The sequence below is a fragment of the Gadus chalcogrammus genome, chromosome 23 (genome assembly GCF_026213295.1).
Source record: "Gadus chalcogrammus isolate NIFS_2021 chromosome 23, NIFS_Gcha_1.0, whole genome shotgun sequence".
Lineage (NCBI taxonomy): Eukaryota > Metazoa > Chordata > Actinopteri > Gadiformes > Gadidae > Gadus > Gadus chalcogrammus.
In genome coordinates, this window is record NC_079434.1 from 3808050 (window position 1) to 3880138 (window position 72089).

Genomic DNA, 72089 nt, shown 5'->3' on the forward strand with positions numbered 1-72089 from the left:
GCGAGAGAGAGAAATATAATAACTAAATATAACTAATAGATAGATATATATGTTCCTGCCTTAGTGTACTATGTCCATATCGATAGTGTTATGTGATCATGTGTCTGACTGTTATTGCGTATCATGGGATATTGCCCAATATCCTAAGAAAGCGAACCGATCACATTGCGCCATCTTAGGAGGTTCACATGTAGCATATACTATATATGGTTATAGAGCAGAGAGGGAGAGAGAGAAAGAGAAATATATATAAAACTATATCAATATTACTATATGGAGTGAGAGAGAGAGGGAGAGAGAGAGAGAGAGAGAGAGAGAGAGAGAGAGAGAGAGAGAGAGAGAGAGAGAGAGAGAGAGAGAGAGAGAGAGTGAGAGAGAGAGAAAGAGAGAGAGAGAGATAGCCTTGTTCTGTAAATGTATTGCTTCAAGAAGTATTCTGTGAAATAGTTTATATTAGGACATGGCACGTGTCTGCCAAGTAATCCAGTGACCAAGTGTCATGTGAGTAAGCATGGAAACCTATAGTGTCAGCAATTTCGTTTTTTTTAGAAGAGCTGATACATAATGGAAATAAAAATAAAGTTGAAGTAAGAAATTATTCATGTTTGTGGTGTTTGTGGGAGAGGTCTGTTGAAGCAACTGTTTTGGTGTAACTTTGAATTGTAATAAAACATAACTGTTAGCTCAGGTAGCAATAACTGTCTCATTATGTTACTTAATAAGTATAACAGGCGTGTAAAGCAGATTTTTAGAGCAGATGTTTTTGTTAATGAAGAGAGAGGGTCACTGCCTAGCTTTGTGAGTGTGTGTGTGTGTGTGTGTGTGTGTGTGTGTGTGTGTGTGTGTGTGTGTGTGCGTGTGCGTGTGCGTGTGCGTGTGCGTGTGTGTGTGTGTGTGTGTGTGTGTGTGTGTGTGTGTGCATGTGTGTGTGTGTGTATGTGTGTGTGGGAATGTATTTTTGTGTGTGCGTGTGTGTGGGAAGGTTTTTTGAGTATAGGTTGGTGTATGTGTGTGTGTATGTGTGTGTGTGTGTGTGTGTGTGTATGCGTGATCAAAACAACAACAACAACAATGTGTTAGACATTCACGATATTTCCATCAGCCTCTCTCCGTGTGCAGATCTCTTCCCTCACAGCTCTGTCGGCGGCCAGAGGTCTGCCAAGGTGTGTGGTTGAGTCTCAATCCTTCTACTCAAACCTTCTCAACTTCAGCTACACGACCAGTTCTGTGTAATGTGTGTAAAGATTTATTTTCAAACGGATGCGGACAGCCTGTCCACAAGGCAGGCAAATAATGTGTTGTAGTTACAAACATAGAATGTTTAATTTGCAGACTTCAGCTTCTATTCTTACACTGCACGGCCGTACGACCAACCACCTTACGGCCTGGCTGCAGGCCGTGACAGAAGTCATCCGTTTACTCTTCTTCACGCTCTGTTAGACGCTGTTGCTCCGGCTATTCATGGATAACTGCACACGCTGTAAGCCTAGTAACACAGACTTAAATTTCCACTTTTTTGGTTCACTCAAGGGAAGTAGTGACAGTCCACACAAATCAATGAGGGAGGAAAAATTTGTGAAATTACACAGCCTTGAGTAGACATGGTTGTTCAGTGGTTCTAAATCCCTCAGAAACAGTGAGATGCAGGCAACAATTTTACATTGATCTATTGGGAATAAGTGTAACGTCATGCCAAAGATACTGTGCCACGAGGAGATGGATGGGAAGGGAGAATTGGGCTCCTTTTTGCATTATCAATGTAGTCATCCATAGCAGGTTCTAATTAGCTTGAAAGAGAGATAGAGTGGAACCGGGCTGTGCTCGATCTACTGAAACAGACATGGTACATTAAAGAAATGAAACAAAGTCTAAATGAGTCACCTCCTCTAATGAGACCATCTCTTGAATGTTAATTCACAATCTTCTAAGTCATTGAGCTTCTGTGCCCCTTCCTGTCTGACCAGCAGTATAGTGAGACTTTATTGACAATGTGTCAAGCTGCGCCTTCCTTAATGATCACCGCGATTTATAGTATTAAGATGATGCAGTCCAAACAGCTGCCAGACTGATTGCATAAACCCAACTCAAAGTGTGTCAGAATCCCGCTCCGTTAATTTAATTTAAACAGTGTATATAAGTCTCTGCACATTTAAAAGGTCCTGCAATTTAAATTATACTTCTTTTTATTATTCATCATGAAGCCACTGCTCGCTCAGAAATTAGCGAAAAATTAGTTTATAATGAATATCAAATAAATATATTAATAAAATGTAACTAGAACCAAACGTAAATTTGTACTAAATATAACGAGAACTGAATCGCCAGTTGTCAACTTAATCATTCTTGCAAAATATCACTGACTTTGATCACAATAAAACTGCTATTATTATTATGTTAGTTAGCAGATTTAACAATCTGTCTGTTGTTAAATGGCCATGCCAAGAGCAACAGTCGCCATCCAAAATATTTTGGATATTTTGAAATATATCTGTACTATTCCAGCAAAGACACAGACATACTCACACGCACGCACACACCCACACACACACACACACACACACACACACACACACACACACACACACACACACACACACACACACACACACACACAGCCATGAACAATTATACATGTAAACACATCCACACAGAGCCACACACACAAACGCACAGATACACACACACATGCACACACACACACAGCCATGAACAATTATGCATGCAAACACATCCACACAGAGCCACACACACAAACGCACAGATACACACACACATGCACACACACACACACACACACACACACACACACTCACACACACACACACACACACACACACACACACACACACACACACACACACACACATATACGCACACACATACACATAAACACACACACACTGAAACACACATGCATACACAAAAACACACAAATGCTGACACACACTAACGCTCAAAACAGAGTAGGCGTAACCGGTTTCACTAATAAAGGACGCACATCCTGTGTCGGGAGTAGGGAGTAGGGGGTGGGAGGGGGGGGTGTTATCCCACACCAACTATACGACTGCCCCCCCCATGCTGTGGAGCTCCTAAGGAAACCTCCTGGGGGTTGTCACGGCGATTGCAGCAGGGCTGTCAGACAGACTCCCTCTCTCCACATAGACACAAAAATACACATTCACACACACACACACACGTGTGAATTTCAACCAATAACAAATATACACCCGCTGGCACACATCACGTAACCTCTTGAGAGAGAGTTAACATTAAAGTTAACATTAAATGTTCAAATAGGAACCCATCTCAGAGAACTTTTTCAAAAGCAGATCTTGTTAATCATACTCATGCGTGTCATTTATACTCTTGCGATTCTTAAAATGCCTGGTATTTGCACCATAACTGATAGTTTTCCCTTTTTCATGTCCTTTATTCATAATGTTCCCTTCATTTGCCTAACCTTCGCGGGTCTTTAGACCGCGTTGTAAACTCAAAAAACTAGGGGGAGCCTTTTAGTCCCGTTAAATGTAGTTCCTGGGACTAAAGGTTCTGGGTCATCCTACTGGAAATGCGGCTTAAAGCTCCATATATTCTGTGTCCATCCTCTGTCGTATATGAGCGATGAACAATGCTTCAGGTAAAACTTATTTTGTTTTCCTACCTTTCCAAAGTCCCTGACGTCAAAAAGGTCAAAAGCCTCGAAGAGATCGCTTTTCTTCATGGCAAATATGTCACTGCACGCCGCTAGGAATGTCCTGATGTTCTTCAGGCACAGGAACTACAAAGAGGAGAAGGAGAACAATTTAGATCAGGAAATAATTAATCAATCAAGTACATCATTGAATAGCTCAAATAGAACCCCCCATGAAAATGTCTTTGTTTGCTCACCAAAAATGTTGACATTATTTTTAGTTTGTTGGCTTGAGCTGTAGTATAGTATAGTATTGTACATTTACTGTAAGAAGCTGATGTATTAGTTGTAGCTTTTCTGTTAATATTATTCATATCATTTTCAAACACAAATCACAGGTTAAAGCTAGTGATAGACCGATATATACTCTGGTCAATGCTGACATATTTAACTGGAACATCCTCCTTCAAGCATAAAGTGCTCACTCTGCTGGGTCAACAATGTAGCTCACGTGTGGCTCAGCGGTGATCCAGAGTAATACTCCAGGTCCGATTCACACTGAGGAGCCTTATTTTACATTGCAGAGCCAGATGAGCAGGTAACCATGGTAACGCCACATGGTCCTGTTTGGGTGTAGCCACGGTTTAATGTCATCACATTGTCAATTAGTGACCCTCAAATGTCCAGAGTGTACATTTTGTTCCCCCTGTCCATAATCCTTAATCATGAGGTAATGTTCACAATGAAGGCCGAGTGGTTGCTCTTGTGTTGCATGAACAATGCTCAGCACGCACCGGCCACTGACCACTAGGCTGGAGAGCATCCTGATCACGTCTCCTCTCCCTCTGTTTCACTACGCGGACCAGTTTGGACCTCTAGCCAGGCACATCCATTTACTAAATGTAAACGGAATGGGGTCCAATCAGGGACTTTCTTGTTGTAGATGGCGTAGCCGGGCCAATAAGGGTCTACATCGTGGATGGGGTAAAATACAGGCCGCCGCTAGGAAAACAATTACTGCGTCTCCTGAAGCAACAAGCGGTAACGTTAAGATTAGTAGAATTAATTAAGCAATAAGTTCTCTGCACAAAATAAGTTGTTGATGAAGGACAAGTTCACCGGCACGATCCCATTTTCTATCTTGTTTCGCCACTCATTGTTTACTACTCATTTTCATTATATATTTGTTATTCTAATTGGCTGAAGGAGTTTGTCTGTCAAGGCATCTAATAACTCCCACTGTAATCGATGTGGGCAGGTCCAGCACTAAAGGGTGTAGCCAAACAGAAGGTGAGGTCACATGATCAGGATAGTCTCCAGGCTCACAAATCATGGCCTTGGAACACTGGTCGGGGCACACACCACATTATGATCAATATGTTGATTATGTCATCACGTCATTACGATCATTATGTTGGTACCGTACTTTACTGAATTCCTTTAATCATGGATTCCGGGAACTCTTTTTAGCAGTTATTTCCAAAAGATTCATAAGATATGGGAGCACACACACACACACACACACAGGCACGCATGCACGCGCACGCGCGCGCACGCACGCGCACGCACGCACGCACGCACACACACACACACACACACACACACACACACACACACACACACACACACACACACACACACACACACACACACACACACACACACACACACACACACACACACACATTTCTCTTTCCCTCTATCTGCAGTATTCAGACGAATACTCTGGAGTTCCTGGCATTCCCTGTGTTTAAGTAAACCAATCACTGTCTACTAGGATGCACTGTATGGATGAATGAATGCTTCCAAAATTTGTTTTTACCAATTCAAATCAATCACGTTCGGTTTCTCTTCTGTTTCTCGTTTACTGCCAGACTTCTCACAGCTTCACAGGGGAAGCTGTGACCACTGAAAGCCGACCCGCCACTGGCTCTATGACAGATATATGTCAGCATTTCCTGTGGATATATTGGAAACAACTGAACAGAGAATATGCTGCTGAAAGCAGTGTTTGCATGAACATGATGACTGGTCCATATTCCTGTTTTCGGGTGAAACGAAAATGTATGACAGGATTCAATCTTCTATAGTACGGTTGTATGTATAAATAAAGTGTCTATCTATCTATCTATGTAGGACAGGGTGTTGTGTAGTGGTGGGCTGTTGGTGTTTGACCTCAAGCCAAAAAGGTCGAACATAGATGACTAGCTCAACCTGGAGCGAGATGCCCCCTGGCCCATACCTTTGATTCATGACCTACATTACAATAATTCACAGAATTCCAATTGGTTTTGGATAAAAGTGTTTGCTTAATGACTAAATACTATCCCCTTTGCCCGATTCAGGTGGTTTATGACTATCATTGCATGTCCATGTAAAAGCAGTACAGGGCGATATGGTCTTCATGTATGGTTCTATGACCGTTGTGAGGACTGTCATGGTCTCAAAGGTTGTAGTGCAGTGCAGCTAACATATCCATGTTATGTATGAGGCAATCGTATGTTCTGATGCTGCTGCATGATTGACAGGTCTGACATATACCAATATTCAATGGTTGCTGCTCCATTATTTCACAGATAGATAGAACACCATTGTAACACCATTCAGCCTCAGTGAGACCACAATAGCATAATAATGACCCTTCTCCATGATGGAATTGGATAACAGACAGAGTTTAGAGTGGTTTGTCTTAGTAATTCTCAATATTAAATATCCAGAGAATCATTTTAAACAGGTTTCTCTCTCCTAATGTGTGTGCTTGGGTAGGCGTTCAGAAAACAATTTGAGTTTTCCTCCATTTCATTTTTGCTGTTAGCTGTCCGTTTCATTTTTGCTGTCATGTCTGCTTAATATTTTTCCTGTAATGCAGAATAGCTGAGTTATTTGTTTTTGTTCAATGGTAAAACGGTTAACTTGATAGAAGATCTCTTTGGATGCATGCCACTGAAGTTATTGCATTGGTTAAACACCAGAGCACTTGAGCGTGATCATATCTGTCGGATGTGCTCACCACGTAGGCCTTCATGAAATATTAAAGCCAGACTTCCCGTTCTGACACCCTCACCAGTCTTAATTTATGTCTCCATGAAATGGCGCGAGAGAAAGAAAGGGAGAATGAAAGATAAAGAGTGAAAGAAATGAAGAGCAAGAGACAGAGAGAGAAAGAGAAGAAATGAAAGCCAAAAAGAGAACGAAAGACAGAGTGAAGGAGAGAGAGCAAGAGAGAGAGAGTGCAAGAGTGTGAGAGAGAGGGAGACATAGGGAGAGAGAGCCCCTATCACATCGATAAGAGCAGCGTGGATCAAAAAGGCACGGCGGTGAACAATGTTCACTCTTTGCATTTGTGTGCATCTTGTTCTTCTATCTGACAAGGACATCTTGAGGCCCACAAGGGGCCCAGGGTCCACCCAGCGTCCCAGTGGGACCGCACACTATTATCACAGGGAAGCAGCTTGACAGGACACACGCAAACACACAGATACACACCCACATGCAGACACACACACATTTGCAGCCTCGGTTGAGTTTTGTTGGCGACAGTAGAGGGTGAATGTAGTCAGCGTGAGCATGGAAACTGTTGCACTGATGTGTCCCTATCCCTCTCTCTCTCTGACTCTCTCAGTCTCTCTCTGTCTCTGTTGTTCACAACTGCTCACTCACTCACACACACAAACACACACAGAGCTGCCAATTATTACTTATTGAGCAGGGAATCACGCAAATCGAACAACCATCCGACTGGTAGTGAGTAATAGCCTGTACTAATACTATTAAGGATGGACAGGAGTAATAGCCTGTACTAATACTATTAAGGATGGACAGGAGTAATAGCCTGTACTAATACTAATATGGATGGACGGGAGTAATAGCCTGTACTAATACTATTAAGGATGGACAGGAGTAATAGCCTGTGCTAATACTATTAGGGATGGACAGGAGTAATAGCCTGTACTAATACTAATATGGATGGACGGGAGTAATAGCCTGTACTAATACTAATATGGATGGACATTTCATCAGGAAATTGGGGAAGGTTCATGAACAGTTGCTCCATTCAAGGCCAAACTGGTCAGGAGGTAAATTTCCCATACCTCATATGGTTTGATGCATGCCCCAGGCTGGGTTAGATGGATTGGATAGGTTATTGGGGGCCACAGCCTGTTTAGGTCTAGTATGGATCAAAAAGTTTAGCCATATATAAAGTTTCTTTATGTTTGTTAAAGGGGTGATATCATGCTTTTTCGACTTTTCCCTTTGCATTCATTTGACCTATTTACACATGTTATACGTCTGCTAAATTTGAAATATCTAGGTCCGAGCCAGGGGGACTATTCGCTCCCACTGAGAACGCCCCTCAATAAGTGTGTGAAAGAGCTCGTCTGCGCTCAAACTTTACGTCAGTAACAGTCTGACACAAGACTGCAGTGGGCGGTGCTGAAGGGCAGAAGTCGTTCCTCCCGGCTACCCGCAATGTTTACAACTTCTCCGGGGGAAGAATTTAATGGCACACGCGCAAAGTGTTGAACCAATCACAGCAAAGTTGGCGTGTTGACCAATCACAGCAGACCGGGCTACTCGTGAGGGGGGTCTTAAAGCGACATGATACAGAACAGTTTTTGAGAGAGGCTGAAATTGGTTTTACAGATATGAACAGTGTGTCATTAATAAGGGGTATTTTGAACATACAGGCATGTAACCCTATTCTAATAGTAACCCCAAACGCGATTATTATCCCTAAAAAACCATGATATGGGATCTTTAAGCGGAAATTAATGATTGACGTTAAACGGTAAAATCTCTCTCTCAAAGAGAGAAAATGAGGACCAGAAGAAAGCAAATAACGTGGGTTTTAAAGCTTTCAAACCTCTCCGAAAAATCAAATATAAACTGACAGCTCTGAGTAGGGAGGACAAAGAGTTTAGCTTTTATTACAAAGATTAAAGAGACAATTCGAGAGCCAAGATAACAAAAGAGCCAAATGCAGTCCTTTAGAGCGTATGTTCTTCAGAGGGTGGGATGATTAATGAGTAACCAACCCCAGCCCCGGCGCCTGTCACCAATTAGTTTGCCAAACTGGGTCGCTGACACTTTACTGAAAAAAGATGTCGACCCCTATACGTGAAATAGGAAAGGCAAGTGAGCACAACATCAACAATGTGAGTCAGAGAGGTCACTCACTGACTCTGAAGAACAGCTGGTCTCTCCCCCTCTCCCTCTCTCTTTCTTTCCCTCTCTCTCTCTCCCCTATTCCTTAAAGGAATTAGCCGGCGATGCTAGCAGCATACCTGGTACCAAAAGCTCTAAAAGGCTGACGGAAGAAAGGGAGGAAGAGCTGGTAGAATGGTACCGAGATGACCTACCGGCCCCGACACTTTGGAGCAGGAAGTAGAACACTGGAGGCACAACTTTGACTCAGAAGACGATTCCCTGTCCACATCAGCTTTGGAAACTCTTCAGGCAAAACAAACAGCCTTGTTTCCCGACATAAAATGTATGTTGAAAATGTTTCTAATTCTTCCAGTGACAACATGTGCCTGAGTAAGTTAATTCTCTGCCATACGAAGGCTGAAAACATTGCTCAGACCCAGCATGTCCAATGAATGAGTCATAGAACTGGGGTTTATGCATGTTCACTGGAAAATGAATATTGACATGGAGCGAGTGTGTCTGTATCTGTCTTGACTCTTTTGTATTTCATGCGATTTCTGTGAGCCAAGAAGAACACAGAATCCCAGCGAGAATAAATTGTGAGGTTGTGTTTGTAGGTGTCGTTTTGGTATGCAGTTTGCTTGAACAGCAATGCATTTAATAAGCTCCATTAAAAGAAAACTTTCTGGAGCTCACTAATGTCTAAACCCTGGCTGCGGCCCTGGTTGTGGACTCATCTAACACTGCAGCTGTTTGATTCATTTATTTCGCTAGTTTCTACTTGTTCTGTTAATCCGTTTTGTCGTGCACTGTACCCTCCCCGGCTGTGTGCACCATAACTAGCTAATCCCCTGGTAATGATTTTTTTTTTTTCACATTCGATTATTAATTTTCCTTCTAATTAATTTCAATTATATTTACATGCCAAATTCATGATTAAATGTTGAATATTCGTTCAGTGGTTACTCTGAATTTAAGTCAAACTTGTAGCTGTAATTGCCTGATAGGATAAGAGTCGTGCAGTGAATGATGTCAATGTGTTAAAAGATTAAAATGCTCCTTCATCTGTTTGACATTAGTCATAACACAGGCTTCATTCAGTGTTACTATTGGAGGCCTTACCTAACACAACACACTGATCAGAACCTAGGATGCATACTTTGATAGGATAGGAATGAGTAATCGTTATTGTCTATTGGATATCTGAGATTGTGGGCAGATGCTTAAGTTCACTTAATTTCTATGTTTCACCAGGGGGGTTTCATGAGTAGTCTCGGTTATGCACAGTCAAATTGAAACGCAGTGGATCATTCTGTAAAGCCAAAAGTATGAGCACAATCTACATACAAGAACACATTACCAAGGATCCAAGCTTGAGTGTTTGTGTGAAGCGTCTTTCATATTCAAGTAATGCTCACTTGAACTGTTAAACCATCTAGAAGGGACCCTTGGAGCTAAATCTGCATATATCAACAACTAAACTATCAGTGCTATCAATCTTAAGACGATCACAGATCTCTAGGTATCTTTCAGTATATGGCTTGTGAAAATCACCACGTTTCAGGAAACACAATGCCCAAAACTTTGATAAACAATGTCGAGTTTTAAAGCGATTCAAACAATTCTCGCTGATAATTCCATGAACTTCCCACCCTAGAACAACATTTTCCAAATAGATTTCCTGGCATTTATTTGTGTTATTTTTCAAGATAAGTGCCCTGCCCAAGAGTGCTACCTTTGCTTTGAGACAAATGAAGTGTAATCCAATTGAGTTCCCATCGTGTGATGTGTGCCCTCAGGCCTGAAGGACCACGTCACGGAGACGCCTAACCTCCCCCCAAACACACTCTTATAAGGACAGCGACACAAGTATATACACACAGATGCATACAAAAACACACACACTCAGCCTATATAGAAAGATATACCCACACATAGATGCACTCACAAACTCACACACACAAAAACACCCTTACATAGATACTGATACAAGGAAATTCACACACATACACAAATACACACACAGGGCCCTATCTTGCATCCGGCGCAATTGACTTTCTCACTGGCGCATGTGTCGTTGCAAGTTTGCAACTGGCGCAGAGCGTTCTTTTCCCTCCTGCGCCACGCGTCGGTAAATTAGGGAATGATCTTGCGCCCCAAGGGGCGGTTCGGCGAAAGGAGGAGGCGTGTTCTGGCGCAAACGTTCCCTGGTGCTATGTTGCAGTTTCAGAAATCACTTGTGCCACAAACCAGGAAATACCTGGTTTAAAGTCAGTGGCGCGTTGTTCAGATGTTATTTTAATTTGCGCCGGTAAAATAGCAACATCACCATAGAACCACCCATAAAGCTACTTGCGCTTGGCGCTTCTCACTTGCGTTTCAGACCGTTAAAATACGGCCCACAGAGACCCTTACAAAGACACTGATACGAAGAATAGCCTTGGCAACAGCGAGCCAAGCAGGTGATTCTGACAACGTGTGATCGGCTGTTTGGGAAAAAAGGTTAGGCTTGACAGCAGGAAGCCAACATCTGATGGCTGAAAGATCTTCCCAACAAAGAAATAATAGACGTGTGAACAACGCGGTGGACACAAACACAAACATACATACTCATATACCATCCCTCAGACCAACTTAGCCACATTGTGCATTCAGACAAAAAGCACAAAGCAAACAGACACTTAATAACCATCCGGGCATGAATCCTGAAATAACAGCCGCCCCTCTGCACTCCCCCGCCCCTTCCACCTCCAGCCAGATCTGGCTGGAGGTGAAGGAGGGAATGCTGTTACAGCTGCGTGAGCTTAGAAAGCTGGACCAGTGTGTGTATATCTGTGTGTGCATGCATGTGTGTGTGTGTGTGTGTGTGTGTGTGTGTGTGTGTGTGTGTGTGTGTGTGTGTGTGTGTGTGTGTGTGTGTGTGTGTGTGTGTGTGTGTGTGTGTGTGTGTGTGTGTGCGTGCGTGCGTGCGTGCGTGCGTGCGTGCGTGCGTGCGTGCGTGCGTGCGTGCGTGCGTGCGTGCGTGCGTGTGTGTGTGTGTGTGTGTGTGTGTTTGCGTGCATGGGCACACACATGCAAATCATTGCCCCCTGCTCTGTCTCAAACTATTAAGAAAATACCCATTAATTTCCATTTCTAAACATCAGCCATTAATCACTATGTGATCCCTGCAGACCCCATCCCCAGACAGTCCTGCAGAAGCATCCTCCCCTAACCCTAACCCCCATCCCCCAAAACATGAACAGAGAGTCAATGCTAAAAGTAGTCAATAACCCAACGTAATGCTTTGGGCAAAAATAAGCCACGCCTACATGGGGGTGTGCATGCAGAAGCGGCCGTACAGCAGGCGCCTTGATAGATACCTTGTTCGTGCCCGTGTGTATAGCTGTAATGTCAAGGCCTTGACACACAAAGCTCAAGTGTAGAGCACAGCTGCTCTCACTCCACTCCCATGTTAATCAATGAGCACCTCCACACCGGGGGCTCAGCTGGAGTGCCTTCTGTGTATTGAATCAGTCTCTCATCTCTTGATTCAGCCACCACCAGGTGCTGGTGGGATCTTTTTAGATGGCAAAGATGTCAGTCTGCATTGAATGGCGCATTTCAGTGTGAAGCAAGGATGCAAAAAACACATTTGCTTGTGCTCTACATGTTAGCTTTCATTCATATTGTCTATCTTGGTCTCGAAAAGCTCAATTGAATGTGTTTCTTTTTTTAATGTGTGAATCTTCTCATTCCACCCCCACCGCAGTTTTAGTGATCAAAGTAATGCAGAAGCAGTTGGAGCCGTTGTCTGGTGAGTATTCAAATGACACATGACTCAGATGGACGGTATCGTGTCAGAAATGGTTCCGATATTTATATCAACAATGGAAATCGTACACACATATATTGGAAGAAAAATAATTAAGAAACAAAAAAATATGTATTGGAAATCATACACACACAATGACCCAAAGAAACACACACATAGGCAAACATACACACACACAGTCAGAGCTATGGGTACACAAATACCAGTCATGACTGCCAGGTTTCAAGACTGGCGGTTCAAGGTTGTGGAGGCCAGTGTTACCAGATTGGGCCAGATTTTCAGCCCAATCTGGCAACCCTGAGGCCAGCGCTGCTCCTGGCCCTGCCTGCCAGCTCATGCCTGATATCCAACGGACGAAGGACTCCTGTCTACCCGCTGGGGTGCACCCCACCCCCGACCTGCCTCCACCATCTCCTCTGCCTCCACTTAATACAACCACGGGGACCATGGCAACAACAACAACAACGCGTGAACAAAATACAAAAGCTACCATTGGCATTATAAAAAATAAATAACAGGCTAGTGTTGAAGAAATCACAGCTTTCAAAATGTCACGAGTAATGCCACTGATGTGGCGTCAGAGGGGAAACGGGAGGCTTTGGGGTATCGACTGGGCTGCTGGCTGGTGAGAGTGCAGCCGGATCAATGTGCAGACGGGATTAAATGAAAACATTGAGAGGAGATCTTCAAAAAATGTAATAAACATTGATCACAGGTACCTTTTCCCCAGCTGAGCATCTATAACACAATCAGTATCTTACATAAGGCACGTGACAGAGGCCCTCGCTTCACCAGCTCCTGATAGGTTAGGGGGGCTGTTACCATGGGGACGAAGGAGAGGTCAGAACTTCTGCTTGCATTTGTACAAAACTCTTGCAGAAGAAAGCAGCTCTGTGTAGCATCCACCTTAGTATGAGAGAGGTGGGTCCCCCCTAACATCTCTAAGTTAACAGGGGTGGAAAACAAACAGCACCGAGCCATCATTCTCCCTAAAACCTGGCTGTAGATTGCGGTGTATGAAGTAAATAACGCATTCGGATCACTCTAACGATTGGACCTTAGATGGATCCTAATCAAGCTTCCTAATTAGTATTGCCGATGCTTAACTTATGGTTTTCCATCAAGGATGCACTGACAACACTATTCCGGCAGTTCAGAGAACTCTGAGTCTGTGTGTGTTCTGTTTGCCTGTGTGCCAGTGTGGTCATGTGTGTGCGGGTGTGTGTGGGTGTGTTATAGAAAGGCAGCGTTACCTATAATGTCATCACAGGGCTTTTATAACTACCAGGGCCACAAAGAGCTTTGGTTTAAAGCATGTGGGAGGGGACGGAAAGGCTTGACTGTGATTCTTGCCTCAGATTAGAACATCACTGAACATCGCCCGCAACCAGATGTGGAAGCATTCTACCACATATTTTCTATCACACAGACTTGCACACACACACACACACACACACACACACACACACACACACACACACACACACACACACACACACACACACACACACACACACACATACACACACACACACACACACACACACACACACACACACACACACACACACACACACACACACACACACACACACACACACACAAAAAGCAGGAGCGGGAGGAGCCTTATTCATTTAATTTTGCTACACAGCTGTGTCACTCACTTTCCTTTATTCATTATTCATTTTTTATTCATTCATCTATATCTTTTTGATTTGATGCATGGAGTAAACCCGAGAGGAAAGAAAGGGTAGACAAGCTGACACGCTTCGACACAAGGCCACATGTTTACTTTCACTTCCGTCCTTCTGTGTGTGTGTGTGTGTGTGTGTGTGTGTGTGTGTGTGTGTGTGTGTGTGTGTGTGTGTGTGTGTGTGTGTGTGTGTGTTTGTGTGTGTGTGTGTGTGTGTGTGTGTGTGTGTGTGTGTGTGTGTGTGTGTTTGTGTGTGTGTGTGTGTGTGTGTGTGCTTGACTTTGTCTGTGACTTCAGGTGTGCATGTGTGTGTGAGTGTGTGTTTATGTTTTGTGTGAGTGTGTCTTTATGTTTTGTTTGTGTGTGTGTGTGTGTGTGTGTGTGTGTGTGTGTATGTGTGTGTGTGTGTGTGTGTGTGTGTGTGTGTGTGTGTGTGTGTGTGTGTGTGTGCGTGCGTATGTGTGTATGTGTGTCTTTGTGTCTGTGTGTGTGTGTGTGTGTGTGTGTGTGTGTGTGTGTGTGTGTGTGTGTGTGTGTGTGTGTGTGTGTGTGTGTGTGTGTGTGTGTGTTTGTGTGTGTGTGTGTGTGTGTGTGTGTGTGTGTGTGTGTGTGTGTGTGTGTGTGTGCTTGACTTTGTCTGTGACTTCAGGTGTGCATGTGTGTGTGAGTGTGTGTTTATGTTTTGTGTGAGTGTGTCTTTATGTTTTGTTTGTGTGTGTGTGTGTGTGTGTGTGTGTGTGTGTGTGTGTGTGTGTGTGTGTGTGTGTGTGTGTGTGTGTTTGCGTGTGTGTGTGTGTGTGTGTGTGTGTGTGTGTGTGTGTGCGTGCGTATGTGTGTATGTGTGTCTTTGTGTCTGTGTGTGTGTAGCGGTGAGTGTGTGTGTGTGTGTGTGTGTGTGTATGTATGTGTGTGTGTGTATGTGTGTGTGTGTGTGTGTGTGTGTGTGTGTGTGTGTGTGTGTGTGTGTGTGTGTGTGTGTGTGTGTGTGTGTGTGTGTGTGTGTGTGTGCAACTTTGGTTATGTGTGTATGTTTGTGTGTGTGCTGACACTGCATTGCAGTGTTGATCTACTGGTGGGGGTCAGGGGACAAGGAGGGGTACATGGCAATGTTAGACTTGTGGTTGACCATTGTCTAGACGCTCTAATTGGTTCACTGCAGCACTGCCTGGAAAACAATCATCAAAGACAGAGAGCAAATTGTAGCCTCAAAGGCCTAGCGTAGTAAATCGCTTGACTTCCTGAGCATGTGCGTATAGTGTACACACAGACATGCCAAAGAGTGTAAACACAGACTTTTGAACTGGGAATATGTGGGATGTCCTGACTTTCACTCAAACTGTTCCCATCCGTCACCATCAATTACCGCAACGTGGGCTAAAAGTGCAAGCCACTTCTTTTCCCCCTCAGAAAAAACAAACTGTACCGCCGACGCCGTTCGTGACTTCATCTCTGAATGTGGGGGTTTCCCTGCTGCATGTTGAGCAGCCAGTAGCATGCCAGTCTGTACACACACACACACACACTGCCAGCTGCTTTATGACAAGAAGCAGAGGATGATGGCTTAGTGTATCAGGACCTCTTCGTGCCTTCTTGACGATTCATATAATTCTCCCATGACCGTGTTTGTGTGATAAGCTTTCTATGCCTCACAATAGTGGATGAGACATGAAATGCATTTTTCCTTACCAATGATACTAAATGTTTCACTTGAACCAGATGTTGGGATGAGCATGATGTCTCGATTATCAACATTCCACTCCATGTTCCTCCCTTTACATTAGTTGATTCAAATTGTGATTAATGTTTAATCAGACTTTTAAAACCAATTCATTCATAACAAATCCTACGAAATGTCATTGAAGTACACTTTTTTTGAAGATTGCGCCAAGCACTCGTTTCCTGCTTTTTTGGGGGGGCAAAACTCACTTCAGTAATGAATGATGTCAAGAAAATACACATTGTACATGCTTAACCATCCCAGACACCTATCCTCCACACACACACAAAGCCTCTAACACACATGCCTCCTGAGCCCCTTCTGATGTCAGGAGCCCCTGCTCCTCTCTTAATTACACCAGCCATACCCCCCCCCCCCCCCCCCCCCACCTCCACCACACTATCATGGGACCACCATCTATATAGAGCAGACACTCTCCCTCCAAACCAAATAGTACACGATTTGGCAAGGTGGGTGTATCCCGTCCTCCCAACATCAGTGTTCGACTAAGACAGCCAGTGTGTGTGTGTGTGTGTGTGTGTGTGTGTGTGTGTGTGTGTGTGTGTGTGTGTGTGTGTGTGTGTGTGTGTGTGTGTGTGTGTGTGTGTGTGTGTGTGTGTGTGTGTGTGTGTGTGTGCGTATGTGTGTGTTTGTGTGTGTGTGTGTGTTTGTGTTTGTGTTTACGTATGAACGTTTGTGGCGTCACATCAGAACTAAGGGACTACACAATAATAATCCTTCTCTCTATTGATAATGCCATGGGCTGGGAGCGTAACCCTATACAGTAACCGATCAGGACCTATCCCGCCGCCGTTTTAGTCACAATCTAATCTTTCCCCGACATTCGAGTAAACCGATACTTTCTGCTTATGATCTCAGTAAAAGTCAATAAAAAAAGCCATCAAAGAAATACATAAAACCCCATCCTTCACATTGAAATGGCCCCTATGACTGGAAGTGCTTCATGGGGACGAGTGGACTGAACTCACAATCCAATTGTCCTAAAAGTGTAAAGGCATCTCATATTGATTGTGTACATGGTGACACTGTATTTGTCTATGTTCTCTAAAGTGCCGGTATCCATCTGTATATGCTGTGTCTTGGAGCCAAACATCTGTATACATTAATATAAATCCAACAGACATCATAAATTCAATATTTTATTAATAATTGGATTCTGAAAATATATATTTTTCGTAATTGACTACAGTAAAGGTCTATAGTAATATTTGTAAAGTAGGTACTACAGTACTATCTTTTGGACTGCTACAATGTTTTCTGAGGACAAATGACCATTCCTTCTCGGTTAGGGCAAAGATTAGCACTCCGACAGGGTGAATATAATGAGCATATTATTATGAATAATCAGAATATGCAAATTAATATATATTTGTTAGAATAGCTCAAACAAGTTTCGTTAGGCGGATGGCTGCTCGTACTTTATCCCATGTGTTAACTGATAACATTTACATTAGGGTGCATGCTGTGATTTGTGTAGCCATCTAAATAATGATTTGTTTGTAACATGGTTTTATCAAACACAAACGGCAGGCGCAGGCGAGCACACACACCTACGCACACAAATATAGACACCCGCACACACACACACACACACACACACACACACACACACACACACACACACACACACACACACACACACACACACACACACACACACACACACACACTTCCAACCAACTCAACCGTCATCTGCAACATCACCTATAGAGGGCAGAACGAATTGAGCTCGGAATAACGGTTCAGTGTTAACCAAGACTCTTAGTTCCTAAATAGTTTGAAAGTCACGTTTGCAATATTTGACTCAGTCATTCCCCTTGCGAAGTAAGGAGTAGCCTTCAACCCTATTTCTTTGGGTTGGAGGTTGTGTGGCTTGTTTAATGTAGGCTATATGTTTACAATGTTCTGGATTAAAGTCTGTTTTAGTTCTATCCTTACCTGTGACATCTGTGGCCGTAGGTTGATCTCCTTCAGGTTGATGGAATGGGGTCTGAGGTTGTTGAGAAGCTGGCACAGGAGGACCCCATCTCGGAGGGTCTGGGCCAGGTCGAAGACCTGTGCGGACTCCCAGGTGACCCGGTGGGTGGCGGGCAACACCTTGCAGTGGATCAACCACACAGCGCACTGTCTCCAGTACTCCATCATGGTGAGGTGAGTGGGCGATCCAATGAGATGATGTCAGAAAGGCAGTGTTGACACGGTTACTTTATATTATAATGTAGCCATGATGCTGAGTCCTTGCTGAAAACACGACGGAGACGAAACAGCGCGGCGGACAGAGGGCGGGACGCGACTTCTCTGTGTCATCGCTGAAAGGGGAAGCAGACGTTCACCGCTCCGACGGTGAGGCGATGCGGACCAGGAGGACAGTCAGCTTATGGGGAGGATGTGGACTCGACCATCCCTCCCTGCTCTCTCTCTCTCTCTCTCTCTCTCTCGCTCTCTCTCGCTCTCTCGCTCTCTCTCGCTCCCTCCGCTACCCCCGGCCCTCTCCCTATATATCTCGCCAGAGCCATACCTCCCCCCCACGCTCGATGCTTCCGCTTGCAGAGCTTCAACTGTCACAGTTGCGTAGTATTTCTAGCGAGGTGACGCGTTTACCAGAAATAAATGGGGCTGCTGCAGAAGCGTTGTAGGGCCGAGAGCACTCAAACACAACTTTGAGTATAATGATCTTCAGCCAGTGTATTGTGCTTGTGCACATCATCCAACTGTAACCATGACGGTAAATGGTAACATTACCACAAGTAATCAATGAAGAAAGTATTAATAGTATGCATATTAATAGCATGTATCCTTTCAAATAAACCTTAGTAAAAATAACATTAAGCCTAATTATGGTCGGTTGATTGTTGAATGCATGTGGCATTAATTGATGAAACAACAAGGGATTGTTTATTTGAATCTTTTCCATATAACCTATTTTCAACTCTGTATCTATCTGTGTGTGTGTGTGTGTGTGTGTGTGACTGTGTGTGTGTGTGTGTGTGTGTGTGTGTGTGTGTGTGTGTGTGTGTGTGTGTGTGTGTGTGTGTGTGTGTGTGTGTGTGTGTGTGTGTGTGTGTGTGTGTGTGTTTTTGTGTGTGTGTGTGTGTGTGTGTGTGTGTGTGTGTGCGTGTGTGTGTATGCGTGCGTGCGTGTGTGTGTGTGTGTGTGTACGTGTGTGTGTGTGTGTGTGTGTATGTGCAAATGCATGTGTGTGCTTGTGTGTGTGTGTGTGTGTGTGTGTGTGTGTGTGTGTGTGTGTGTGTGTGTGTGTGTGTGTGCAAATGCATGCATGTGTGCAAATGCATCCATGTGTGCTTATGTGTGTGTGTGTGTGTGTGTGTGTGTGTGTGTGTGTGTGTGTGTGTGTGTGTGTGTGTGTGTGTGTGTGTGTGTGCGTGCAAATGCATGCATGTGTGCAAATGCATCCATGTGTACTTATGTGTGTGTGTGTGTGTGTGTGTGTGTGTGTGTGTGTGTGTGTGTGTGTGTGTGTGTGTGTGTGTGTGTGTGTGTGTGTGTGTTGGAAAATCATTTTTGTCATATAAGGGGAGCTCCCATTTGATCACTTCCTAGAGACGATCTTGAACATTGTGTGACAGGAATGGGGAAGACAAACTTCTCACTTTACATTGGTCTACAGAGGCCCATTTCCAGCAACCTTCACTCCTGTGTTATTATGGTACATTGTGGAGATAGTCGTGTTAAACGGCTAATTGATGATTAGAAAACCTTTGTGCAGTTATGTTAGCTCTGCTGAACATTTTTGAGTTTTCATTGAAAACATGAAATGGTCTTGGTGCCACCAAACTTTTGAACGGTAGTGTATATATATATATATATATATAAGACGTTGCTTTAGAAGCTCCTGGTGTAGGACAATTGGCTTATCTGCCCTACACAGAATGTATGCATATGAACATGATTTACATTCGGTCAATGGTAAATATAGCCCAGTGAAAGGAAAGGAAGGGTGTTTATGACTTCAGAGCTGGACTAGACTGGGCTCTTGTTTCCAGCTTTGTGTACCACTAGGGGACGTGAGGATTGATGCTCAGCCTGGATGAAAGGGGGTTACTGGTTCCGAGCTAGTCCCAATGCTGACACATTCTATTTGCAAGACTTGGCACACGTAAACCCCTAAACCCCCACCCCCACTACACAATCCCCCACACACACAAGGGTAGGAAAGGGCCATGAATCACTGTTATCCCGGTATACCGCAACACAATTTTCATACACCTTCTACCTATGAGCTGTGTACGCGAGAGCACGAAGAATAACAACAACGACTAGGAGATTAAGGCCCAATCCCATTTCTACCCCTTACCCCTTACCCTTACCCCTTCCCCTTACCACTCCCCCTTGTTTTGAAGGGGTAAGGGGAAGGGGTAAGGGTAAGGCGTAGGGGGAAGGCGAAAGGGGTAGAAATGGGATTTGGCCTAAGGCCCAATCACATTTCGACCCCTTACCCCTTCAAAACAAGGGGAAGGGGGAAGGGGAAGGGGTAAGGGGAAGGGGTAAGGGGTAGAAATGGGATTGGGCCTTAATCCAGAGTTTTCTTTACTAAGGATTTGTAAATGTAACAGGTGGAATCTGTTACATGTGGAAGCCCATCTCTCTCTCTGGCCTCAGCCAATCACTCCATCCAAAGTCTGCTGGGAGGCCATTCCATCCTACTCTTAATAGCGCGTCGTGCTTGGGAACAAGATCACAAACACACACACACCATCCTTAGTCCATGGGGGCCGCAACAGTGTCTCTGCACGCCTTCCATTGTTTTATAATCTGCCCCTCTCCTCCTCCTTGCCAGAGTTTAATTTATAGAGGTGCACCCTCATCGGTCATCTGATCCGCTGACAGTGCCTGACGAACCCCCCCCTTCTGCCCTTCTGTCAAGGGCATGCTATCACCCTGCCAAAGAAAGCAAAGGACATTTCCTGTTTATTTGTCGTGAGGTACTTATCTGCATAGTCACAGTTGTACCTTTCTACTCCCAATTGATACCTTTTATGTCGATTCAAAAACAAAACAATGAGGACTATGTGACCTGAAAAGCACCATAGTAGACCAAAGCAGGGCGTTTGTTCGTTGTTTTCTATTTGGTATTGATTGCTCTTCTGTATTGAGTGCCGTGGCCCCTGATAGTAATGCTGAGTTATGTTGGTGTAAGTGGATCAGTAGTGTTCAATGGCACCTTGGGCCCCACAGTAGCACAGGGATAAGTGGGGTCTGCCTCCTATTTACGCTGGGACAACCCTCAGGGCTGGAGGTTCACTCAGTCACACTCAGGGGAATGCACCAACTGTTCTCCACACAATAAGGATGTTTCAAAACAAGAGTTGGTGTTTATCATTTCATAGATTCGTTTTTATGAACCTTTGGTTTTGCCTATCTTAGAGAGGTATTGGAGACTTTGGACAATCTTTTTAAATGCTGTTTTATGCATTTAGAAAGATGACCAAGATTATCAATATGGTCAAAATCCTATAGTTGAATAAAAATTATATGACTAGACTATATGACTAGAGTGTACACTGTACAGTCCATTTAGCAGAACACACCGATTATGAACAGTGGCAAATGGTTACTGTGTCTCTCTGGTTTAGGATACTTTAATAGGATTTAGATGGATTTGGCCTTTGGATTTCTATTGAAGCCCCATATGGGGTAAGCAGGTAATGCATGCTGGTATGCTGCCACTGACAGTGGCACTAATGTGTGCAATTCAGGCCTTCCGTTTGCCCTAAATGTGTCAATGTGTAACAGTGGTTGTATGATTTTTGTAGGCCTATACTATCCTTGTACGTACGTACTGTGTTGGTCACATGTTCCCAGAACGGGACATCATTGCACATCACATCACTTTTACACATAATTAAAATAAATTAACCTGCAAATTGCATTGCATTGCAACTTAATCTGAAATATACAGAAAACAGTTGTTCTGTCATGGTAATGACATTGATTTGAAACCTAGTAAAGGACTAATTCCAAGACAAATGCAGTACCAAAAGTATCTGATCCTAGACTATTCTAAATAATTTACTACCTTACTTATACAAATATTGAATATTTTTTAATTATTGTGAAAGGTTGCAATTAATGTAGTTTAAAAACATATGCCAGGTTTTCAGTTTAGGTATTAGGTTATAGATGGTTAAGCTTAGGGGAGAGATGGTTAGGGTTAGCCAATCAAAGTGCGTTCCTTGGCAGTTTGGGCGGGTCTAACACAAAAAAGCATTGGATCCATGATAAGACATCACATAGCTGACAGCAGTGCTGCTCTGGTCGTTACCACACTGGGAGTTACCTGTGAAACACAGGACTCACGCGGTAAGATACTATACCTCTCCTGTTTTATTAATTGCACTGGTGGTTGTGTCCCAAAGTATATGCCACAGACTTCATGAGATCGGACAATTCAGAAAAGAGAGCGAGACTAACTATCAGATGGCTATTTGAGTATTCTATTGTAGGGTTAGGGTTAGGGTTAGGGTTGAAATGTGTCTGTTTCTCGTATCTTATTACCTTTTCATATATTTTTAGGTGTGTGTGTTACTTTAGTATGTTATAGAATATTATTATTATAAGTTTTATTCTAATGACATTCTAATGTCTTCATTGTCTAAATTATAAATCTGCTTTGGTAATTAACATGCATATTTCCCATGCCAATTAAGCTCTAGCTAAATAAGCAAGCTTAACAAGCAAAATTATGTTGAATTGAGAGAGAGAGTGAGAGTGCCACGCACACACAAACAAAAGAAAGAGAGGAAATGTATTTGAGCTGAACATGTTTTTTTTCAAGCTCCAAAGTTTATGAGAATAAATAATTGTAAAAGGATATGATGTCACATTCTATAACATTCTATCACATTCTTTGACCACAGACCTCCAGATGGCGTCGGACCTGGCTGACAGAGCCATAGGGGCCATTATCGGGGCAGCTGTGGCCGATGCAGCAGGTAAGATAACTTGTTGGGAGAGAGGGTCTTCAACACTCCTTCTATCATTCTTCAAGTAGAAAAAGCTTATGGAAAATACATGGTGGACTTTCCACATGCAAACAAGCAGTACACTAAATGCAAATAACCAACAATAATTAAACTGTTGTCGCGAGGCTTTGCTCCAGCTGCAATCAAATATCAGATGGAGCCCGTAGTGGTATGATCGGATTGCCATTTTCTGATATAGATATACCGTCCAGTTCGCTCTACACTGTCGCAATAGCAGAATCAACTGACCATTCTTCATCTGCGGCAGTCATCTTTGTTGTTGTTGAAAAGGCCTCAACGCTCCCATCATATTAGATAAATGGTTGTGATTGGTCAGTCTTAATCGCACCAGGCAGAAATATTTTTGTATGGGAGGGGAGATAGAGCTTATCGTTGGATATGGTTGATCGTGGTTGGAGAAACTGACAATAGAAACATTTCAAATGCTCTAATGTGTCAGACAACCCTGTTGCCATGTCTCATTATATTATCAAGTCAGGAGGGACCAGCATCTTCAATGAGAAGGCACCCCAATCACCCTAGCAGCATAATCAGTGAGAAGCATGCCTGTGAAAGACATGTTTTCCTCACCGATAACACCTGGACATTCTGATATGCTTTGAGTTGTCCTCACATGGCCTGTCCAAATCATGATCACTTGCACAACAAGTTAGGTTTTAGAGTGCGTACAAAATGTCTACCGTCACACGATTTAAAGTGATATTCTTATTATTGGCTTTGGAAAAATTTCAAATTTATTCAAACCTTTTTCCACATTGAAACCATTAAACCATAGATGTAGCAAATGCAAGCAATGCCGTTACTTTTTTACATTTATATGCAGAGTTTCGCAAAAATAAATAAATACATTGCTTTAGTTTAGTTGCACTTTAGATTGGGTAGTGAATGAATCACACATACAAAACAGCTAGACACTCACATCAAGCTTGGTTGCTGCAAAGCTGTCCAGGGTGCGTTGAATATGGAAAATAGAATAGGGGCTGGAACGCATGCACCTCAACACCAGTGCACACACACCCTCAAAGTGTATCGAATTCAACAAATCAGCCATTAACTAGATGTGTCAGGGTCTGCCATGCCCTGCTCTGGCTCTTTAGATAATTGTGATGTGCTTTAAACAAATTGAATGTAGATCACAGAGAAATATTGAGCATCAGTTAGTTTGGCTATCCCATATCTCTCCCTATGACCTAATGACTCACTCTGTCTCTAATGTCTCTGTCTCTCTCTCGCCCTCAGCCCAGCCCATGCATTGGATCTACAACTTGGACAGCCTGAAGGAAGTGCTGTCAAAACTTGAGCCCTTTCCAGAGTTTCGCGCTGAGTCAGCAAATCCTTTCTACCGCAGGGAGACGGGGGAGCAGACGTGCTACGGAGACCAGGCCTTCGTGTTGCTGGAGTCGCTGAGTCACTGTGGAGGTACAGACACACACATACACACAAACACACAGAGCCAACTGTTAATCATTTCACCTTCTAGTGAAGAGAGCCCATACATGAAACTCGGATGTTGAAAAGCCTGCATGTTTAAAATATTTGGATCAATACAGGTTACATCTGATTATATTTAAAGGCTTTCCAAAAAATAAACACAATTCAGGTCAGCAATCCACACATTTATAACAGATTTTGATTTGGGCCACTCCGAAACTGCCATCACACTAACCATCCTCCCCACTATTGGCAAGGGTGTTTATTTACTATTTTGTACTTGCAAATATAACTTATTGTCTCACTTATTTTCATAAAAATATATGAAGTTAACCCGTATTTAATATTTAATATGAATTGATAATGAAATGCCTGAGCAGATGTGAATGCAGAGGACCTGACCCAGCGCACCTACAGCTTCTTTGGCCCAGGGACCGTTTACGATCTGCCACTCAACGACCCCTACAGACAGAAGGGAGGTAGGCTATGAGTACGATGAGAGAGCCATGAAACATGAAGCAAGTATGAAACACAGTGAAGTGGTACAGAACAAGAATATATGTACAAAACATGAACTAGAAATCAATAGGTTTTACACATAAATTAGTAATAGACTCCTACTTTAGACCACTACATTAAACTGAATAAACTTTAAGATCAAAGTTATTGCATATGTCATTTAAAAATACCACATGTTGTTATTAAAAATACCAAACAACATGCACATTTGTATTGAATATTGCAAGAAATAGCACAAGTGATTGTAACAAATGTTATGTACATCGTTACAAGACAGAGAGGACTTATGTGCTGCACACAAGTGGGATTTACTTCTGCCCATGAACTTTAAAACCATATATATCAAATCGCAACAATTCACAAGGGGTGAAAACAACACATAATTGGTGACTGCCAAAGGGATGCAAGCTTCTGACCTTGAGAAGCTCAATGACAACACTGTTTCTCATGTTCTCACGAAACTTCCCAACTTCCCGTTCCATTCAACATGTTCCCCAATAGTCACACTGATGTCCATGTTTTTGAATGAGAGGTTTTTGATAACTTAAATATAATAATCATCATTTGCATTATAATAATAATGATGATGAGTTTTTTATTCAACTACAGGTACTACAGGGTTTCGGGGTTTATGGCTAGCGCTGCAAACACTTTCTGCCTCTCTCTCATTTTGGTGACAAAAGACAAAATAAATATAACTGAGGACTTAAGTAGTTAGACATTTTGTTGTTAACTCCTCAGGTCCCAAAGCCGAGCTCCCCATAAACGGGCCTTGGCGGAATGCAAGCCTGAAATCTTTCATCAGAAATGTCGACGCCCGCAAAGAAGAGACTGGTAACACACATACTTACTTCCAGACGCACAGATCTTTCACCATTCAATCGTGTGTAACTTTGGCTTAATTATTTAGTTACTCTGGGGTATTTATTTGTTAATGTGTTTGTGTGTGTGTGTGTGTGTGTGTGTGTGTGTGTGTGTGTGTGTGTGTGTGTGTGTGTGTGTGTGTGTGTGTGTGTGTGTGTGTGTGTGTGTGTGTGTGTGTGTGTGTGTGTTTTCTAGGATGTGAGGTGGACTGTCAGATGGACTGTGTCACCAAGATAGCCCCTGTAGTGGCCATGTTCGCCGGGCGCGCCCAGATGCTAGACAAAGTGGAGATGGCCGTGCGTGTCACACAGAATAACGACATCTGTGTTGCCATGGCGCTGGCCGCAGCGAGGTATACTATTAGTGAAGCAGCAGTTTGTTTCACCCATGACAGAAAGGTTTGGGGGTTAATCCCAAAAACCTCAAAACCTCCTTCTTTTACACCTACCTTCTACATGTATTGATGTAATAATTTCTAGTAACTATAAATATAAACATGTATCACTACATTTTTTGTAGTAATGATTATGCAATCCAAGAAAAAGTATGCTTATTTCAGGGTGCAGTTTAGGATTTAGATAGAGAGATAGATAATTTATTGTCCCCTTTAGGAAATTTTTCTCATCAGTGGCATCTAGCGGTGAGGTGGCAGATGCTACCAACTGAATCCCCCCTTCACCCCTCCCTTTGTAACAGCGTAATAGGTGCTACGGTGGCCTGTGAGGTGCCAGAAGCTACGTCCAAAATTATGTTATTGCCTACAACTGTGTCGAGTAGCCCACTTTCAAGTACTATGGAACCTTTATAGATTAATATCGTATCCAGCTATTTATTCTATCAGACTTTAAGTCAAAGCCTTCAAGATAGTGATTATAATTACATTCTTTACATTACATTAATCACATTACCTTCTCAAAATCTTTTACTAAAAGCTACTGTAGAAACATGCAACATGGCAGGCTCCGAGGGCACTCTATGTAGAGATGAAGGGCTCATTCTAAGGTCCGTTCCGCAAGAGGCCACTCAATTCTGCACACTGCCCCTTTAAACATCTTTCCAAACCTTAACAACGTTCAACCTTCTGAATGAGCATGTGGAGGTGGTAGAGTGGTAGGTAGATACTGAATACACATTTGACCAAAGTGTGTGTGTGTGTGGGGGGGGGGGGGGGGTCTGTGTGTGTTTGTCCTGATACTGAATTGATATAATAATGGCTTTAAAGGTTTGTGGAGCATTTCATCCTGAATGGGCCGGATCCTAATGTGTTGGACGCAGTGCTGGGCCAGTTGAAGGACCCCGGGAGGCAGAACCCTCAGGAGTTGGATAAGGCTGTTATTGGTAAGCTTTAAAACACCAAATTAAGAATCATCAATATTTAAAATAATCTCACGTTATCGGGAACACACCCTTTTTCCTTTGATATGATTACCCACTTGGATATTCAGTGGTCATTAGCACTGTGTAGCAACACAATAATATGATACGTTTTTTAATGTTAAAAATAACAACTTGTCAAAATATGCGAACACAAGTTGGTAACCACAATGTAAACACCTCATCCGTGCATGCGTGTGTGTGTGTATGTGTGTGTGTGTGTGTGTGTGTGTATGTGTGTGTATGTGTGTGTGTGTGTGTGTGTGTGTGTGTGTGTGTGTGTGTGTGTGTGTGTGTGTGTGTGTGTGTGTGTGTGTGTGTGTGTGTGTGTGTGTGTGTGTGTGTGTGTGTATTAGCTCACATCAACCAGGTAAAGGGAAACCTAGCCAAGGAGAGCCAAGAGCTCATCCCTGCTGTGTTCACCAACACATGAGGTGAGTCTGGCCAGCCCAGCTCTGGACTGTTGGGCTCAGCAGCAGGGGCTCAGGTCTGTTCACTTGGCATGGGCCCGGCTTCTGCTTCCTGTCAGTATATCCGCTTCTCTCTCTCTCTCTCTCTCTCTCTCTCTCTCTCTCTCTCTCTCTCTCTCTCTCTCTCTCTCTCTCTCTCTCTCTCTCTCTCTCTCACTCTCTATCTGTACGCGTGTGTGTGCTTGTGTGTGTGTGGCCTTTTGATCTTCACACGTTTGCCCAGTCTTCTCTTCCTAACTTATGCTGCAATGGTCTCAGAAATCAAAAGAGGGGCCAGGCCACTGGTTTTCAAAAAAGAAACCTGCTATTTAAAACTATACTCTAAAATGATGAGCTGTGAGTCAAATGCACAGGATTTCTTTGTTACATTAGCCAATGATAATCTCGTAGCTAGGAAATCAGTTTTGTCAAAACCATTGGATGGTGAACTATTGAGGGTACAACGTTAGAGTAAGAGGCCTTTATCATAGAGGTGTATATGTAGGGATGAAAACAAGCTAATTAAGTAAATGTGTCTGCCAGTGCACACATAGGCTACTCATCAAAAGTAACACCTTTGTGCATCCCCGACTTTTACACCTCTATGATAAGAGCCTATCAGATTATTTGGGGCTATTTATACATGTATATCGCAGTTAAAATTAAACACTGTTCTATACTTGGAACTCATTTGTTTATATTTATTCGGAAAAAAAACTGACAATGAGATCTCTCTCTCTCTTACACATATGCAAGAAAGAAAATGCTATAAAGGGAGGAGAAACACGAGACAGGAAGGCTGCCTATTGTAGTAAGAGGAAAAACTTGCTGTGCTTAACTGTTAAAAGTTGTTAAAAAAGGAAAAAGTATATTCATGTAACTTCATGATTTCTTGCAGTTCTGCCCGATGCCCTCCAGGGGGCACTCCACGGGTTGCTGACCCACAGCCGGCTAGAAGAGGCGGTTAGGGACACTATGCGCTGCGGGGGCTGCACTTCCAGCCGTGCCTCCTTCATCGGTGCTTGTTTTGGCGCGCAGGTAAGAGGGGCCCTCCATACAACATCATTATGCTGTATGGAGGCCGAGATACACTGGAACAAAGATGTATAGCTTTGTCTCTTGGTATTCAAAAACACCAAGATCATTCGATGGACTGCTGAATATTACAATATTAAGAGACACAACAATGTGGTACAATTACACTTCTAAACACTTGGCTCCATATCAATGTATGCCGTTGTTGCCTCCTACACTGGGACTCAGCTGGCTTCTACCATCCAAACGCTGGACCAACTGGCTTGATGTTTTTTCCAGACTGGTGTGCAGGGGATTCCTGAGTCATGGAGGAACAGTACTTTCAGATACCCACTGCTGATCCAGCTGGCAAATAAAGTGGTCAACTCCCAGCAAGACACGGCTTAGCTTGGAACCAGCATCGAAGGAAAGAAGGAAGGAAGGAAGGAAGGAAGGAAGGAAGGAAGGAAGGAAAGAAAGAAAGAAGAAGAAAGAAAGAAAGAAAGAAAGAAAGAAAGAAAGAAAGAAAGAAAGAAAGAAAGAAAGAAAGAAAGAAAGAAAGAAAGAAAGAAAGAAAGAAAGAAATTTAAGACGTAGCTATTTTGCCATCAATTGGTTATTACATTATACATGTTTCCTTTGTGAGAGCTGAAGGTGTGGTAAGGCTTTGGCATGGCAATACATGACAGTTTCTTTCGAAAGTCGTAGACTGAATGAAACTTGAGTATTCCTTGACGTGTCAAAGTTGTACCTCTAACTTAGGAAAAGTAGTTGTTTAAAGGTCAGATCCTTGAACTGTAGCAATAAGAAGAACCATAAGCTCTTCTGAGGAATAAATAAAGTCACATATTCAGCATCTATAGGTTTATACATTTGATGATTTTACAATGTATTGATTCAGAGATAAGATGACACTTGTAAAAAAAAGATCGGAGATATATCCTGAACTAACTTAAGCAAATAAAACTTTCTAACCGGCAAGCTACAGGACTATGCAAGACAAGAGCAAACCAGAACAACATATAATTTTTGTAATTTTGAAAGGAATAAAAACATTAGTCTGACCGACTGACCCCCACATCCACATCCACAAAAAGAATTTCACCAATAAATTTGAACATTCTCTAAAGTGAAAAGGCTGCATGCCAAAGTCCTTATGTATTTGGCAGATTGGTTTGGTTTCTTAAGGAAAATATACTGTTGCAACGACCAGAAGCTGCAGTAATCATGATCACATATTAGGCAAACGGTTCAAAGTCGGGTTTTTAATATCAAGGTTTAACATTTTCAAGTGCTATCCTCTAATTTCTAGCATTAGACAGTTATAAGGTGTAATGCCTTTCTGCTTAATGCCCTATACATATATAAAAAGAAACCTTATATAATCCATGAAAAAAAAGGGAATAGTGGGGAACAGCCTATATACTACACGTGAGCACTCCAAAAATAAACAAGATACAACTTTTTGCCTGAATTTATTTTTATTCTACTTAATTTAAGAATGCTTGATTCTGATTGGCTGGGAGGAGGGCATTAAACCGGCAGGTTGCCCGCTGATTTGTTGGTTCTACTTGCTGCTGACTTAGCACAGCGTCATCAAATAGTAGATCAATACGCCTTGAATTTCAGCTTTCAAAACGAGAGCAGGTAAATTGTAAAAAATGCATTAAACTGTAATCGGAAAACGCACATATATGCTATAGACCATATAGTATCTATGGTATAAAGGCTGGGACGAATTTCAAATTATAAATATGTAGGCCTGCACTTTATGTTGAAAGTATAGGCCGTCGCGATTCCCATTGAAACGAATGGCGGGGTGATTATTCTTCAAAACGAGAGCTGGTAAATTGTGAAAAATGAATTAAACTGAAATCAGACATGCGGTTATATCACATTGCGCCATCTTAGGAGGTTCACGTGTAGCATACTAATAATCGTTATTGTTAGCTACATTATCCTCTTTAGCAAACCAGCTCGAAAACAAACAACAAAACTTGGGATAATCACCGAGAGGCAGGGCAATGAACATTTTGATATGCCCGGCCGGCTTGTGGACGGTATCCTTTCACGAGCCGGGCATATCAAACTGTTTATTGCCCTGCCTTGAGGGGATTATTCCATTAATTCTACTTCTTGCTTGCCGACATAATAAAACAATTCAAATACTTTAATAATTATGCTTTTTCTTATTCGTATGCCATGCTAATTAAATGTATACTCTTTTTGAGTTCATCTTCCTCAAAAAGTAGTTTTGAGGAATTACGATCAATAAAACATGCATTCCTCATCATCTGTCAGATCTCGGAAACGGGTATCCTTGGCCTTGTCTTTTGCTTTTGTCGTTCCGTCGTCCTCGTCGCTCTTTAACCAGTCCTCAAACGTCTTCCCTACTAGTCTCCAAATACATTAAAATTGACAATGAATTCGTCCATTTTGTAGCTAATTAGTTTATACAAGGCTGCATCTGATTACTAGTTTAATAACGTAGGTGCTACATTTTATATCGTTAGCGAAACTATGTATCGACTGACCCTCTTATATCGATTTCCGATGCATTTTAGAAACTTTTAAACAAGGTTTATTTTTACAATGGACCTGTTTGGCATGTTTTACAATGGCCCTCCCATGTTTGAAATTTCTGTGATGGAAAAAAATACAAGCGGCGTATTGGTCTACTATTGGATGACACTGTGATCAGTCAGCTGCAAGTACAACTGACAAGTCAGCGGGCAACTATGGCGACACATTAGTGCCATAATTCACTGATGTGATAAAAGATGCATTCGGGCGTATTTTATTATTCCACACGCGTTGATCTTAACTGCGAGCGCGCAAATGATCTCTGTGCGTGCAAAACAGCCTCTCGCGCGCGCAAATTACCTCAGCGTGCGCATAACAGCCTCTCGCGTGTGCAAAACCTCTCGCGAAAGATGTTTTTACGCTCTCGCTCGAATTTAATTTTGGCACTATGGGGGAGGGAACCAAGGCAGGGCGGGCTTTCCTATGATTGGCCGTTTCTGAAGCGCGATATTTGATTGACAGCCCTCCTCTCATTCAATTCTGAATTGTACAGAAAATGGCTGAAACGATAGTTACGTATTGTAACTCCAGATTCTATGAGTATAGGCGCAGCCTTTTAAGTGTCGGCCTCATTGTCCTTTAAATAGCTGAAGAAAAGCTGTTTATTGGGAGCAGAACGTCCGCCGGCGCCCGACTATATCTGCGAAATGCGGACGTCGTTGAGGCACACCGCACGCGGACGTAATTGAGGCCCACGCTGTTGGTGGTCGGGGATTACACATTTTTCAGTGCTACGGCTCACGCCAGGGATAACCCAATAGCGATAGCCTTAAAAGGCTGCGCCTATACTCATAGAATCTAGAGTTACAATAAGTAACTATCGTTTCAGCCATTTACTGTACAATTCAGAATTGAATGTGAGGAGGGCTGTCAATCAAATATCGCGCTTCAGAAACGGCCAATCATAGGAAAGCCCGCCCTGCCATGGTTCCCTCCCCCATAGTGCCAAAATTAAATTCGAGCGAGAGCGTAAAAACATCTTTCGCGAGAGGTTTTGCGCGCGCGAGAGGCTGTTATGCGCGCGCAGAGATCATTTGCGCGCTCGCAGTTAATATCTACGCGTGTGGAATAATATAATACGCCCGAATGCATCTTTTAAATCACATTAGTGAATTATGGCACTAATGTGTCGCCATAGGCAACCTACCGGGTTAATGTCCTCCTCCCAGCCAATCAGAATCAAGCATTCTTAAACATGCAGAATAATACATTGTATTGCACGCACAGCAAGACCGTGCAATGCATTAATTGGTGACCGGAATAAAGTTGTAATGTAATCCAGTGTGTAAGAGCATTTAAAATCGACATTGAAATGACCAACATGGTACAAATAGCCTACAATGAAAATAAATCTCTTTACGGGCTCAGCCATTTTTGTTGTCGAGTCGTACGGTCAGCATCACTGAACTCTGTATATTCTCATAATCCCGATTGGGACCGACAAAAGGGGTCTGGAGATTTCCCAACTTGCAACTCGGCTGGTGTACGGGGCATCTCGATCACCCCATTATATCCTGTCCTGTGCAGGGTATCAACGCAGCTTTTGATAGGTCGTCTGAAATATACCAGAAGAAGAAAAGTGAATATGGGCCGATATGCAAGTGACTGAATTAGGGGTAAATATATGCATTTAATTTTGATAATCTGGTTATTATCACGGTATCAGATTATGAGTGGTGTTGCTTCAAACTGCATACTTTCGTCAAATAACCGGAAATTCATATCTACAATATATATATATATATATTTTTTATCATTTATATATATATAGGCCTACATATTTATCCATCGCTGCTCCGTGGTCGGCTGGGCGGGGCTGACTGGTTGGCGGGGCGGGGCTGACAGTATCTCGCTGCTGTTGGAATCAGTGTTGCCAGATTGGGCGGTTTTTAGTCTTTACTTGGGCTGGAAATAGCCAATCCGATCTGGCAACACTGTTCCTCGATCAACAGCTGGGTGGTAGAACTCCTCCCCGGCTGAAAGTGGCTTCAATGACATCGGGTATCGGAATGGCCGTATAATCTCTGCAAATCAACAAGACGTCACCTTTTATTTTTGTACTGTAACAAGGCCTATCATGGATTTCAACGTTAAAAGACTCGCAGCAGATGCCGGAACCTTTTTAAGTCGTGCCGTACAAGTAAGTATGGATTGTGTTTGTTAATTTAATTGGCTAATCATTTTAGCTCCTAGCCCAGCTCGGGCGTTACATGGAGTTAGCATTAGCTTGGTAAAAGTTATACGTCCACTTGTGAATTGTGAATCGGATATTTTCCCCAGCGATCAGGGTAATACCAATAGACTGATATAAACACAATGTACTATAATGTAGCTGTTTGTACCCCACATACACTTTGGCGAGTGAAACAGTTCTCCTAAATACTTGGGAGTCGTAAAGACCACCATTAGCGCTCTGATATGTCTCTTAAAGGTACAGTACTGTGTATGATGAAGTGACGTCCTAAAGAATGGGCTGGCGGAGAACTAATATAATCTCCATTAGTATGTTTTCATTGGTGTTAAATCCCATGAAAATACGGGTCGTTGTGTATTTTAACCTCAGAATGAGCCCTTTATATCTACACAGGGAGCTGGTCCTTTTCCATGAGAAATACGATTGTAAGAAGGGCATTTTATCCCGATGGCTAAGACATGGGGATAGCGATATAATGCATTATAATGATATAGTTCGATGCATATTAAATGCCCCACATGCCATGACGTTATACTATATGTATCCGAGAAGCCTAACTCTCAGGCATCAAGTCAAAACAACCGGCCAGCTGGACTTTCACACAGCTGTTCTAGCTGGACTAGGACACCTATTATACTATAGGTGTCCTAGAAAACGTAACCCTCTCTCAGACGCAGACACCAACATCAGTCACTGCACATATGGAGCTCCACACATCCACATTCTGTGGTGTTATTCTTTAAAACGTACACCAAGAGGCACCTTACCGAATATTATGCCAGAACAGGCCAAGGTGAAGGGGGTATTCAGTTGGTTACAATCTGCAACCACCGCTAATTGCTACTATATTCTGGCCACTGGACCTATTAATGTTTCTATAAAGGCAATACTCAAAGCCTGCTCGCTACCGTCGCCTACTGAGCTTTTAACATGGTCCTCAACATTATTTTATCATCTGTTCATAATTCTGAACTCCATCCCCATTCTCTTAGTTTACAGAGGAGAAACTTGGCCAGGCGGAGAAAACAGAGTTGGATGCACATTTGGAGAACCTTTTGGGACGAGCTGAGTGTACCAGACAATGGACGGAGAGAATCTTGAAGCAGACAGAGGTTTTACTACAGCCAAACCCAAGTATGTAACAACTCTTACTAATGACACACGCCTCACATGACTATAGTTGTTGTTATTATTTAAGTTATGGTCGGGTTGTGTGAAGTAAGTGTATGCTTCAAATCAAGATTTGTTTTATGAACTTTTTCCATTATAGGGCTCAAGACTGTGATCATTTAACATGTGGATGCAAGGTCAGGTTTCTGAAATGGTTGAATTGTTTAAAACGAATGCTTTATCAAAATAACTTTTTAAAAAGCAAAACTGCAATTTAACGCAAGTGCTTTGTGAAGGAAGTCTCAAGCTTTCGGATCCACTCTTAGTCCGAGTGCGACTTTATTTTGGCAGAGCTTGTAAAGACGAGACATCTAACTGATGATGAAACATCCTATTAAAATATATTAATAATAAATAATAAAAAAGTCACTGATGGGTATCGGATTGGTCGATCCCACATTCAAAGGATCAGTGATTGTATCGGCCTACAAAAACCTGATCCTGCATCCCTTACTGCCACCAGTAGAAAATGGTATTCTTGAGCCCTGCATAACTGAATGGAAATCCTGTTATTTCCCTCTTTTGATGAGGGCCATTTGTTTGCCCTGTAATTTTCCAGTAAGAGAAGACTAGGGTGACTGTGGATACTTCACCCTTTTTAGGGGTAGTGACGTTGACTGGGTTTGTGAAGGTTTAATTAAATCACATAAAAGTCACAAATTAATTGAGATAAAGGTTACTGTAGCTCTGTAGAGTTCAATGCTGTCTGCCTGCGTCCCGGGAACGGCGCCCCAGCGTCGTGTCATCATGTGACCACATAATTTAGTTCTCTCCCCTCCCTCCTCTCAGATGTCCGGCTGGAGGAATTTCTGTACGAGAAGCTGGAAAAGAAAGCCCCCACGCGGATGAACAACCACGAGCTACTGGGCCAGTCCATGATCGAGTCTGGGAATGAGTTTAGTCCCGGGACTGCCTACGGTCAGTTGATTTACACAATGTTGTGCCCAATCTATCTGGAGCCAGTGCGAGAGGGTCTTGTCAGTGGGAGTATTCTCTGTAGCAAGTAGTGCTCTTTGTAAATCGTGTCAAGATGAATGTTTGGATTTTATTACGATATTGGATGGCACGAAAAAGTAACGAACATGAGTTAATCTCAACTCTTTGCCCAACCCTATTTGTGAGCGAACCCTCCGTCATATTATTATTTATTATTATTATTATCATATTCTGGCATTCAGGTCATGCCGTCATCCCATTGAAAACCTTTCAGTAGAAGGTAAAATGATTCTTACCTTTTTTCCAAGGTCATAAAGGGCTATTGAGTGTATGCTGCGGATCTGCACGTATGTCCTTTTGTTGCCCAGCAGTTGGTTTATTCAAGTTGAACCAGACTTTTAAATCCATAAAATGTCGCCAAAAAGTCCAATCATGGTTTGTTGGCTAGCCTCCTCCCTGCCATCACAGCTGTTGGTATCAATTTGTTGTATCAATGCATGCAACACTTACAAAAGCGATCCATCAACCTTAAGTCAAGCGTTTACCAAAACATCGAAAGTGTTGCATGCAACACTTACAAAAGCGATCCATCAACCTTAAGTCAAGCGTTTACCAAAACATCGAAAGACGCGTCTATAAATGTGGAGATATTTTATGGATTTCAAAGTTTTTCACATCAGATAAAACCCGCTAGCCAACAGAGGGACATACTTGCAGATCCATAGTTAACCCCCTACATACCTTGTTGCAATCCAGGAAAGGAGGCATAACTGACATTTACCTTTTACCAACGGTTTTAAGTGGGATGAGAGTACAAACAGGATGGAGTATGATGTTACGCCGGTGTGATGGGTCACAAATATCTCGGCATATATATGAATATATGAATATCTGCATTATCAATAGTAACAATGAATTGTTTTTAAAAAGCTGTAATTTAAGATGTAATTTGTTCAACATATGGGGGGTAAAAAACCTTTAATTTATTATGTTATTTTGAAAGTGATAATTCTGATTAATTAAATTGAAACAATTCCCAGCCCTACTTCAGACGGTCTGATCCTTTTGACTCGTACAGGAAACGCTCTGATCAAGTGTGGAGAGACGGAGAAGCAGATTGGCGGCGCTGAGCGCGAGTTCATCCAGAGCTCGGCCATCAACTTCCTGACCCCGTTCAGGAACTTCCTGGAGGGGGACTTCAAGACTATCCTGGTGAGGAGAGGGAGAGGGAGAGAGACATGGTCTACACATAGCGAAAACATATTGAAATTCATGCAAGTCTTTCTCTTGTTTTGCCAGAATCACTGGCCAGACATACTATTCTGCTACCATCAGCAGGAGTTGTACTCCAAGCCCAAACATTGTGGGTTCAAACTATGCACCGATACCAGTACTCGCACCCAGGCCCGATACAGTGCTCGTCTACTCTCCAATCCAGCCAACCGATGCCACCAAAACCATTTTTCATTTGTCCATTATGGTCGTCAAACTAGTAATCTGCAATTTATCACTGTGACTACTGGGAATGCAGGTGGCGTCACGGCCTAGGGTAACCGTTGACGCAGGGAGCTCTGTCTGGGCAGCCGACGCCCACGGCATCCGAGAGAAAGTTGAGCTTTCGGAAACTTATTTTATACTGGTGCGGCGTGGGTGGAAGGGGATTTATTGAACACTCTCATCTGAGGGTTAGGCTTCCCGGACACGTATAGTATATCGCTACTGTGTGAGGCGCACGTCAAATACAACATCCCTCGTTATAACGCTCATACACTGCAAAGGTACTCAAAAGGTATAACAAAGTTGCTGTGGGCCGGGACCACGTTGACAACACAGCCGCACTTTCCTAGAATTCCCAAAATGCTTTTGAAGATCTCAACACATCGGCCTTGCCTAAAGGAAAGAGACGATTTTATCCTGACTGCAAAAATTTTGTGTTGGTCATACTAAAGAATGATTTATTGCTTTTTTAGTGAATAATAAAGAACCTAAGGAACTGAATAAATAGAAAAAATTGCATATTAAATTGCAATCGCAATATTGGTCAAAATAATAGATTATTCGATTATTTCCCCAAATCATTAAGCCCTAAATGGTATTATTAAATACTTGTATCGCTACTCAGTATGGGCAACAAATGCAAGCACTTGTAATTGGTCTGAGAAAAAGCGCAATCAGTGCATCCCTAGTTCAAGGCCCAAACATCTCCCTGTAGCAATCCCTGGGAAAGAAGCCATACCCTACCTGCTCATTCATGATTTAAAACAACATCTACATCAACATCTTACTGATGGCGGGTTGTACTTCCTGCACCCTACATTCTCTCCAGCCCATTCTACCTGCTGAATCATCTTTTATCTTGGTCATAGATGATAAAAAAAATTCTCATGGAAACGGTGAATAGTTTTGGCGGTTTTAAGCTCTTTCGGTTGTGTGCTTCTGTGTTCCCTTGAAAGGAAGTTGGCTTATAAAGCTTTGCTTCATAAGCTCCCCCAGTTATGTCATGTGTCCTGTGATGCCGTGGTCACTTGCCAACGTGAAACTCTTCATTAACTTCTTTCCAAAGTGTCTTCTACAGTGAACATGTGATTCCAGTTACGTTCAATAATGGGTGAATTTATTCCATGCAGGCAGTGCAGCGTGGTAAATGTCTGTCATAAGGATAGTACAGATTGAATTGAATTAATACTACTACTTGGAGAATTTCACAAGGTCATGGAGCTGATATTGCCATGAAACCTACAATGAAAATACTTTACATACTTTGTAATAGGTTGTTAATTGGTATTACTAAGCATTTTATGGTTTTTAAATTCTTGCTGCCTTAAAGATAAATGCTTGTATAAGACCGCCTTTATTTTCAAAGCAAGCGTTGGAATTTTAGTTACTACGGTATATAAGTACCAATGGTTTTTGGTAATTATTTTGTAATTAATTATGATTAAAAATTATTTCTAATTATGGAGAGATGTGTTTCCAACTGTCACAGCACTTTTCATGCGAGATTCGGCAAATCAACATCTTCAGTAGCCTTTGCTTACTGTAAATGGAGTTAGATTAGGATCTTACAGTACTAAAACTCTTGAGTCCTTTCAACATGGTGGAGTATCGACAGCAAAACATCCTATGGCTCATTCAGATGTACAGGCAAGCCCTATAAGCAGCACCCAAACACAATTAGAATTATGTTTGGGTGTAGTGACTTGTCTAGTCTGTATAATGTAGTTCACAATGTTTTTCCACAATGGAAGAGTTATCCTTAAAGAGGGCATTTAATCGTTTTTTCAAAATATGTTTTTAATTTGTAATCGCTTAATTGAGGACCCCTTTGTGTGTATTTCAGAAAGAACGAAAGCTGCTTCAGGTCAAACGTTTGGACCTAGACGCGGCCAAAACAAAGCTGAAGAAAGCCAGGATGACCGACGCTAGAGCTCTGGTACACACGCACACGCACACACACACACCCTTTCTATCCGACCGATATCATGTTCCGGGCAGATAGTGTTTATACATTTTTGTCATGTAACGTAATTTCATTCTAATTAAATTCTAATACAAATACACCATTGAGGCAATATAAGACGGATTAATCAGACTTTAAATATGTGTAAATTGGTGGAAAAATTTAATTTTTTTCATAGCAAAAGTTTGCATTAAAAAAAACAGTACTCGTTAAGAATCAGACCTTGAATTCAAAGTATTTTTTTTTATTTGATTTGTGAATTAAATTAATTCTAAGGATGAATTTGGCCTGCCGTCTTTTTTTATTTTTTGCAGACAACAATCCCTCATCCAGCGCATGTTTCATTCTGAGTGCACAGACAGGAGGGGCTATTCACAGATGGTCCATTGCCATTGTGTGGCTGAGAGAGAGCCAATCAATGTGTTCAATGAAATAAGATTAGCCCATTTTGAAGAAATTGTCAAGGTATGGGAAACCAAACAAAGCGGATGGTGTCGTTCCCTTGTACTGATTAAACAACGAGTGCAATACAACTGTCCAAGTGAAGTCAATGTCTGTGAAAAACGGCATTAGCTTGTTTGCTGGCATGAGCCAATTGATGAAGTAACGCATAAGCTAGATCGCGGTTGATATATCGCACTATTATTGCGTGTCTCCCTGGATGTTGGGGGATTAAGGGCATATCATTGACATGTAACCAAATGTAAAGGAGTCTTACTGAACAATGGTGGAAACATTTTGGATAATGTAGGAACACAACTTGGCAAATTATAAATAAATAGTCGTTAGTAGTTCTTTTCATGTTCCCATGTGACCTTTTTTAAGACTTTAAGACTTTTTTAAGGGATGGTGCCTTTCATTTGTATTAATTTAAAATGTAGGCATGTGGTTATTCTGTGTAGACCTTATTTTTATAGAATTTACAGAACATATTTTGTGATATACATAGTTATCGAGATATAATCTGACCATGTAATGATAGGGTTATACAGACAGATAGTGGCAGGCTTTGCTGTGGTTGGGCAACAGCTGTGACTATTTAACATTTTTGTTGTCATTGTATAAAAAAAAAAAAACCTTGCAATGCAGCAGATGTCAGCAAGAGGAAGTGACAGAGGTGAGTGGGCGGAAAGGGCAGGGGAGGGTGTGTTTTGAACCTTACTTGGACACACACACGTATACACATAATGGCAGCGGTACCAGTGGTGTTAACAGCTGCTAGCTCATACTTCTTGTGTGCGTCATTGACTTGACAAAGAACTGGAATAGTCATATTCATTAGAATAGACAAATGTCGTCTAAGAAGTGTGAAAGCCTGGCCATTGTCCTTGTTCCCCTTCTGCTTCTTAACAGGGCCGTTTTGTGTTTATCACGCCTTGGTCAAGAACATTTCCAATCCCAGGCCTTGCATTGAGTCGTGTTGCTCAATGTGAGGAAGCAGAGCAGGCCTGTGTGTTGTGTTTGAGTCACACTGCATGGCTGTAGCGCATGTGTCTATGCCACAGCTTACTCCACCTCCTCCGTTATTAATAATATCTGGTGTGGGAGGGCAAAATGTACACATGCTAATCAAAACACAAAATTTTTATGTATGTGTATTTATTGTGTGTGTATTTACATAAACTGTGTGTAAATGTACAGTGGCCCAAATCCACTGTTCTTTCAATACAACTCTTCCTGCATCTCTTGTTTCGCTTTGTGGGCGTCGTCAGGCGGAGCAGGAGCTGCGCATGACGCAGAGCGAGTTCGACCGGCAGGCAGAGATCACCCGCCTGCTCTTGGAAGGTGTCAGTAGCACCCACGTACGTTACCCCCCCCCCCCCCCTCCCCCAGCCGGATGGGCTCCTACTCTCTATCCCCCCGTCCCCCATCTACTCTCTAACCCCCCATCCCCTATGTTCTCTCTAACCCCCTGATCACATCTACTATTTCCTTCTTGATCAACGTTCTAGTTCAGATATTTGTTCATAGAGTAGACATCTGCTGTAGAAAAGTTCCATAATGCAGGTTCAAAAGAAGGTCTTATGACTCTAGCTTGGTGGTACTGGAGGTTGTCTGATGAGTAGTACTCTGACCTACACTTTTGCATCGGGTTGCCATTGCAGAACACGCCCATGAGGGGATGAGTGCTCTGTGAAAAGCCACCTGTGCATTGTACTCGCTGATGGCCACTGTTTAAAGACTGCCTATCCTGCTCACATTGCAGGCCCACCACCTGCGCTGTCTGAACGACTTTGTGGAGGCCCAGTCGACGTACTACGCACAGTGTTACCAGTACATGACAGACCTCCAAAAGCAGCTGGGCAGGTGAGACCCTGAACACACACAACCCAGGCAACACACACAACACAAGAGTAGTGGTGGAGGCGGGCATCTGAAAATCTCATTGGGTAAGGATGGGTCTGTATGCATGGCAGTACCTATAATGAACCCGTGTTCATCCCATTGTATGACATGATATAGGCCTATGGGCATGTTATTATATATCCTCCTATAGGGCTTGTACATGATGTTACAGCGCAATTGCCAGCCCAGATTATTTGGACCGCAAATGAGCTCTGTGTGTGTGTGTGTGTGTGTGTGTGTGTGTGTGTGTGTGTGTGTGTGTGTGTGTGTGTGTGTGTGTGTGTGTGTGTGTGTGTGTGTGTGTGTGTGTGTGTGTGTGTGTGTGTGTGTGTGTGTGTGTGTGTGTGTGATTACACACACTGTAACGCAAGCGTTGTACACTTCTTTGGAAAACCGTTCTGCTGTTGGTGCTATGGCGCATTACACGTCGGCTCTTTGACATCTCTGGTATTTCCACAAGGAGACTGTAGTTGGGGTTATCTCAGCCAAAAATGTTTTTCCAACTGTCACAGCACTTTTCATGCGAAATTTTCTTTTCATGCGAAATTCGCTGCCCAAACTCCGTCTGGGCAGCGATTTACTTAAAGGTGATATATTATACCACCAGGTGTGTGTATTAGCCGTTACAAGCTGTTTTGAAAATCGGCCTCTTCTGACATCACAAGTGGGCGTGTCCACCTAGATGTCTGCTTGATAGATCAGTCTACCAGCCTGATCTATAGCAAAAAGTGCTCATCTATCCGTCATACATCTAGGTGGACATGCCCACTTGTGACGTCAGAAGAGGCTGACTTTCACAACGGCTTGGTGGTATAATCCCACTCACACCCAGTGGTGTATATGTCGTCTTTAATACCCGGTCTGAGGGTTGGGCTTCCCGGACATATTTTTGAGATGGATATTGGGCCAGCAAAACACCAACGTAGTTGTAATGTCATGCGTTGATCCTCCCCTCCAGTTTCCCCTCCTCGTTCTCCAACAACAACCAGTCGCTGATGTCCGGCGCCGCCAGCATCTCGGTGCCCACCCTCCCGGTGTCGGGCCCCCTCCCCAGCCCGTCGTCGGGCCGCGCCGGCTCGGCGCTGGCCGGGGGCTTCAATGAGCTGCGGATCAGCAGCGGCAGCCGCAAGGCCCGGGTCCTGTACGACTACGACGCGGCGGGCAGCAGCGAGCTCTCCCTGCTGGCCGACGAGGTGAGGCCTGAGAGGACCGGAGGGAGGGCCCTGGGGCCGATAGTGACGCCCTGGGGATCACCAGTGGTGGTCCGGTAGTAGAGAACAGATTTGAACCTTTGGCAACTTTTGTGCATAGGATGTGGGTGGATTTATTGAAAATGTCGGTTAACCTCTGTGATGCCGTTGTCAGGATCAATAACTATGGAGCTCCTCCTTCTGTTTCCAGGTCATCACCGTGAGCAGTGTCCCCGGCATGGACTCGGACTGGCTGATGGGCGAGCGGGGCAACCAGCAAGGCAAAGTACCCATCACCTACCTGGAGCTGCTCAACTGAGCTTCTCTGGGACTCACTTGGCCATGGACGGACGGGAGAGTCGCAACGCAAGCACATTCTAACCCACCTCTCATGTATCTATGCATAGATATATTTAGATATACAGATATCTATACATGGATATGTGTGTTGCAGGGATGGGGGGTCACACTGTCGCGTCCTTTCACTCAACAATTCAATGGCCGGCCCCGCAACATCCTGTTTTTTGGCAAGTTATCACGAAAACACAAACCGTGTATTGGCAACAGGCCTCCCGGCTTTCCCCTCTTTATCAATAGATGGCCGTATTACAACGAGTGATGGGTTGGGTGAAGGGGGAGAAGTAATGGGCCCGGTTCTGTTTTATGCTACAACAGATTGTTTCTGGATCCTGCCTTTACACATGGTGCATCCTGGATTGAATATGTGCCATTCCTGATACGTGCCTGAATGTTTCCTGAATGCTAAACATTTTTTAACTTTTCTTCATGGTTTACATGCTACAACTCAGCTGGTGACCAAAAATATATATATTTCTTTTTACGGCTAATGGTAACATTTTTGCATATTTTATTCAATATTGATCTCAAAGTGCCCCTTCTGCCAGTAGCATTAAGAGCTCAATCTTTCATGTGCCAACATTTTATATATAACGCTTCTTTGCTGAACAGCTAAATGCCTGACTTTAATTTCATCAGTCTTAAAAAATGCTTATTTTTTGTTCTGTAAAGAGTTTGCAAATGTATTATAAGTATCAGCCAATACTTTTTATGAATTAATTTAAAATGGATAACTTGCAATTTCAGCAATTTTGTTTCCCTTTATTGCGAAAGTGCCTCAAGTGGATCACATGTTATCTTTCATTAAGTTCTGCTTTCGGTGTAATTGATGATAATTCAGTCAATTGCATTGTCTTGACAAAACTCAATGTCTTCAAGGAGTGGAGGTGCCTTTTTTTTTTTACTAACAATGTTATTAAAAAAGTATTACTGGGAGACGAAGAATTAATATTATTTAGCATTTTGTATGTTCGTGTAATTTAAATTATAGAATGCAACTGTTCAAATCCATATTAAGACATGTGGTGCATTAAAGTGTGAATACCAGTATACATCTACCTTGGTTTGACCATGGTTTTTCAGCGGGTAGTTTTAGGAAGAGGCACAGCATGGCCACTAGAGGACACAGTATGCAAATAGCCAGAAAGATAAGACTCCACCTATTGACCTTAGTGGTAAACACAAAGTAGTCCGATATATGCAGTATGTGACAAATAAAGATTTGAAATTAGATTTCTGCTCTTCTGTTGCGGCTGTGTACTACAGACAACATTATTGGTTGGAAGTATGGTATGAATTCTATTGCATTCACAAGTAGCAAGCACAGGCATCTCTTGTGTGTTTGAGCAGCAGCGCCCAGGTTTCAGAGACCTCGCTTCGTGAGTCCAACATAGTTCACAAGGCGATCTACGACCAGCCTCTTGGAACAATGTTCATGAAGGGAAATTAAAAACAGATGAGGCTCTTTGTGAACAGGGTGACACTGGACATTGGTGCCGTACTGGCACTAGAGGAAATACCAGGCATGAAATTGTCTGCTACATTTTAATTTTAAAATAAGACATTTAGTTAAAAATGGATGACTAGCAATAAAACAATATATTGTTTGTTCATTTTGAATGTGCCTCAACTAGATGGCTTTATTTTATCATCAATTTATGCTTCAAGATTTACTAGTCATTTTATGTCAAATGCTTTGGCTTGGCAAGACCTCAAACGTACTGTCTTAACGTATAAGACCTTACATGGGGCTGTATGATTTAAGAGGGACAATTTGAGTTTAATTTGTTGGAAATGTTGTAGCCATCTATCTATATTAGGGAGTGAAATTATCCTGAAATTTCGCTATTGTCTTTCGGCACACTATTCCAAAGAATAACAAAACTTGTTTTTATGGAATGATGGTGTAGTTATGAACAGTTGCCTGAAGTCCTCCAGGTCAAAGCCCAGGCCCAGAGTCAGAGACCTGCTGGTGCAACAGGGAGCTCTAAGGGTTAAAGAGGAAGTGGAATCCTACTGGTTGCCATTTTTTACTTCCTCAGAATGTGCCTATTATGCAGGATCACATGCTGTGAGGCCCCACGCCTTAACTGCCCAAAATACATGTAGAACACAAAACATTATAAATGCTGAATGAAGACACGCACATGCTGACGTCTAAGACAAAACACACATGGGTTCAGTGACAATTATGTTCTCAAAGCGAGCATAGGCAGTCACACTATTCAGGTTAGCCAAACTGGTAGCGCTGCAATTAAAAAAGGCCTCAATGTCTTCCAACACATTTCTTTATTCATTCTTTCTCATATTTTTTTCCTACATCGTTTATATAAAATGTAGACATAGTATTTGCTTAATTTGTGAAATCTTTGTTCCAAGGCATAGATATTTAAGGTTTTTACTATCTGTATAACATAATTATCATCTCATCCACTATTACAATTCATTCTTATCTGGGAAAAGCTCTACTAGTTTGTGTGTGTGTATGTGCACACTTCCTTTTTCACCCGTCCTCTGTCACTTGTTTCACAGAGAACAGAGACATAGTACAGATGAATGTTTTGTGTCACATGTTTAGCTCTGAGTGACTCTTGAGTTGTGTTCTTTATTGTTCAAATTACTAAAATGATAGTCACATTGCCTTGTTATGATCTAATAATGTACTTAAATAATCCATAACAAATAATACTAATCATAGTTCATAGGATCCTAGGTTAATGCTCAACCAACCTTGTCAGTTTGGGTTGGTAGGTTTCTCTGTTCCAACCACTGTGACCCATTGCACTACACCACAGCGGTCTACTGGTTACCTTATGGTTAGAATTGCTACACATGCTCGCACAGGAATCCACCATTTAGCACCTACAAATACCTATAAACCATTCCCTCATATCAAGAGGCCCAAAACATCACATCACTTACAAACCAAAACTACTTTTGTCAGTTCGATTTGGATTTGGTGGCCAATCAGAAGGCTGCTGTTTAAGTGTGTGTGTGTGTGTGTGTGTGTGTGTGTGTGTGTGTGTGTGTGTGTGTGTGTGTGTGTGTGTGTGTGTGTGTGTGTGTGTGTGTGTGTGTGTGTGGCTGCATGGACTCGAAAGAGGCGCTCCACACCAGCATGCACACATGGAATTTCAAGAACAGGGTGAATTTGAGTTGCATCTGTGTCTCACGGGTTAGAGAGGAAACCACAGACCCCTCCCTCGCCGAGAAACACTGGGCAGTTGCTGCCGATCTCAGCAAAACAGGAAATTTCTTGTTTCCTCTGCTGCCTTTATACATGCTTGCATCATACTACTTCTGCATATGGACACACACGCAAACCAAAATACAAATTTGTTTTGAACAGCCTTAAGGCTACAACACATGTTTCTGAGAAGGCCCATTGCACCTTTTATTGTTTATCTAAACCACAACCCTTTCTTAGGTCTGACAAATGCTTACTTTGTAGTTCAAAGAGTGTTGTCAGTAAGATGTAGGCTTCAAACTTTTCTTTTTAACAGTTTTCTGTAACAGAAGGGGCCTAAAGGTCAGGAGGCAAACAGTCGGAATGCCAACAAAAAGCAGAAAGCCAGAGAGAACAAGCAGAAGATACCAGAAAACGGACTCCCTGCTTGAGTCCCCACACAAGATGGACAGGACTCCTGCTCTGTATGTTATCTTCGCCTCATCCTGACATAATATTTCTGTCTTGTCCACCATATTGACCGTAAAAGTAGTTTCAAACATCCTGTACCATTCCATTTGGCAGCAGTTAAACGGGTTTCCGGCCAGGAAAACTGTCCTGAGTTTGGGTGCCAATAGTGCAGCGTCACCTGGAGAAATGGTGGATAAGTTATTTTCACTTGCATCCAGCATCTGAAGGTCCAGATTTAAAAGTGACATAGGAAGTTGTGTGAGGGAGTTTCTTGAGATATTTAAATACCTCAGGCTGTGAAAGGGGGAAAAGTCCACAGATTTCATGTCTGTTTTCCCCAAGCCCATGTGCTGCAGCGTCCCAGTGAGGGCCCTGAGAGCCCCGGTCTCCACGCGGAGCCCCGGGTTGTCCGACAAATCCAGGTGCGTGAGGCGCATCCCAGCGAACAAAGAGGGTGGCATCCCTTGGATGCCGCATCCTCTAAGGTACAGTTGTCTTAAAGAGGCCATGTTTCTCCATACTACGCAATCAGAGGGACTGCCCTCATCCTCGCCTCTTGTCTCCGACGGACAAATGCCCATACTATTGTAGCTTAGATCCACCGACCTCAGGCTTTCTACTGAGGAAAATAGTCCAGAGGGAAGCGACCTAAGGGAATTGAGGCTCATGTTAAGGTAGGTCAGATTTCCAAGAGCTGCCAGTGTGCCCTTCTCAGCCATGACCTCGCTTAGCCTGTTGTTGCTGACATCGAGCTCATACAGGCTGCCAGAGAACCCCTCTGATGTCAGGTTCAAGGTCTTCAGGCAGTTTGTTTGCATCTGAAGCCTAGTGAGAGATTGCATTTGGCTGATGAAGCCTTGGGGAAGGTGCTCCACTTGGTTGTTTCTCAGGTCCAGGATTTCCACAGAGGAGACGTCACCATGGAGACTGTCGTCCCATAGCTGAGCCGTCACATTACTTGCATTACCATTCAGGTTGTAGAACTGGATGCTTGTAGTCCAGTTTTCACCAGTGGCATCATCCACCAGGCCCCCATAAAAGCGGACAGTGTTTTGGGACAAGTAGAGGTTACGAAGGCGACTCTGGCTCGGCAAGAAAGGGAAGAAAAGCAGCTTATTGTCTGTGAGGTCAAGGGTCTCCAAGTGGAAGGTTTCTTTGAGCTCTTGTTGGGCGACAAACCACTCAATGAAATTGTGGCTGGCATTTAGGACTACCAGCTGGGTCATGTGGAAGTCGACCAGGCAGGGTAGGTAGTTGAAAGCAAGGTTGAGCCTCTGGAGCTTCGGATTGCCAGAAAAGGCCCCATCTATCTCAAACAACACGTTGTTATGCAGGTCAAGTTCTCTTAACTGGTGCAGGCCCTCAAACGAGCTTTCATCCAATCGCTGCATAAGGTTCCGTGAGAGATTCAGGTATTGCAATGAGGTCAGGTTCTGGAGGAGGTGGAAGACCATGTCGTCCTCGAGCCCGTTCTGGGACAGATCCAGAACTCGTAGCTGCGGCAGCTGGAGTAGTGCATGGCTAGTGTCTTGGTACCCGACGTGAAGCTCGTTCTCTGCTAGATTAAGGATCTGTAAGGGGTGTAAGCCTCCAAATGCATTGGCTTCCATCTTCTCCAGGTGATTCCCTGCTAAGCTTAACGTATGTAAGGAGGAGTAGTGGAGAAGAGAACTGTTGAGTAGTGTCTGAATATGATTGTGGTTAAGCTGAAGCTCTTCTGTGTTGCACGGCGGGCCGACAGGGACGTATGATAGTCTGCCATTGTTGCACAGTGCCATTCTTTGGATCTAAGGAGAAAACAGAACAGAAGTATTGGTTTACAATGTATGTCATGTGTGTTGTGTAAGGGTGAAGGGTTTTGTATTATAAGAAAATACACCATGTATTGCTGTTTGTTTTATCTTATTATCTTTAAAATATACTAGTGTATTCATAGAATAGAATATATTGCATGGTAATATGTTTATTTTATTATATATCTATATGTCTGACACCTTATAGATAATATATTTTTTTGGTATTACTATATTGTTGATCAAGTGGAATTTATGGTAATAAATTGGTTAAAGCTTTTTTGAATAGATAAACCCCCCGATTCAAAGCAATAAGGGAAGTTCAGAGAGTTCACAAAGTTCACCAAGTTGATTGACCCTGACTGTCAACCAACTTTGTAAACGCGATTCGAGAATAGCAAAGGTTCATAGGGACCCGTTCTTTGCCCAGTTGAAGGTCCAATAATGGTACGTGAAGCTCTTTGAGACAGTTATTGTAAAAAAGGTCCAGACAAATGTAGACCTCAGTATTATAATGATTATCATTTAAGTTATACATTGCATGATACAGTAAACAGTTTCACAGGAGAGTTGTTCCAGCAGAGAAAATCCTCACCATTCGACACGGATTTGGCTGAGGGTGACTGAGGGATGGAACCAGGACACCCCAGATGGCAAGGAGCATGAGGAAGGATGAAGGGAGTGTGCGGACTGGCATTTTTACATCTTCTCTGTGGAGTAGAGGACAAAATGAGCCGCCTAAATTCACAACCATTTTTAAATGGGCACAACATGTTATGTGCATGAAACACGTGCTTAAGCATGGTTAAAGACAGTACATCAGTTAAGTCATAGGATGGGCTTGTTCGGAGGAGGATTGAGTTGAAATACAGAATGTAGGGACTAAAAGTTTATTCATATTTTTGGATAGGTTGCTTAAGAATGTATGTTTGGTGAGAATAATAATATTTTTTCAATTTATTAATAATAATTTAAAGAGTAAAATAATGAATAGGAGAACAAAGCTTATGCACATAATTTACAAGGAAAGGATCCAGAAAAGGAATGCAGGGATAACAAAGAGTGCAATGGGTGCCATAATTGCTGATCTTAACTCGGTTACTTAAAGTTCTCAGGAAGGATTTGTTAAGTTGATATCATTTAAACTAGGTAAACATTATTGGTAGAATCTATAACCTGTTATAACCATTGTGCTCGATGTCATGAATGTCATAAATCAACATGCGTCAATGGTTTTGTTTGAAGTTTCTTCAACTTTCTACTTAATTTTATTTAGAAAGCGCCTTTAAAAACCAAACAAGATGTGTAGCCAAATGTGTTGATGTTACTATCACAATGTAATGTTTACATCATGTTTTCGCATTATTGATCAAGATATTCAGGTAAATAAAGCAATAAAGAAAAAAAAAAGAAAAAAATTAACTGAAGGATTCAGAAAATGTGCTTTGATGATATTTGTACACTAATTTCATTTTTTATTAAAATGAACCACCTGGTGATAGAAAGGATTAGGATAGAACAGTTCCAAGATCCTTAGAAGTTCTACAATCCAGAATCAAAATCACAATGATCTGAATCTAAAGTTGCTCATATCTTCTCATACAACTATGGATAACACTTTACAAAAAAGGGTAAATTAAATATCCATTAATAAACACTAGTCAATGCAATAATAGGCATAATTATACAACATTAGAATAGTAATTGTCATTGTTAGGTCTTTGTATTGTAGTTCACTTCTTATTAGTTAATTACTCTTGTGGCACTGGTGCACACTCTCCAATAGGACACCATGAAATAATGTATTAATTAATACATTATGTGTGATCGTGAACAGCATTACCTTAGTTAACGTCCCCATGAGTAAACAACACTGTATGACTACTAGGCCATTAGTGAACTGTTAATCAACTGTTAGTTAATGCTTACCACTGCATTAAATATGAATACGTAATGCTTTAGCGTACCCTTATTGTAACTAAGGGTACATTGGAAATGTTACCCTACTTTGTATTAAAACCATGGACTGTATGGGAACTCCAAAAGTAAGGCATATGATATTGTCTTTCAAATAATGCTCCTGCTAATATATGTGTAACAAATATATAAGGACTATATTTGTTGCAAGGAACAATATAATTATCTTAAAAGTGCATACTAAGTGCATGCTTATACTCATGTTACATTCCATTCAATCATATAATTTGGCTACATTTCACTTCTACTGCTATTAGCATATTGATTATATGCTACCTGCATATTTGTATTTTATAAGGTAATATTTACTTACGCAGATAGTTATGTGTTGGTCTCCCAAGCCACTGGTGGTTGATCTTCTGACCATAACGTGTGTCGGTCAAGCATGGATACGCGTTTATTCTTAATGGAAGCCCTCTGACCTCGGAATGGATGCTTTCTTCAGAAGTCGCGGAATCAGACAAGTAAAAAGAAACAAAGTTCCCCTAAGATTTCTCAAGAATAAATTAGCACATGTTGCTGATGACATTTCAACCACTGTAACCAGAGATCCAAACTAAACTTTCATTACACCCTCGATGCAAACATACTAGGAAGCATCAGTTAGAACGACAATGCAAACACAACCACGAGCTACTAGTTCCCCACCACAAAACCCAGTAGGAACGCCCTTCGCACTATTTCACTTGCTTCTGCTCGTGATCAGCCGAGCTGCTAGAGGAAACCACTTAGAGCTCACGCCCTTCCGTATCATGACTTTTCTTGTTACCGTCACACACACACACACACACACACACACACACACACACACACACACACACACACACACACACACACACACACACACACACACACACACACGCACATGTTTTGTTGAGTGCTTTAATGCCTGTCACTGAATCGTGTATATTTCTGTCCTATTTATACATCTTTGATCATTCTCTATGATTGCACCCGAGCACACACCTTTAAGTTGTATTGAAAAAACTGTATACAAAAAAACAAAGATCAGAGTACAAAGAAACATTTGATCTCACAACCATAGAGAAATTACTTTTATTTATATCTGGCATGAATGAACATCTTATTTTGAAGGGGTCAAACAATAAGGTTGAGAAGGAGGGGGGTCTTTCTGTCGTTCAGTGTTCGTCCTTCCACTGTCAGATGTCCTTAGACTTTCCCAATCTCTTTATTCCCCTTACCTGTGCATCCTTGATAATCTTCCAAACTGCACCTCATTCCCCGATCAGTCTCTCCCATATATTCATGTTCACTTCCTTTGTTCTCCTCTCAGTTGGTTGTCATGTCCTGTTCATGGAACAGAGATGTTGAGCTACTTTAATGAAGGCATTTTTTTGTTTTCTCCATTTTGGATCTACCCCTCCTGCTGCCCCTTCAGCACCTGACCCTGACGGAACGAATCAACCAGAATCATTGATCCAGCAGTTTGTTTGATGGACGATGAACTATGTGATCTTGCACTCATCATTGCATCTAATTTTTTTTTGAAGAGGGCACCTCATGGTGGGGCCAGTGATCCAGCTGTAAGGATGTCTCACGGGAAGTGTCCATTTGGCTCAAGAACATGTTGCCTAGGTCGGCAAAGGACTTCCTCAGCAACCCAGTTACCCAATCTGATTCACTGCCTGCTTGCCCCCAGCATACTAGCTTCAAGCCTGCTACACTACCGCATGCTAACCTCCAGCCTACACCACTACCTTCCTGTCCTGATTCTGCGGTTCCTCAACCCATGAGACATTTATTGGACCCTGGGCTGGGTTGCGCCGACTGGGCGTAAGCCTGGTCTTAACTACACCTCGTCGTAACTTGGCGTTCTAAGTCCAACCTAAACGTTACGCCGGTTGCACAAACTGGGCCTAGCGTTCTTTTCACTAAGACCAGGCGTAAATCCTACGCCTATGTCCAGCAGCCGCCTTTCACAGGGACTGGTCTTGCGAATTTTAGCGGGAAGCGTGGAGTCTCAAGAAGATGACGTGATCATCGTGGCTCCTGACTCCTCTGGGAGACGCAGCCGCCCAGAGCAGCCGAGACGCAGCCGCCGACACTCTGTGGCGCAGAGAGTCTCTGCGACTCTCTGCGTCGCAGAGACTCTACCCGAGTTCCCCGAGACCCCGCTGTCCGATCTTCGCCCCATTGGCAGATCACATGAGACCCCCTAGACCATCCCTGCCGACACTCTGCCTGAACTGGTCCTGGTGGAGCTGCTGGAGGTCAAGAGTCTCCAGGCTGTCATTACCACTTCCGGATCAAGAGAAGCTGCTTCGGTAGCACAGTCCTTTCCCCACTGAAACACCTGTCCTTTCTGGGTAATTCGGTGCTGAGGCCCGGCGACGGTGGCAGGCGAACTGTCTGTAGTATGAGGCCAGATCCAGGAAGCTTCTCGGTTCCGCAATGTTCTGAGGGACGTGCCAGTCTCTTGCTGCATTGACTTTTGCAGGGTCCATGGTCTCCCCCAAACCACTGACAAAGTGGCACAGGAAGGCCGTCTCCCGCCGGAATAGGTGGCACTTACTCGGGTGGAGGCGTAGGCCGGCCTGGCGAACGGCACAGAAGACGTCCCTCAGATTACCTATGGCACCCTCAAACTTTGCAGCGTGTACGTATGTAAGCAATGTAAGTATGTCAGCCAGGACTCCTTCCGTGAGGCGTTCAAGGTAGCCGGCGTGTTGCACGGGCCAAAAGTCATCACCTTGAATTGCCAACGCCCCTGGCCGATAGCCACTGCGGAGGGCGAGGAAGCTGATCCAGTAGGACCCTGTGATGTGATCAAGGTCATAAAGGATGCAGGACAGCGGGTAGGAGTCATTGAGGGTGACATCTTTGAGGGTGACTTTGTTGAGGCGGCGTTAGTTTACGCAGAAGACTGGAGCTACCCATTGACTGCTGGAGTGATCCATGATGCCCACCTACGCCATCTCCCGAGTCTTCTGCTCAGCCGCTTGGTGGCAGACAACAGAGGCAGAGGCAGATGGGGCGAGCATCACTGGTATTGATGTCGTGTTGCACCAAGTTGGTGTGTGTGCAGTCCTCATCCATCAAAGATGTCAGAGAATACCTCCATCAGCTCTTGCAGCTGGCCCCCCTGGTCGGCCTCCAGACCCTCGCAGCTCCTCTCCATCAGGTCATCCAGGGACTGCAGGGTCTCAACTGACGGTGGTAACTTGGAGGACCCAAGGGCTGTTGGTGGCGGTTTGGAGGACCCCCGAGCTGCTGGTGGTGACGTGGAGGACCCCGGGCTGCTGGTGGCGATGTGGAGGACCCCCGGGCTGCTGGTGGCGGTGTGAAGGTCCCCAGGCTTTTAGTGGTGACGTGGAGGACCCCAGGGTTTTTAGTGGTGACTTGGAGGAGCCCCGGGCTGCAGTGTGTCAGCGCTCCTGTGCTCAGGTAAAGCTTGGACCTGCCAACGTCCACCGTCGCCTCCCGCTTGGTCCACATTTCCAGTTCAATGATGCAGGGGTCCTGGATGTTGGCAAGCCAGAACCGGTGGTCCTTGCTGTTGCCAGCAACTGACACACAGAGAACCCCTTCCCGAGGATTCTAGCACATTCACCAGTGTTTGTGGGTCACTACCCACATATCCTACAGACAGCGGTGCCAGGTTGGGTACCACGGCGGACCAAAAGATGGTGGACCCTCTTGTCCATAAAGGCACTGCAAGGGGGTCATTCAAATTGCAATCCAGGTACAGGCAATTTGCTTGGCTGAGCCTGCTGGTGGGCAGCGTTCCCCTCGTTGCGCTGGCCTGTTCTAGTTTTGCGACGGCTGAGGTCCCAGGCATCACGGAGTGCGTTCTACTTTTTCTACGCTAGCTTTACAGCTCCGATTCTGTGTGGGAACAACCTACCCTTGGCTACCAGAGAGGACGCTGGCGTTGTTTGTTCGCCGCTTCTCTGATCACGACTTTTTTCGATTTTTGTGACTGATAAAATAGTTTTCCTGTGCTTTTTTTTCACTTTTATTTTTTCATTTTTAACAAACTATTGTCACGAGCCTTTCCAGTTTTTCGGGACATTGATTTTTAGCCTCACCGACGTTGTTAGTTGGGTAGTTAGGCATCTAGCATTTTTTGACTTCCAACTGTCAATATTGCCTCACCGGGAAAAGAGCCATCTGGTTCCAACAACAACCTATATCGCCTTGCCGGACAACTTTCAGCCACTCGCCTCCCGATCCCTGCTAGTGGGTCCCCCCTCTCTCATCTATTGAGTGGCGGCTAACGCTAGGCTGCTCCGTCGGTCAGACCTGATCACATCGATCCTCCTCACTTTGTATGGTCTCCCCACAGTCAGTCTTTTCCCTGGTCCATCTCCTCCTGTCTTGCCGTGGGTAATCCTGGTCTACACTGCTGTCATCCATCTCTGTGCACCGGGCCCGCGGCTAGCCGCTATTGCTGAGCTGTTGCTCCCTTCGCCCGGCAGCATCATGCTCAGCTATTCGCCTGCACAGCTGTTTGGTATGTTCAACTACTCCCTCCCATCATCCATCTCAGTCATCAAACAACTTGGACTCCTACGTCGTCGCCGTTACATCCACAGGAGCTCCCGCCGTAGATTTGTTTTGTCCCAGCACGGTCTCTGCGTCCCATTCACCCGGTCAACTGCACGCTCCGTCACGCCCCTACCGCGTCATCAGGACTCAGCTGCTTCCGGACCTTTCAACGCTGCCGTTAGGCAGCAGCTCACCAGGCAGGTGAGCTCCCCTCTGTCCTCCCGCACAGCTATCCTGACTAACCTCAGACCTCTCCAACCTGCCCCGATCCCACCCCCCTCTGGCTGTGTCAACTTTGCCCTCCTCAACACTCGTTCACTCACCAATAAAGCCCCCATCATACATGAACTCATCCTTGATAATAACCTCGACCTCCTTCTACTTACTGAAACCTGGCAACAACCCAATGAATTTTTCTCCCTCAACCAAGCATCTCCCCCTGGTTTCAGCTACATCGCCAAACCCCGCCCCTCTCGCCGTGGAGGTGGTCTCGCCGTCATACATAAAGAGACCTATTTGATTAAAGAACTCACCCTCCCTTTAGTAATATCATCCTTTGAATTCATTGCTTTTAAAGCCCCCTCCGCCACAACAGTTATCCTCATCTACCGGCCACCCAAACCTAATCCCTCATTCCTCTCGGACTTCACTGAACTCCTCACACTAGCATCAACCCTCTCTCCACGTCTGCTGTTACTTGGTGATTTTAATATCCACATGGACTCCCCCACTTGCAAGCTCTCATTTGAATTCACCACTTTATTGGAAAATTTCTCTCTCGCCCAACATGTCACCTTCCCCACCCATGACAAAGGACACATCCTTGACCTTGTCTGCTCCATTAATCTCCCTGTACTCGACCTCCGGCCATGCCCCTTTCCCCTCTCTGATCACAACCTTTTACGGTTCTCCATCCTCTCCCCCATCTCCCGCCCCCGCCCCCTTAGAGAAATCACCTTCCGTAACCTAAAATCCATTGACCCCCACCATCTCTCTGACCTGCTCTCCTCCACCCTCCCCCTTGACTCAACCCTCATCTCACCTGATGAGCTCACAAACCACCTTAATGCTTCCCTGTCTTCCTCCCTCAACACTCTGGCCCCCCTCAAAACCAAAATTGTCTCCTTTAATACCTCCTCACCCTGGTTTACACCTGCACTCCGCAAATTGAAACAAACCGGCCGCCAACTCGAACGACTCTCCAAAAAAACCTCACTCACAGTCCACCATCAAGCCTACAAACTCCACCTCACTGCCTACAAAGACGCCCTCACCGCCGCCAAGTCTGCATACCTCTCCGCCATCTTTTCTGACCCCTCTCAAAACCCCAGAACCCTCTTCTCCACAGTGAGCAACCTCCTCAAACCGCGGACCAGCACCCTCTCCACCTCCACCCCAGATCTCTGCAACTCATTCCTCCAGTTCTTCGCCGACAAAATCACTGCAATCAACCATTCACTATTCCCTGTACATAACCCCCCTGCACACTCAATGGCCTCTCCCCTACCCATCTCTCTGGACCTCCCAACACCTCCTCCCCATTGCCGTCTCACCCACTTTGACCTGATTACCCCTCCTGCACTCTCCAAACTTATAGGCTCCTCCAAACCTACTACCTGCTCCCTCGATCCCCTCCCCACTCCCCTGCTCAAGTCCTGCCTCCCCATTCTCTGCCCTTACCTTACTAAGCTCTTCAACTCCTCACTGTCCCATGGAACTGTCCCCTCTGCCTTCAAATCTGCTGCTGTCACCCCCACCCTCAAGAAACCTGGTCTTGACCCCTCCTCCCTCAGTAACTACCGCCCAATCTCCAACCTCTCCTTCCTCTCCAAAACCCTTGAACGCATCGTCACCACACAACTCCAATCCCATCTCCACGCCAATAACCTTTTTGAATCCCTCCAATCTGGGTTCCGCCCCCTCCACAGCACAGAAACTGCTCTCCTCAAAGTCCTCAATGACCTCCTCATCTCTGCCGACTCTGGTTCCCTCAACTTCCTCATCCTCCTTGACCTGAGTGCAGCCTTCGATACTGTAAACCACACCATCCTGCTCACCAGACTCAGCAACCTCGGAATTGAAGGAACTGCACTTAGCTGGCTTCACTCCTACCTCTCCGACAGATCTCACTTCATCTCCCTCCACAACCACACATCTGCCACAGCCACCGTCACACAAGGTGTTCCCCAAGGTTCTGTACTTGGCCCCCTCCTCTTCATCATCTACCTCCTCCCCCTTGGTCAATTACTTCGCCATTTCTCCATGGACTTCCACTGCTACGCCGACGACACCCAGATTTACCTCAGCACCAAATCCCCCCACAACCCCCCCCTCTCCCACATTGAAACCTGCCTGTCTTCACTCACTCTCTGGATGCAAAATAACTTCCTGAAACTTAACAGCAACAAAACTGAACTCCTCCTCATTGGCTCCAAATCCACCCTCAGTAAACTCGCAAATCCCCCCACACTCACTATCGACGGCACCACGGTCTCCCCCTCCCCCCAGGCCCGCAACCTTGGCGTAATCTTTGATTCCACCCTCTCCCTTGAATCCCACATCCGCCAGACTGTCAAAACCTCCTTCTATCACCTCCGTAATATTGCAAAGATCAGATCCTCCCTCACACCTCACGCTGCAGAAAGACTCATCCATGCCTTCATCTCCTCCCGCCTTGATTATTGCAATTCACTCCTCGCCGGCATCTCCACCACCTCCATCAACAGACTCCAACTGGTCCAGAATGCAGCAGCCCGTCTCCTCACTCATACTAAAGCGTGGCACCACATCACCCCAGTCCTCAAGAATCTCCACTGGCTCCCCATCTCACATCGGATCCACTACAAACTCCTGGTCCTCACCTACAAAGCTCTCCACCATATGGCCCCCCCATATCTCTCTGATCTTCTCTCCCTCTACCAACCCCCCGGGCCCTCAGATCCTCCTCAGCCGGTCTCCTCTCCACCCACACATCAAAACTCCACAGCCTAGGTGACAGAGCCTTCTCCAGGACATCTCCCAGGCTCTGGAACTCCCTCCCCCAACATATTCGTGACTCTGAGTCCCTCACCATCTTCCAGTCCCGCCTCAAGACTCATCTCTTCTCCTCTGCCTACCCCACTCACTATCCCTAGCCCCTAGCCCCATCAACTTTTTTGTTTTTCTTGTTTATCTATTTTTGTGCCCCTATGTAAAGCGCTTTGAGTACGTGAAAAGCGCTATATAAATTGAATCTATTATTATTATTATTATTATTACCCTTGTGTTTCACTTGCCTATTCGTGAATAGACGTAGGCAGGATCCAGATCCCTTAGCTAGTCACACCAACTCAGAGGAGGACTCTCCTCCTCTCTCCCATTGAACCCCATGTTATTCACCGGCCGCTAACACTTTTGGGGGAATGAAAAGTTCCTGCTAATACATATTAGCAGGAAGTAATTGTCAATAGGCGATAGGGGGTGCTAATGTCCCTTTACCCAGGGAAACGAACATTACATATACAAAGGCATTAAAGTAGTGATATTTAAGGGCATTAATTCATTACAGTAGTCTGGAGGATCTACATTTTTTATTCTCAACAATGTAAAGGAGGATCTTCCTCCCCCTCCGCACTGGAGAAGCCTCCACTCGTATTCACCAAATGGTCATTCCTTATAATAAAAAAATTCGATTCGATTTATTTATTTAAACTCAAAAATTCATTGAGGGCAAAGCCCTCATTTGCAATGATGATTTCCCATGCCAGTTATACCAAACTCACTCGCTAAAACACAGACATTCAACCCTGATAAAGCATGCCTTATCCAACCACACTATTGATGGTATGACCTTGCTGGTGAGATTGCAAGGCCAACGAGGGTTCATGGCGGAACAAAAGATGGTGTGTGCATGCATAAAGTCTTTAAAATACAGTATTTAAAGAGATGCCTAATTTACACATGACATACTGATTAAAGACTAGATTTGTTTATCCAAAGGTGAAAGTGCTACTATTCAAGGGAGGCTACTTTAAAAACTTAGCCTATATTTAAGAACATACTAGATTCTTCAGACTATTCACTCTTCTACCGTGTCTTATCCATATAACACATCAAAAGGAGAGGTGTTCCAATCATTCACTTATTCAGTGATAGCAAGAACCAGACAGTGCAGAGCCTAAGCCACCTATGACCCCTCAAAAGACCCCTCAAAAGTCAAAAGTCATGTGTGAGAGAACAGATTTTCTCTCGAACATGACTTTTGACAATCAAATGTGCATTTCCAATAAAGATTTACTTGAGTGGAATGAAAGATAAAGAAATGGCGTTTTGCCATGCTATTCATCTAATTTCTTGGCATTCTCTTTAATTCTGATCTTAATCCAAAGGAATTATGATGGTAAATTGTATACACATCAGTAACGGAGAACCAGATGATAGTTCTTTCATATTTGAAGATGTGATGTTCATGGAATGAATTTTGTCAAAAAAACACCCCTTGTTAAAATCACAAGCTTGGTGTTTACTGTCCCGAGTAGGCTGCGTTGAGTCATTGTGCTGAAGTCATTTATTATTCATAAGCGTATCTTTGTCCGCTTGCAAACATCAAGTGTACTTTTTATATTTAGATATTCTCTAGGATCTTATTTTTTAGAAGAGCATACAGGTGAGCTGCAAGATATGCAGCATCTACAGAAACATTCCAACAATATTCGCCCATAAGAAGAGCGCACTGTCACGCCGTCCAGTTCTGCCACCTAGTGGGGGCCAGTCTCATCATCCATTTATCTCCTGCTCTCTAAACAACTGCTGGCAATCCTCCATCAGCAGTGGCGCACAGTATTTCCACCCTGGTTCTAGAGACAATCATCCCTAGATTGCACGTAACAGTTAGTACCTCGTCCCTGGCCCTTCCCAGTGTCTCTAGATTGTTGAGTCGTTGTGTTCCATCGATTGCCCCAACGATCTCCTCCCTGTGAACAGTGTTGCCGAACCCCCGCCTGTCCGACTACCCTCCTGTCGCCGAACCATCGCCTGTCTGACTACCCTCCAGTCGCCAATCTGACTACCCTACTGTCGCCAATCTGACTACTCTCCTGTCGCCTAACCATCGGTAAAGACCCTTTAATTTAATCTCTGTGTCAATCTCACTCTGGGTCAAGCATTTGGGTCCACTCACTTTACTTCCCCATAACACGCACAGCTCAGAGACAGTTTCATAAAAGGGGTACTGTGTTTTTTGGGGTGCATTGCAAACCGCCAGCTCTGTAGTTGAGTATTTCCTGGTATCAGTGCGAGCCCAATTGGTTACAGAGGCCGGAGGAGGGGTGAAGACAAGGAGAGGATCAGAAGAGGAAAAGTTATGCAGGAGATAAGGGGTCAGAAAATGTGAAGAAGAGAGGGAGAAGAGAGGCGAGGGGAGGTATTGCATTACACACAGGAACACACTCCACCTAACAAATCAACTTGAACTTCTCGTGGTGGTGGCGGATACGCCAACAACACAAATACACCACCACCGTGGCATACCCCAACCCTTTAACCCCACACAATGTCACAGCCGCAAAGGACCTAGCAGGGTCGGCAAATGTCTAACTGGCTCGCGGTAAGTATACTTTTGATAGTTATGACATAATGGCTATTAATCAAAACCTCTAAGCAGAATATTATCAAAAGTTTCACTTCCGTGAAAAGTGCTAATGAGCTCACGTGATTTTGAGAAGGTTTTTGAGTAGCAGCCATACCAAAGGCCCAGGAGCAGGGGCCTATGGTGTTGCAAGGAAGGAGGCTCCAGCTGTGTCGGGGGCGTTCCTGTTATGTCACAAGAACGCTCAGTTGGGCTTTCCTGGTAACGTTTCATTGGCCAATCTCTGGGTATGATGTCATTGTAGTTGCAAATATTACCCAAATGTATGACCATAACTGTTATAAATTCGGATTACTTTTTATTCTACCCAGTTTGGTCATTTAATACAATGTGATTGACATGGCCCTGTTGTGAATAGGACAGATTAATTGTTTTGTTGACCAAGTTTTATTAAAAGTTGATCGGCAAAGCCGGGTTGTACGTCGGTGTGGTGGTCAAATCTTTGAACATATCATCAACCCACACATTGTAAGAAGTAACACGCCGCATAAGTGCATCGGGTTTGAATTTGTCAAACGTGTACCAGGCCCACGCTTCGACGTTGCTGGTCACAAACACATGGGTGGCTAGGAACTGGCTGAATGCGCCTTTGATTGGTACCCGGAGAGGGTAACGGTCGGTTATCCGCAACGGTTCATCATATTTAAGCCAACCATAGAAGTCATCAATAACGACCACCCTCTGACCGACGTATCCGTCCCACCATTCACCGCGGGTCTTGTAGAAGACGTCGTCTTGAGAGGCGATGGAGCATGCTCGGGCATAAACTTCGCGGGATTTTCCACATCCTGGGGGTCCAGTGAACACGTGAAGTTCAGTCTTGTAGTCTCGTCTTTTCTGCACCTTGGAATGGTCCAACCAATTGGCCAGGCCCCGTCCATAACGTATGAAAGTTTCAGGATGAGCTTCCGCAAGCGCAGACAGATTTCCGGAGGTAGCCCGAAGCAGCTCGACAGCTTCAACAAGATCCGTTCTTCTTCCAGATATCGACGGTGTACCAATGGCTAGATGAATATCTCCACCCTTACCACAGTACTCTTTGTTGTTGGCATCCGTGCCTTTAGCCCGTTCAAAGTGTCCACGATTGGATATTAGCTTCCTAACTCCATTTAGCCTTAGCTTCTTTTTCAGGTTTACAAATCCTTGTTAGTGCGGCGTACCTGTAGCTCCTACTTCTTTTCCGATGAGGGCATATTCACAACATTCCACAATCAGATCTTCCTTTAGTTTAGCTAACTCGGCTTGAGTATAGTTGTTAAGCGTGAAGCACCACCTCTTACTAGGGTTATCGCGTATCGGAGCCATTTTGTAAATGGTGCAGAGGTGTTGCCGTGAACACGAGCAGCTCAGTTATGAGTAATCCAGCCTGGGGCAGTGTAACGGTGCGGCGGCCCGTTACTGCAGGCAATGGATAAAAACAGGACTGACACCAGGAGTTACAAGTACCCTTTTATTTAAACACACACAGAACATTCCAACACGTTCATGACGCCACCTGCAACACACAAAAAACATGCGTTATGAGAAAGCCGGTCGGGGGACACGGTACAAACAAGGAAATCGTAAAAACACTCACGTTACGGTTGCGCTGGCTTCCGGGTGTCGGGGACTGCGGGAGGACCCGACGTGAAGTCCGGAAGAACATTTGTGCGGTGGGGGGGTGACGTCAGACGGGCGAGACCAAGTGTGTGAGAGGAGAAGGGTGTGTTGGGGTACTTGGGGAATATTTAAGGTGTCAGGGAAGTAGAGGTTAAGGTTGGGTTTTAGACGAATAGGTCTGGAGTAAGGTGGCTAACTAGGGGTGGGGATAGGTAAATCGAATTAAGAGGGGTATGGGTTAGGCCAGGGAGGATATATTCAGGTCCAAATCATGTAGGTGGGGCAGAAGGGTCTGAGGTGAGCGGGTGAAAACACCTGGCTTTTAGATCAGCCAAGGGCTGTATTAGTGCCGAGGGGAGGACTGTTGTTTTTTTGATTATTGATAGTTTGATTAGTGATAGTTATTTAGAATTATTGATTGTTTTTTTTGTGTATATTCATTATTCATTTTTTTTGCCTCCTGAGGGACATTCTTGTACCAGAATAAATTCCGGCCAACGGCCTTACTAACATATTTCATACTGCCTCCAATCCTTCCACCCAGAGTCGGCTCCAGAGCAGATCTACTGGAGGGGCATGGGTCGCCAGCGGGGGGGCACTGCCTTTTGTGAAATATTTTAACGCAAAAAAAGGGGGAGGGATGTCGTGGATGCTAAACGCAAATAAATGGAGTTTAACCACCTCTGCTATGTCATAAATAGTTTATTCACATCAACAGTTTATGAACCTCCAAAAAAACATTGAGTAGGCCTGGCACAGTTTATAAACCTAGAGAACAGCCTCCACAATAATCAAAAACACCCCTGACAACATATAAGCTTTAAGCCCAGTTCAGACCAAAGATTCACCTTGCAACTCGCAACTCCTTGCTACTCCTTGCGACGAGACGGGCTGCGACGTTCTAAAACTGGGCCGTTCACACTGGCTGCAACGTGCTGCAACGGGCTGCTGTGAACGCTCTGGCACAGCTGAGAGCCGCAACAGCATTATTTGCGTAGGTTAGGTTAGATTAGTTAGGTTTGCAATTAGTTAGGTTTGCAATTAGTTGTATTTTTATTTTGCTTGAGAGTAGGCTAGAGTTACTGTGTTTTGTCATTCTCCGGATATCGGATATTTCAATCGGATATTTTTATGCTGAAGTGGACAGTACGGTACCGGGAGAGTAAGGCCGTGACGTACAAGTTGTTCTGTGCTGTGATTGGCTGAAGAGAAATAGTTAAATTGCCGCGTTCTAAAACTGGGCCTTTCGATTTCCACAGCATTAAGAAGACCCGTGTAATATAAGGGATAATTTATAGAACGCCGGTCATTATCGGGAAAGTAAATAAAATAATGACCTGTGATAGGAGGGGCATTAATGACCGCTAGGGGGGGCACGGCCCCCAAATGCCCCCCCTTAGCGCCGACACTGCTTCCACCGCCGCAAGGCTCATCCTGGTAACAATTGGTGTCAGAAGAAACCGGAGCGCCTCAACAGGGGGCAGTGTGGAAGATGGGACCAAATGCCAAGCCGGCAAAAGAGGGCGATGTCCTTCACCAGCAGGAAGAGGAACGAGTGGATACCACCAGCACCAGGCCAACAGGGGGAGAGGGACCCTCGGGAAGCGGTAGCCCAGCAGAGGGAGTAGTGTCGGAGCTGGCGAGCATGATGAAGATAATGCTACAGACCCAAGAAGTGAGGGAAAGCAGATTGGAGAAAGTGGTACAGTCCCAAGATCAGCGCTGGAAGGTGATGAGCCACCAATTCCAGCTACTCCAAGGTCAGGTGGGAGACATCCAAGACAGTGAGGCGTCAAGAGCCAACATACCGCAGCTGCTGACACTGACGGGAGAATCCAGAGAGACAAGGTTTAAGGATCCTAAGCTTCAACCGCTATCGAAAGAGGATGACATCGAACACTTCCTAGCCACGTTCGAGAGGGTGGCAGTGACCTGCAGGTGGCCGGAGTCCACATGGGCCATACGGATGGTGCCACTGCTCACCGGGAAGGCTCGCGGTGCATTCGTCGCCATGGACATGGAGGACACAGACGACTACACCCTGGTGAAGGAGGCCATCATGAAGAAGTACAATATAAGGCCCGAGACCTACCGACAGAAATTCCGTACGTCAGAGATCTTGCCGGGTGAGACACCAAGAGAATTGTATGTCAGACTAAAAGAATACCTCCAGAAGTGGATCAGGCCTGAGAAGCATTCAGTGAAGGAGATCACAGAGATGATCATCCTGGAACAGTTTATGGATATGCTGGGCGAGGATATGGCCATCTGGGTCCGAGAGCATGATCCCAAGACGGCAGAGGAGGCAGCCAGGTTGGCAGAAGTGTTCCAGTCGGCTCGACTATGCACCAGAGGCCCAAGCACAAGCCGATGGAGCTCAGCCGGAAGGAAATCTGATGGGGGTGATGAGAAGCGTGGTCAGTCTTATGGTAGGTCCACCAGTTATAATAGATGGCCAGATGGTACCAGACAGGACATTAACTGTTATCACTGTGGGAAACCGGGTCACACTAAACAAAACTGTCAGGAGAAGAAAACACAGGACACAAACATGTGCTATGCACCGAGACCACACACACAACACACACCTAACAGCACAGCTCACTCAGTTCAGGTTTTGGTTAATGGAGAAGCTGCAAAAGCTCTCGTTGATACTGGCAGTTCACAAACACTGGTCCATCAGAGTCTAATCCCGTTGGAGGAGTGTAGGGTGAAACCCCCAGTTAAAGTATGCTGTGTCCATGGTGATGTTAGGAGCTATCCTACGGCTGAGATTTTTCTTACCGTGAGTGGCCAGACCTTTTTCATGTCTGTTGCTGTAGCACCCCAGCTGCCTTATAAAGTTGTGTTGGGGCATGATCTACCTATTTTATGTGATGTAATCCCCCAGGTTAAGCACTGTAATGCAGTTACTAGGGCCCAAAGGGTTAGTGAGTTGAGGGCACTTCCCTTTGCGGAGGATGAATTGGTGCTGGGCGTGGAGAGTAGAGGGGAGCGGAAGCATTTGTCAAGGCAGGAGAAGCGCAGACAGAAAATTACAGTAGAAGCGGGTCAAGAGAAGCGAGAGTGGACACAACCAAGCATGGCATTGGAGATGGACATACCCACAAATATTGTGGAGTTACAGAGACAGGATAAGACCCTGGAGCTATGGTTTCAGAAAGCTGCCGGGGGTGTCAAAGGGACACAGAGCACAACTAGCTGTAGGCAGGAAGAAAGGTACATTCTGAAGAATGATATCCTGTATCAAGTAAAAGGGGAGCGTGAGAACTTGGTGGTGCCCGGCCCTATAAGAGAGAAGGTGATGACCCTGGCCCATTCGATCCCATGGTCTGGACATCTAGGGAAAGACAAAACACTTGCCAGAATAGGGAGCCGGTTTAGCTGGCCGAATATGTACACGGATGTATCCAGTTTCGTCCGTACATGTCCAGAGTGTCAGCTAACCTCAGGTAGAGCAGTCCCACGTGCACACCTACATTCTCTGCCGATCATTGACACACCTTTTTCACGCATTGGGATGGATATAGTTGGCCCACTAGAGAGAAGTAAAGGGGGGTACCGTTACATCTTAGTGTTGTGTGACTATGCCACTAGATACCCAGAAGCATTTCCTCTCAAGAACATCAAGGCAAGACAGGTGGCCAATTGCCTCGTGCAGCTTTTTTCACGGGTGGGAGTGCCAAGAGAGGTACTGACTGATCAGGGCACTAATTTTCTGTCCATACTTCTGAGGCAAGTTTACAATCTGTTAGGCATTAAAGGCATCAAGACCACGCCTTATCATCCCCAGACCGACGGGTTAGTGGACGGTTTAACCGTACCCTCAAAACCATGCTCCGCCGCTTTGTCTCGCAGACCGGAAAGGATTGGGACGAGTGGCTGCCGTACCTCCTGTTTGCATACAGGGAAGTGCCACAGGCCTCCACAGGCTTCTCACCCTTTGAGCTTCTTTATGGTCGGCAAGTGAGGGGGCCTTTGGACCTGTTGAAGGAGCTCTGGGAGGGGCCCAAAGAAGAGAATCAGAATGTGGCACTGTATGTCATCCAGATGAGGAACCGGCTGGAAGAGATGTCTGCACTGGCGCATCAGAACATGGAGCTGGCGCAGAAAAAACAGAAAACCTGGTATGATGGAAAAGCCAGGGAAAGGACTTTTGTGCCGGGCCAAAAGGTGCTGCTCCTTCTGCCCACGGATGAAAACAAACTCCTGGCTAAGTGGCATGGCCCCTATGAGATCACCAGGAGGACGGGAGAGGTCACCTATGAGGTCCACATGCGAGAGCGGGGTAAGAAGAAGCAGACTTTTCATGTTAATCTCTTGAAAGAATTCCATTCCAGAGGCCAAGTGGAGACGCTGTTTGTCCGGGCGGTGACTGAGGACGAGGAGCCAGAGGAGCAGTTTTTCCCGGTCAAGACCACCTCACAGAGGGTGGACATTTCCCATCTGGAGGAAGACCAGCAGGATCAAGTTAAGGAGCTTTTGGACCCCAACTTGTTCCAGGAGAAACCTGGGCGTACGACGGCCGTGGAGCACGACATCATCCTGCAACCAGATGCGTCCCCTCAGCGGAGGAGCTACCGGGTGCCGGAAAGGTTGGTGTGCGCCTTGCGGGAAGAGCTGGATGTCATGCTATCGCTGGGAGTCGTAGAGCCTTCCTCCAGTGACTGGTGCAGCCCAGTGGTGCTGGTGCCGAAGCGAGATGGCACCATCAGATTCTGTATAGACTTCCGGCAAGTCAATACCCTCAGCAAGGTGGACCCCTACCCAATGCCCCGAATTGACGATCTGCTGGAACGCCTAGGGAAGGCGAAGTACATTTCTACGATCGATCTTTCCCGGGGCTATTGGCAAGTGCCACTGAGGGAGCGAGCAAAGGAGATCACGGCTTTCCGGACCCCATTTGGCCTCTATCATTTTCGGGTGATGCCATTTGGCCTGCAGGGGGCGCCAGCCAGTTTCCAGAGACTCATGGACAGCATACTAGCAGGAGTCCATGAGTTTGCTGCAGCCTACCTGGATGATGTGGTCATTTACAGCAACACCTGGCAGGATCATCTGGACCACCTCGAGCAGGTCTTTGGACGGATTCGGGGAGCAGGGCTGACCATAAACCCAAAGAAGTGTGCCCTGGGGCATAAAGAAGTCAGCTACCTGGGCTACGTGATCGGTGAGGGTGTGATCCGACCACAAGTGGAGAAAGTGGACGCCATGCGCAACTGCACACCTCCGACCACCAAAAAGAAGGTGAGATCCTTTTTAGGTTTAGCAGGATGGTATCGGAGGTTTATTCCTAATTTTTCCGAGAGGGCTTCTCCCCTTTCTGATCTCACCAGGGCGGCGGCACCAAACAGAGTGGTCTGGACGGAGCAGTGCGAATCAGCCTTCCAGGACCTGAAGGGGGCAGTCTGCGGCGACTGTCCTGCTGAGCCCAGACTTCGACAGGCCGTTCATTGTCCAGACAGACGCCTCTGGGGTGGGGCTCGTTGCAGTCCTGCTTCAGGAGGTGGACGGGTTCCGGAGGCCGGTCGCATACATCAGCCGGAAGTTGGTCCCGAGGGAGAGGCGGTACTCGGCTGTGGAGCTGGAGTGCCAGGCGATTAAGTGGGCCCTCGACTCCCTGAGGTATTACCTCTTGGGGAGACCGTTTCATCTGGAGACCGACCACAGAGCACTTCAGTGGCTGGAGAGGATGCGTGACACGAACTCCCGGGTCACCAGGTGGTACCTGTCTCTCCAGCCATACAGGTTTACCGTGACCTACCGGCCGGGGGCTACGAACAGAGTGGCAGATTTCCTTTCCCGCATCCCGGAAGGGGGGGTCGAAGGAGTGAGCATGGAGCCCGGCTTGGAAGGGCCTTTTCCTTCCCTGGGACGACAGGAGTCGTCTGTACGGGGGGGGGGGTAATGTAACGGTGCGGCGGCCCGTTACTGCAGGCAATGGATAAAAAAAGGACTGACACCAGGAGTTACAAGTACCCTTTTATTTAAACACACACAGAACATTCCAACACGTTCATGACGCCACCTGCAACACACAAAAAACATGCGTTAAGAGAAAGCCGGTCGGGGGACACGGTACAAACAAGGAAATCGTAAAAACACTCACGTTACGGTTGCGCTGGCTTCCGGGTGTCGGGGACTGCGGGAGGACCCGACGTGAAGTCCGGAAGAACATTTGTGCGGTGGGGGGGTGACGTCAGACGGGCGAGACCAAGTGTGTGAGAGGAGAAGGGTGTGTTGGGGTACTTGGGGAATATTTAAAGTGTCAGGGAAGTAGAGGTTAAGGTTGGGTTTTAGACGAATAGGTCTGGAGTAAGGTGGCTAACTAGGGGTGGGGATAGGTAAATCGAATTAAGAGGGGTATGGGTTAGGCCAGGGAGGATATATTCAGGTCCAAATCATGTAGGTGGGGCAGAAGGGTCTGAGGTGAGCGGGTGAAAACACCTGGCTCTTAGATCAGCCAAGGGCTGTATTAGTGCCGAGGGGAGGACTGTTGTTTTTTTGATTATTGATAGTTTGATTAGTGATAGTTATTTAGAATTATTGATTGTTTTTTTTGTGTATATTCATTATTCATTTTTTTTGCCTCCTGAGGGACATTCTTGTACCGGAATAAATTCAGGCCAACGGCCTTACTAACATCTTTCATACTGCCTCCAATCCTTCCACCGCCGCAAGGCTCATCCTGGTAACAGGCAGTTATGAGTCATCCAGCCTGAGACAGGCCAGGACAGGCCCCGCCTATGACGGTGCCGAGGTGGTGAACACGAGCAGCTCAGTTATGAGTCATCCAGCCTGGGACAGGCCAGGACAGGCCCCGCCTATGAGGGTGCCGAGGTGGTGAACACGAGCAGCTCAGTTATGAGTCATCCAGCCTGGGGCAGGACAGGAAAGGCCCCGCCTATGAGGGTGCCGAGGTGGTGCCGTGTGCCGAGGTGGCGGGTAATACTAACCGCCACCCGTGTTTGTTGCATCATTCTTTAGTATGTTATTGACATTACCCAAATGTATGACCATAACTGTTATAAGTTCGGATTACTTTTTATTCTACCCAGTTTGGTCATTTAATACAATGTGATTGACATGGCCCTGTTGTGAATAAGACACATTAATTGTTTTGTTGACCAAGTTTTATTAAAAGTTGATCGGCAAAGCCGGGTCGTACATCGGTGTGGTGGTCAAATCTTTGAACATATCCTCAACCCACACATTGTAAGAAGTAACACGCCGCATAAGTGCATCGGGTTTGAATTTGCCACACGTGTACCAGGCCCACGCTTCGACGTTGCTGGTCACAAACACATGGGTGGCTAGGAACTGGCTGAATGCGCCTTTGATTGGGACCCGGAGAGGGTAACGGTCGGTTATGCGCAACAGTTCATCATATTTAAGCCAACCATAGAAGTCATCAATAACGACCACCCTCTGACCGACGTATCCGTCCCACCATTCACCGCGGGTCTTGTAGAAGACGTCGTCTTGAGAGGCGATGGAGCATGCTCGGGCATAAACTTCGCGGGATTTTCCACATCCTGGGGGTCCAGTGAACACGTGAAGTTCAGTCTTGTAGTCTCGTCTTTTCTGCACCTTGGAATGGTCCAACCAATTGGCCAGGCCCCGTCCATAACGTATGAAAGTTTCAGGATGAGCTTCCGCAAGCGCAGACAGATTTCCGGAGGTAGCCCGAAGCAGCTCGACAGCTTCAACAAGATCCGTTCTTCTTCCAGATATCGACGGTGTACCAATGGCTAGATGAATATCTCCACCCTTACCACAGTACTCTTTGTTGTCGGCATCCGTGCCTTTAGCCCGTTCAAAGTGTCCACGATTGGATATTAGCTTCCTAACTCCATTTAGCCTTTGCTTCTTTTTCAGGTTTACAAATCCTTGTAAGTGCGGCGTACCTGTAGCTCCTACTTCTTTTCCGATGAGGGCATATTCACAACATTCCACCGTCAGATCTTCCTTTAGTTTAGCTAACTCGGCTTGAGTATAGTTGTTTAGCGTGAAGCACCACCTCTTACTAGGGTTATCGCGTATCGGAGCCATTTTGTAAATGGTGCAGAGGTGTTGCCGTGAACACGAGCAGCTCAGTTATGAGTAATCCAGCCTGGGGCAGTTTTGAGTCATCCAGCCTGAGACAGGCCAGGACAGGCCCCGCCTATGACGGTGCCGAGGTGGTGAACACGAGCAGCTCAGTTATGAGTCATCCAGCCTGGGACAGGCCAGGACAGGCCCCGCCTATGAGGGTGCCGAGGTGGTGAACACGAGCAGCTCAGTTATGAGTCATCCAGCCTGGGGCAGGACAGGAAAGGCCCCGCCTATGAGGGTGCCGAGGTGGTGCCGTGTGCCGAGGTGGCGGGTAATACTAACCGCCACCCGTGTTTGTTGCATCATTCTTTAGTATGTTATTGACATTACCCAAATGTATGACCATAACTGTTATAAGTTCGGATTACTTTTTATTCTACCCAGTTTGGTCATTTAATACAATGTGATTGACATGGCCCTGTTGTGAATAAGACACATTAATTGTTTTGTTGACCAAGTTTTATTAAAAGTTGATCGGCAAAGCCGGGTCGTACATCGGTGTGGTGGTCAAATCTTTGAACATATCCTCAACCCACACATTGTAAGAAGTAACACGCCGCATAAGTGCATCGGGTTTGAATTTGTCACACGTGTACCAGGCCCACGCTTCGACGTTGCTGGTCACAAACACATGGGTGGCTAGGAACTGGCTGAATGCGCCTTTGATTGGGACCCGGAGAGGGTAACGGTCGGTTATGCGCAACAGTTCATCATATTTAAGCCAACCATAGAAGTCATCAATAACGACCACCCTCTGACCGACGTATCCGTCCCACCATTCACCGCGGGTCTTGTAGAAGACGTCGTCTTGAGAGGCGATGGAGCATGCTCGGGCATAAACTTCGCGGGATTTTCCACATCCTGGGGGTCCAGTGAACACGTGAAGTTCAGTCTTGTAGTCTCGTCTTTTCTGCACCTTGGAATGGTCCAACCAATTGGCCAGGCCCCGTCCATAACGTATGAAAGTTTCAGGATGAGCTTCCGCAAGCGCAGACAGATTTCCGGAGGTAGCCCGAAGCAGCTCGACAGCTTCAACAAGATCCGTTCTTCTTCCAGATATCGACGGTGTACCAATGGCTAGATGAATATCTCCACCCTTACCACAGTACTCTTTGTTGTCGGCATCCGTGCCTTTAGCCCGTTCAAAGTGTCCACGATTGGATATTAGCTTCCTAACTCCATTTAGCCTTTGCTTCTTTTTCAGGTTTACAAATCCTTGTAAGTGCGGCGTACCTGTAGCTCCTACTTCTTTTCCGATGAGGGCATATTCACAACATTCCACCGTCAGATCTTCCTTTAGTTTAGCTAACTCGGCTTGAGTATAGTTGTTTAGCGTGAAGCACCACCTCTTACTAGGGTTATCGCGTATCGGAGCCATTTTGTAAATGGTGCAGAGGTGTTGCCGTGAACACGAGCAGCTCAGTTATGAGTAATCCAGCCTGGGGCAGTTTTGAGTCATCCAGCCTGAGACAGGCCAGGACAGGCCCCGCCTATGACGGTGCCGAGGTGGTGAACACGAGCAGCTCAGTTATGAGTCATCCAGCCTGGGACAGGCCAGGACAGGCCCCGCCTATGAGGGTGCCGAGGTGGTGAACACGAGCAGCTCAGTTATGAGTCATCCAGCCTGGGGCAGGACAGGAAAGGCCCCGCCTATGAGGGTGCCGAGGTGGTGCCGTGTGCCGAGGTGGCGGGTAATACTAACCGCCACCCGTGTTTGTTGCATCATTCTTTAGTATGTTATTGACATTACCCAAATGTATGACCATAACTGTTATAAGTTCGGATTACTTTTTATTCTACCCAGTTTGGTCATTTAATACAATGTGATTGACATGGCCCTGTTGTGAATAAGACACATTAATTGTTTTGTTGACCAAGTTTTATTAAAAGTTGATCGGCAAAGCCGGGTCGTACATCGGTGTGGTGGTCAAATCTTTGA

General features: G+C 44.8%; 3 protein-coding genes and 1 pseudogene across 4 annotated transcripts in view; 2 read left to right on the plus strand and 2 right to left on the minus strand.

Annotated features, from left to right (window-relative positions):
- Positions 1-18521, minus strand: part of LOC130376761 (guanine nucleotide exchange factor VAV3) — a 72546-nt gene extending 54025 nt beyond the window's left edge. The window contains exons 1-2 of the mRNA XM_056583624.1: positions 17963-18521; positions 3662-3778 (exon numbers count right to left, since the gene is read on the minus strand). Of these exons, the coding sequence (XP_056439599.1) occupies positions 3662-3778; positions 17963-18169 (324 nt within the window). The 5' untranslated portion in view covers positions 18170-18521. The remainder of the gene's footprint in view (positions 1-3661; positions 3779-17962) is intronic.
- Positions 18522-22245: 3724 nt separating this feature from the next.
- Positions 22246-31468, plus strand: LOC130376766 (crystallin J1C-like; annotated as a pseudogene).
- Positions 31469-33181: 1713 nt separating this feature from the next.
- sh3glb1a (SH3-domain GRB2-like endophilin B1a) lies at positions 33182-44481 on the plus strand. Its single transcript, XM_056583632.1, has 9 exons — positions 33182-33402; positions 34449-34590; positions 35416-35544; positions 36641-36774; positions 38903-38995; positions 40735-40824; positions 41229-41329; positions 42327-42561; positions 42770-44481. The coding sequence occupies exons 1-9, from the start codon at positions 33340-33342 to the stop codon at positions 42875-42877; spliced, it is 1095 nt and encodes a 364-aa protein (XP_056439607.1). The 5' UTR covers positions 33182-33339; the 3' UTR covers positions 42878-44481.
- On the minus strand, positions 44141-51024 carry nrros (negative regulator of reactive oxygen species). Of its 2 annotated transcripts, none has more exons than XM_056583626.1 (3): positions 50636-51024; positions 48941-49050; positions 44141-48339 (listed from the first exon to the last, which is right to left on the minus strand). In XM_056583626.1, the coding sequence occupies exons 2-3, from the start codon at positions 49040-49042 to the stop codon at positions 46381-46383; spliced, it is 2061 nt and encodes a 686-aa protein (XP_056439601.1). In that variant the 5' UTR covers positions 49043-49050; positions 50636-51024; the 3' UTR covers positions 44141-46380. The 2 variants fall into 2 exon arrangements, with proteins under 2 accessions (XP_056439601.1, XP_056439600.1); XM_056583625.1 differs by having other exon boundaries at positions 48941-49055.
- Positions 51025-72089: the final 21065 nt, after the last annotated feature.

Excerpts from the sequence above, each read along its gene's own strand:
- nrros (XM_056583626.1), bottom strand. The coding sequence starts at position 49,042 with ATGCCAGTCCGCACACTCCCTTCATCCTTCCTCATGCTCCTTGCCATC. Across the intron at positions 48,340-48,940 it reads AGCCAAATCCGTGTCGAATG|ATCCAAAGAATGGCACTGTG; the intron begins GTGAGGATTTTC and ends TTTTCTCCTTAG.
- sh3glb1a (XM_056583632.1), top strand. The coding sequence starts at position 33,340 with ATGGATTTCAACGTTAAAAGACTCGCAGCAGATGCCGGAACCTTTTTA. Across the intron at positions 40,825-41,228 it reads AAGGTGTCAGTAGCACCCAC|GCCCACCACCTGCGCTGTCT; the intron begins GTACGTTACCCC and ends CTCACATTGCAG. Across the intron at positions 41,330-42,326 it reads CTCCAAAAGCAGCTGGGCAG|TTTCCCCTCCTCGTTCTCCA; the intron begins GTGAGACCCTGA and ends CCTCCCCTCCAG.